A 69,517-nucleotide genomic window follows, 5' to 3' on the forward strand; every position below is an offset into this window, starting at 1 on the left:
ACGTGACCTGTATCCTAGTTCTTCCGTATTCCGAGTGAGTCCCTGCTGTTCCCGTGATCCTGCAGTACAAAGGTCCTGTCCTAGCCGCCCGATGCCCAAGTGGGTCGGTCAACTGTTATCCTGCATAACGGGTCGTAACACTAAGGTGATCAGTCTTAGACTCAACAAGTTATTCGCAGTGTAGGTAAGCTGAAAGTATCCTGAGGATGAATACAAAGTTGATTGCTGAAGAGCTATGGAAGTATGACCTTGAGCCAGGCTCAGGTCATTCTATATACAAGTCCCGAACAGTTCCATTGCTCTGGGACCGACGATCACCGGGCGGTCCCCGGAGGTGGACCGTTCGCCCCGTGTCGGTCCTCTGCCAGGACCGCTTATCTTCCGTCGGTCCTTCTTATCGTCACGTGACTTGCACCATAGTTCTTCCGTTCCTGAGTGAGTCCCTGTTGTTCCCGTGATCCTGCAGTACAAATGCCTTGCCTTAGCCGCCCGACGCCCGGGTGGGTCGGTCAACTGTTATCCATGCATAACGGGTCGTAACACTTACACTGAGTGAATATAAGAGATAGTTACATATTACGTATACTATTTGCTGTTAACCAACGCCCTTTGATGCTATTACCTGCTGTTATAGTAGAGCTATCACCCTGATACTATATTTAAAGCTCTTATAGATAGATAGCATAGTAGCTATTATCACAGGCTAGAGCCCGGCCGAGATCTCCGACCTTGCCGGAGCAGCTACCGACATCCGGCCCCGCCGGACCCATTATCCTGCCGTAGCATACCGCCTCACCGCTGCTAGGCGCCCATTCCTGTGAAGTCTACAGCTTAGAATAGCCAATCAACGGCACCTCTATGTTGAACAAGCCTAGGGGCTAGCCCCTTACAGCTATGAAGACACCCCACCTTCTACCATTCTTACAAAGTGGACATCAATCTTCCAAATCTCTATACTAGAATAAGGTGGTATTTTCAGCATAGTAGCTACTGTAACAAAGAGCTTCATGCTCAGCTGAACGCTTTCTGCGTAAAGGAGCTAGATTAAGCTAGCTACAAACGCTAGAACACGCGTAGAAAGGCGGAGTTTAGCCCCAGACTCCAGCCTCAGGTCCCAGCCCAGCCGACCTCCATCTCGCATTCTTCCGTCTGACCGCATAGACCCACCTGTTCGTAGCGCTTATATTGCGCGATCTTACACGGCGGTGCTTGTTTCCGATCTATCGCAGCTTACGGCCCTAGCGCTGAATCCGCCTCTTGATTATCATCATAGTCCATAATTATCAGAATTGCGTGACGTTATATGCAAGCTTATGTTGCAACGCGTTGTTCTCAGCATCAAATACCTAGCCTGCTTGCTGATGCAGCTAAGCTGGTTTTGAACAGTGCAGGCTGTGCCTTGCAGACTTTTGTCTGGCGTCCTGCGTGCTGACAATCTAGTGGAGCGCTCTGTGGGGACAGCTGCAGAGTGTTCGCATGCTGCGTAGTAGTAGTGTAGTAAGAATAAGATCACACACATCCCCACCTTTTACTCTAACTCATCTTTTTCCAGCTTACATATTCCAGTCGCATATCCTTTGCTTATCTTAAACCTAGGTTTAGCCTGCTATTACACCCCACTGTCCCACTTGAAGGAGACCAGGGCCGCTGTCACAATCATACCCTCCATAGATTACGCACATGGATAGGGACAGGGGTACCCTGCCGGGAACCCGGCTTGTTGATGAGGTCGCTGACAGCCCATCTCCTCATTTCATTAGCCAGCTAACGTGACGAGAGCTCAAAGTGACTGTGGCGGAGGATGATTGTCATAAGCATATGTAAGCAACGACCATCTGCATCTCACTTCTATTTTAACTCTGTGGAGATGTTCGTTTATCTGAGCCTCCATTCCATCTGCGCAGTAAGCAGCTTATGGCACCTATAATACTTTTGGTGCTTGCTGCGCCTCGAGAGCCAATCGGCTTGCGGGCCTGCTGCTGAAATGCCGCCGTGGCGAATTGAGCCCGCATCCATGGTCGAAGTCCCCAAAAACCGAGAGAGATGCAGGCCGAAATGCGACGTCCTATCTTTCGACCGTCGTCCAGGCCTTCACGTCCCATTCTGCTCGTGCGTTCAAGCTTACCTTGCCTACCTTGAACGCTGCAAAAAGCCGTTTTCGGGCTGCCACAAAGATGTAGCGGGTCTGGGCCAAGGTGCCCCTGCCATATGCCATGCACCTAAGCCTTAGAAAGTCTGCCATAGTATGCTTACTAACCACAATGGACCTGCGAAGTTAGACACCGGTTTCGCGATCCACTGTACGCACGTAAACAGTCAAACGAGTCCCCAAAAGCTCAGCCAAGGCGCACTGGATAAGCACACTCTCCTATTAGGGCCCAACATATTACATGCATAGGTTATGTTTCCCGGCAGCGAGACAACATTGCCCGTTAATGCAGCGAAAGCGTCCGAAAGATGGCGAATGAGCATCTACACGTATGATTATGTCTGTCATTCGGCACTACCTAGCTATCCTGCTTGTGCTGTTCGGCGCCGCTTTCCCCTCTTGGGCTCGTCTTGCTTGGACTCCTCGGCCGCCTTGCGCCGCCTGCCCCGTTTCGGCGCCGTCTCCGCCGCGGATGGTGTGTTCTGTTGGCTGGTCTCCACAGCGCCCGGTGGAGTTGCGTTTGAACCTGCCCCCGCCACCAACACCGGTTCTGTGGCTCGCGGGTTGCTGAAACTTGTCTGCAGCTTATGCAAGACCGGAAAGGTTGTCTCGTCCATCGCCACGTTGCTTTGCTGTGTGTGGCCCGTAATCCTGTTTGTTGGCCACTGCCCGCTCAGGATGGAACTGGCGAGGTTGGGTCCCGTCTCGTAGTAGATGTTGAAGGCGCCGTGGATGACGTAGATCGTGATGTAGTAGATCACATTGTCGAAGAGGCAAAAGTCGACGCTCGCGCCCGGGCATATGGGACGCTGGTTATTCCAGGCGAGCTCGAAGTGGATACGACACCTCGACTGTCCGTGCTGCGGGATCCTGGTCTGGGGCTGGCCACCGCAGGAGATGAGGATCCATTCCTGAATGCGCCCGTCTCTCGTCGTCGTGGTCTGGTAGTGCAACGTCGACGTGTAGAAGTTGACCTGCAAGCCTTCGAGAGGGGTCGAGTCGGCGCCTAGGGCCTGGCAGATGACGGGAACGACGTCCATTTCGGCCGCTTGCTCATGCGTGTGAAGGTGGAACTGGGAGGGACGAAGCGTAAACCAAGAGCCAGCCTAAGACTCTAAGAGAAACTGAGAAACTATGATTCTAATGAAGTAAATCATCGCCAACTTGCGGTCAACAAAGAGAGAAGTCATCCACAATCAGATAATACAATGTAATCAGACATCGTTCACAAACACAGGCTTTGGAGTAATCCAGCGTAAGCAGATGGCGTTCTGAGCGGGAGGCAGTTCCAAGACTAGAGGAAAATGGAGAAACAACTCTCAGGAAAGCTTACGCATCTGCGCAACCAGGCGAGTTCAAAACCTGGCCTTGCGCCTCTCCAGTGGGATCATCCGTACATCCATACAGCAAGTAGCCATCGACTGTAAACGCGACTTTGCCGCTTTGGAAAACAACGCCAGCCATGTCTTCAGGTCGCGAAGCAAACGGACCAGCCCACGGATCTCAGCACAGCGTCTCCGCTCTGGCCAACACCACCAAGGACATGCCGCCCCCGACTCTTCCACCGACTGGCCCGAAGCACAAAACGGGCGTGTCGTCACAGCCAGCCAATGAATCACCTCCGCTGAAACGGCGACGGGCTACATCCGCGTCCGTATTCCCCCATCATCCCTAGCAATCCCAGCAAACCTAGGACTCTAAGCTGACAAGGCCGTAGCGGAGAAGACGTCAAGATAAGCACTACAGAAGATGAATTAGTCACACTAGCTAGCAACACTCTGCCGACCGCTCGAGTGCCGGTGGAGATCGTCGTCTTTGTCCGATGCCATGTTGTCACAAACGAAGATGACGTGGAGATGACCAGCAGCAAGAACTTAACGCGGAACTAAGGGATCTGCTGGTGTTGATAGTATATTTATGTGAAGGTTGGCAGGAAGCCAGACCGTCGAGGCCTCAGTAGCAATTACACACACCGCTAAATTGATAAGTGCTTGTTATTTAACATCTAAGACATATTTGTATCCTGTTATGGACACAGTAGTGTAGTAATGCAGGAAAACTACTAAGCCAGACCTGATAATATCATTATGACCTATAACGTTAATTGTATAAGCTATAAGCCGCGCTTTACATAAGTCGCTAATCTTTCCCTTCACTTGTGGAAAACAAACGCAGCGATTGTCTCCCTTTTCTTGTACCTTCCTTACTATGCCCTCTCAAGTACAGCACTTCCTGAACGCCGTTTCGACGCTTTCATTCCTATGCTTCGTCATTCTCGTCGCCGTGTCTCTCGCCGACCCTCTAAATCAGATAGATGGGCTGTTGTTGATCGAGGTCAGTGCGCCTAACATGTCGTCAATTCAAGAAGTAACTGTACTAAAGTGGCGAGTGCAGTTTGGTGAACCAAACACGACCGCGGGCAATAGGACCACGACAGTGGGCGTCTTACGGCACCGCGAGGTCTTAGATGCGGCTGAAAGCATCCACAATCATCTCGAGGTGAAGCCCACGGCAGCTGGCCGGCGCGCTCGGGACACATCGAGAGAGGCCGCTGTTTTAGTAGCCGCATCAGCCGCTACATCAGCAGCTAATCACACCAATGCGACGGCCGCCGACATCGTGAGCGCCCTTCCCCGAAACTACTCACTGGGCACGCAGCGATTCTGCGCAGGCTACACGGCTGGCCGTTTGTGTGGTGGTCTGCCTCCGCGGCTGACCGAACTGCTTCCCCAGACTCTTGCCGATCGACACCCAGACGTTTTGAACGCGACGGTTCTCGTCGACGGAGCTCTATCCGTTGCGCAGTCTGCGGCCGTTACACAGGGCCCGGTGGCTCTGAGCTTAGTTGTCCTGGCCGTGCCTTTGCTCGTTTTGCTTGTTTCTTCGTACGAGTGGCCCCTTAAGGTGCAAAGGACGCTCGAATCTAGAAGGGGTCATGTCTTCATTGCCGTCTGGCTCTTCACCGTGGGTGGCCTAGTATTAGCGGCTGGTCCTTTTATCACAGTCTTGGTTATACGATCCAGGCTTAACAGCCTCCCGAGCTGGATCAAAGTGCACCCTGGCCGTGCGGGGGATTTTCTGGTTGCAGGTATGAGTTGTGCAGTAGTCTCTGCGGCTACGAACCGGATACTCTGGGCGTGGGCGTGGAATAGCAGAGAGTAAAGATTAGTAAACTAGCTAGTAATCAAAGTAGCGTGACGACTAAGCTTATTTCATACTGGTATAGTAAATCTTGATTTCTGTTCTACTACAAAAAGGAGGTTTTGGAATCTTTGAAAATTATATGTAACTAATAGTCAAAAAAGTTTAGTAGACCTAGCCACGCTAGAACAAGGAGACAAAGTATTAATAGATTTTCAACACCAAACAGCACCGACAGAACAATAGTGCTAGTCCTAAACGATTCGACTTCTGTAGACCTCTCGTAGAGCAGACTAGTGTCCCATCTGATAGGTGATGTGTCCACACATTGGAACGCAATTGTAACTACGCATAACGCGTATCCCCACAGAGAAAAAGTAGAACAATGCATATCTCACTCGAAGCTGTCTCCCCAGCCTATCAGTTCACCACAACAAATATGCAGTGATTCTTGCCCCTATTGTAAGTTTATTGTTAGCTTTACTACCTCAAATGCACCCAGAGCTTAAAAGATATCAGGCAGAAGAGAAAGAAGTGAAGCTGTTAGCGGATCTTACTAATGATAAGAAAGGTGCTACTAGCGAAGATGAAAAGGTTTGTAGCTGTTTGAGAATAATGAATTTAAAGATGCTCCTATTAAAGATCTGGTTGAACGATCTCAGAATGAAGTGTGCTGTAGCTACCTAAACGGTATCTATTTAAACCTTCCATGTTCCACTTAACGCAGCAATACCCCCAGATACTGTATTCTGGGCTATATATGATATCTGTACCAAAGGTCAAATTCTCTAGAATAATCACCTCTAAGTACTGTCCATCTAAATATGCAGCTCAAAGCTCGATTTACCTGCTATTATTTAATGCCCCTCGTTGCAGGTATTCTTTTCAGCGCGCTTAACGCCAGAACGAACACAAACGCTCAGCAGCGCAGTAAGCAGTGTCAGTCAACTCGGTACTTCCCATAATACCGGCTTTGGACTTGCTCACATTGAGGTAGCTGCTGACACCAGACAACGCCGCCACTGCCTCACACACACACAGTCTATGTGGGTACATTGCTTAGTCCACAGCGTTCGCCCATGCGGTCAAGAACATAATCCACGGCCCAAATGCAGGAGACGCTTGGCTCGACATCGTCCTAGGGCCTGGTCAGCAGCTGTTCGCATTACGCTGGCCAAGTATAAAACACAGCATGTCTTCACATTGCCTGCGCGACCACCATAGAAGGCAGTCTACACGTACTTGGACCCTCGGGAGAGCCGCTGCCGACACGAAACCAGACGATATGAGACCGTCGTCGTACTTTTTTGCTTCCCTCTTTGCGCTCTCTGTGGCTGCAGACAATCCTTTCCTCCAAGCCCGCCAGGACTGTGCCGCCGTTCCAACAACGAGCGTGGGTCTTGACCCATCTCCTGATAACGAGCCACCCGCCGAGCCGGCCGAGCCCACGACGACCACTTCGGAGCCGTACCCAACCACCATCCTTGAATCACGCACGGAGATGAGACCTGATGGCCAGGTTATAACAACGACCCTGACCCTCACCTTACCTGGACCGGGGCCGCCACTCGGATCGGCCGTCGCTCCCCCGCCAGAGACGGCTGACCCAAGCACCCACGTTGTGGATGTCTTCGCGAACAGCGGCTCTTCTTTCCGTCCAAGCCAAGTCAACGCGGTCATAGGTGACGTTGTTCGATTCAACTTCGAACAGCGGAATCAGACAATCACACAGTCTTCACTTGACATGCCCTGTACTGCCTCGGGCCAGGCAAGCTCTACAACGAACGAATTCAGACCGCTCAATGTTACTGGTGCTCTGAGTGTGGACTTTAGGGTAGAGCAGACATCGCCGCTCTGGTTTTACAGGTTTGTGGATCCGACACGGCTGCTTCCAGCTCTTTCTCCCACAGCTTTTCTGTGTAACTGACTCGAATTTAGTCGTTCCACGAACGCCGGGCGGCATTGCAGTGCTGAAACGGTCTTTGCTATCAACCCTGGGGACGCTTTTGGAACATTCACCCAGAATGCCGACCTGCAGGGCCATCTCCGCGCTCGGAGACAAGCAGCGACCCGTCGAGGCGACAAGCCGTACTTGGGTCGATCTAGCGATAATGCACCTGGCATTGGGCACTGATTTGTGACACGAATACAATCGGGATACTGAGTTTCGTGGACGCATGGTTTTGGGTTTCGTAGTTGATAATGAGAATGGTCTCGCTCTATAGTCAAGATGCTTCACTGCTGTCATCATTCCTCGCATTTCCGTTTGTGATGATTCTAGTATTCTACTGCCGTAACTGTCTGTTCTGGTGTTGCCTTATCGACACCCACCACGGCTATTCTGGCATGGACTTGAGGAGGACAATTGCCATGAAGACCTCAAAGATGGCGATAACGCCTTCGCAAACACGCCAAGTTTCGTCGACGTAGGAATGTCATCTGTCGCAACAAAGACATCAAGCCAGCCACGGGCTGTCTCCATAGCCACCGACGTAGCAGACAGAGCTCTATACCGTTCAACAATAGGATACATCTCCCATCCCGAAACGTTTCATAGCGGTCAAATACGCCCTGAAGAATTGAGATCATCAATTCTAAGCATCTAGCTGTCGCAGGATCCGCTATGTTTACTTCATCCAACACATCAATACAGTTTAGCAAGCTCGTCATCAACGTCTGGATACGAGACCCACCACGGCCGTACAGGCAGCTGTAAACTCGCTGCATGTGAGCTCGGCCGTGGTAGGATTGAAGAAGGGTAGGGTGACAGACGGTTTCGAGGAACGGCAGTACAGTCGTCCTTAGTGTATGAGGGTTGATTGCATCGTCTCCAGTGATCCTGCGAATGTGTGCTAATCCGATGTTCTCGTCGGCCAGATCACGCGCGAGTTCTCGTATATGCCTGTCGTGAGACGTATCCAGGATTCTGAGAGACGACAACCAAAATGTCTCTGAGGGGGAATGTAAAGGATGAGGATACGGCTGTCTTCGGGTAGGACGATCCCTAGATAGGCTTTCCATAGCGACGAGGGCGGGAGGGAAGAACAGGGCACTATCAGAGAGGGAAAGAGGCAAGCAGAAGCTAGTACATACTTTGTCAAGCAGACCAGTCAGCTTCCGCCATAATATTACTGTGCAAGCGTGACTTCGTAGGTCCAGTGTGTGCTGTGATCGATGGTGGCCATGTGCTATTTGTATGGGACCCCTTCTATGCAGGAAACATACGGATAGTGTGATATAGCCACGCAAGTATCACAACGCAGCTTACTTAATTTCACATTCGTATCACAGTTTGATTACGTTTTACGATGACTCGTCGCAGCTGCAGAACTGCATAGAGGATCAAACAGCATCAGCAAGCTTGCTGCTACTACGAGTTCTATTGGTACTCTCTATCCTCTCATCGGTCGCGCGCAGGATTCTATAGCAGATCCCGCCCTACCCGCTCTTTAGAACGTTGTATCGTTCCTCACTTTTTGCTTACACGCCCTCCACTGAGAACCGAGACCAATCCGCCAAGGCCTGTCGACACTCCTGCGTCCACTGCTTGACCCCGCCGAAGTAGATCATTGGCTCCTGCGTCTTGCCGGGTATGGTGGCCCCCGTCCACCACGCACGGCTCTCCTTCATCAGGCTCTTCTGAAATTCGGACTTGACCTGCTCCTTCCACGTTCGACAGGCATCAACAGATACCTCAAACGATTTGAGACCTTCTGCGCGAAGCTTCCGAAGGACCGCCGCGATCCAGTCCACCTGCAACTCGATGAACGGCGGCGCATTCGCCTGGCTGGTAGGCGCTTGCGGCCCGTACAAGAAGAACGCATTAGGCAGTCCATCAGCAACCATGCCGAGATATGTTGAGATGCCCGCGCCCCACCTTTTTTGGAGCCGCACGCCGTGTTTGTCGTAGATGTTCATGTCAAAGAGGCTACCCGTGAACGAGTCGTAGCCCGTTGCGAAGACGACGATGTCTAGCGGAATTAACTGAGCTGGTAGATGACGGCCGACAAGAATGCCGTCCCGGTGGAATTCACGGATCGGTCGAGCCTTCAGGTCCACGACTTCGACGTTCGACCGATCGAGCATCTCGTAGTAGTCTTCTTCTAGGTTGACCCGCCGGCACCCAAAATGCTCGGATTGACGTAGAGGGGCGACGATGTCCATCTTTTCGCGGTTTGACATGCGTGATCTCACCTTTTGCACCCAGAAGTTGTAAAGGCTGCTGTTGGCCGCCTCGTCTTTCATGATGTCGACATAGTTGGACCACGTCAGCGCCAGCCCGCCCCTGGCCCAAAGTCGTTCATATCGGGCTTTGTGTTCCAGCTCGGTGGCTTCTCCAAACTTGCCGTAGCCCTGGTTATAGGGGAGGGCGGACGCAGAGCCGTACTTTGCCTTGAGGAAGATCCCCTCGTACAGATTCTTCATCTGCTCCGTCTCCTCGAAAGGTAGGCTTCGCTGACGCATCGGCACGGCAATACATGGGCTTCGTACGAACACGCTCAGTTCGCAATCCTGTTTCGCTAGCTCTTGCACAATCTGCAAACCGGTTGCACCTTGACCGATGATTCCGATCCTCTTGCCTCTCACGTCGAGGCCGTCAGGCCAGTGTCTAGGATGGATGACCTGCCCGGCGAACTCATCCAATTTCGGAAAGGCGGGCACGTACGGCTTGGTCAGGCTTCCGGTGCCGAACACGACGAAGCGGCACGTCAATCTGAGGCCGTTTGTGGTCGACAGCGACCATGTTCTAGCCCGCACATCGTAGCGTACTTCCCTCACCCTCGCATTGAAGACTGTATCCTTTCGCAGGTCGAGAGTGTCGTCCACGTGGGTAAAGTATTTTTTGAGCTCTTCGTGGCTGGGGTACCGCTCAGTGAAGTTGAACGACTCCCACACTTTGGCGATATTAAACTGGTACGACGGGGTTTCCGAGTCCACACGAGCCCCTGGATATCTGTTGAAGTGCCACACGCCTCCGAAATCACTCCCTGCTTCGAGGACCTTTGCAGTGAATCCCAGCAGTCGGAGCTTGTGGAGAGCGGAACAGCCGCTGAAGCCGGCGCCAATGATTCCTACATCTGTCACCAAAGCTCTATCGTCTGTATAAGGGCTCTCCATGTCGGAACTACTTTCGTGCTTTCAGTTCTTTATGTGATGCTGTTGATAATATAGGGCTGCAGTGTTCAAGGCCGAGGTTAGAGTGTATCAACCCAATGTAGTTTCTCGTTGGACTTAAGAACATGGACGCCATTCTGAGTGGGCCGCAGAAAGTTGACGTGGTGGCGATGGATGTTTGCTACCGAAAAGCATGATGGCAGCGACTTAGAATTTGGCTCACACTTGGCTTGTGCTATGATAGAGTCCGCTTCATGATAAGCATGATGGGTCTTGAGAGGTAAGCGAGGCAAGATGTCGGACTTGTAATCGGCATGGTCTGTTCCTGGCATGCGGGTCACAACTGCGGGTCGCAGCTGCGGCTCGTTAGAAACAATGCCACAGAGCAACAGAAGGCTTTTCACTTGGCTTCGATTCTGCAGTACATCCTGAATCAATGTAGCACTATTGTGTATTGCAGCTGGTAAGCCTGTGGGCTGAGAAGGACTGGACGCCGTAATCATTTCGTAAGCCAGGCATATATCGGCCGACATCAAGAACAGAAGGAGCCCTTCCTATCGATTGAAATTAATCCTACCCTAAGTATAGAGCTATGAAGATGGAAACTAGATGGATATATTTCGACGCGAAAAGAGTAGATTACTAAGCCTCCCTCCGTTCGGCTCCTCCCTTCAAGGGGCATCGGCAAGCGAAGACTGATCTGGTTGCAAGAAATGAGGTGTCCGCTGTTATTCTACATTCCAGAAAAGCTGCCAGCGGCAGAGTACTCCTACTTTATATATAGATCATACTGTACCGACCCAGTACCAAGATGTTATTTTTATCCCAACCAAGTACTCTACAGTACAGAAATAGGGCTAGGCTTGTTGAAGTTTCAGAAATAGAACAAAGCAAAGTTTCTATTTATAAATTTTAGAGTGACATGCCAGGCGCAACATGCCAGACCACTATGCTTATATTGGACTGCAAATTGCACGGTTTGTTTCAATTCCAGAGTCCTTCCCAAATTACGTCAAGCATGAGAAGCCAACAAAACAGCTGTTGGCTTCAGCTCCGCCGTAGAAACCATGTCCATTCTGTCAGTTCGACTCCGCTTCTTGCCGAAAGGCTTGAGGGCAACCGCGGCTACCCCAGTCTCTTTTGCTGCATCGGTTCTAAGGGCAAAGATGCCGCCTTGCGCTGGCTGGCCACGTCGAAGCCGGCTGGGCGGACGTTCGGTGATGTTCATCTACACGTTGATCGGCAGGCGGGGGATGTCACGACTGAACGTCCGCTTCTGTATGCCGATATCACCGTCGAAGAGGATAGCCTGGACGTGCCTGCATCCAATTCTATCGGTGATCAACTCAAACACGATGTGGATACCCATTGTTTAGCGCCAGTGTCAGCTTATGCAGGCGTGCTTGGCATCCTGACGGACGTTGTATGCGTGTTTCTGCCCGATTCAGCAGCTCTTGATATGGTTGCTAAAGCGGTTGCGTCGTGGTCGCCGAACCAGCACGAGGATTCCCTCCCCTTGCCCCGTCTGGTGCTCATCGTGAAAACTAGCCCAGGACAGAATCAGGACAAACTTCGTTCGCAGCTGCTAGACACAATTCGTAGGAAGACGGCTGCGAAGATGCTTGAAGCAAGGTTCTCGGCTGTCGGCGTCTACGCTCTGCCCGTCGGGGTGGACGTTTCTGCCCAATACCAGTATGGTCGTCTGCGCGATCATATGAAGAGTGAGTCAGATATTGTTCGCAGACATAGAATCGCAAATAGTCTCCTCTTCAACAGTCGCCACTTTGCCACACTGGCCGAGTCTGCGTATACCTCGTACGTGAATGGCCAACCGTTCGATATTGTGCGGGCGACAAGAGCGCGCAACCCGGTGCCGCGTAAGATGCAACATTCGATGGAACGCTTCATTCGCAGGTTTGTCAACGAAGAAACCGCACTCGCCACGTTTGTGCTACCTCACGTTGCTTCCGCCATGATGCTGGACGCCTTCCCTCCAGGAATGCATAGTTTGTCAATTCCATCCCCTGTCGTCTACGCCCGAACACGTGCTGACCTTCCAGAATTCGCGCCCGAACAGGTATATCGCTCGCTGTACAAGACCGTTTTCGTGGGAGCTCTGGCGGCGCTAGGTATGCCGAAGAAGTATGAGGCCATTTTGCGGAGCATAATTGCACGACGCCCACGGCGCACATGGACCGATGCCGGACGGGTCGAAGGCCAGCACAAGTTCATGCGGGCGTATGCGCGCCGGTGGAGAAACATCTACAGTGATCGAGACTGCTTGGTCTGTCTCTGCAGAACGCCCGAATACGCGTTAGCGTGCGGGCATGCTGTCTGTGCTGTTGACGCCCGACGCTTTGGTGAGAAAGCTGGACCTGACTCGTTCGTTATCAACGCCTGTCCTCTGTGCCTCAGCTCAGTCGGGACCTTGCAATACAGAGTCAAGCCAAAAACCAAGGGCATCAACGTCCTAAGCATTGATGGAGGCGGGGTTCGAGGCATCATTCCACTGCAGATCCTGCAGCTTCTCGAGAAGAGGCTGTCATCCTTTCTGCCCAACTTTCCGGTCCAAAACCACTTCGATCTAGTAGTGGGTACAAGCTCTGGTAAGCCGCTGGCCGTCAGCGCATGCTGTTGCCCTCTCTTGTTATCTGCATCCTTGCATCTTTGTATCGTGTCATGTTCGTCCTGCGCCTGCCACTGCATGTGATGCTGACACCTATCACTCCTAGGCGGCCTCATTGCTTTAGGTGCAGTCATGAAAGACTTTTCGGTGTCCTGCTGCATGAACATGCTTCGCAACTTGTCGGCCAGCGTTTTTCGTCCTCGTCTACCCTTACCAGGATGGCTGCAGGGACGCGCTCTACGGTTGCTGACGATATACCTATTTGGCTCCCTATACCCCTCCGAGAGCATTGACACTTTCTTGCGAAACGCCTTAGGGGATAAGAAGCTGCTGGATCATTGCGCAGCAACGGCGAGGGGAGCAAAGGTTGCAGTCACAGCCTCCGGCGTGCCGCGGGGTGGGTATCTGTTGTCGAACTATAACGGAGCCGGGTCCGATGAGCACCGGGGCACCTGCCAACACATCCGGGCCACAGGACCCCCCGATCGGGCTAGTGTGTATGACGCGTGAGTACTACTGGACCATTCTGTCATTCTGTCAGTATGTTATTGGCTTACGCTGACGTCTCCAAAGCGCAAGGGCCACGACGGCAGCTCCCGGGTAAGCTTCCACCCTCCGAGAAGTGTGACCACCATGGCTGACTCGTGCATTGCAGGGTCTTCTGGCCCCACTCTGTCCCTCGGGTAGGTAAGCTGCAGGACGGCGCGATTTGCGGGGAAAACTGCCCGAAGCGGACGGCCTTATGCGAGAGCCGTTCTCTGTGGCCCGGCGCCCGCCGGGGTGTGACCCTCTCTCTCGGGACCGGGCGCACGGACGCCCGGCCGACGTCGCCCGTTTCTCCAACAACCGCACAGGCTCCCAAACGGGCGGGTGGGCCCTCAGGCGTCTTCGACACGCTACGTGGCTATGTCTCGAGCCTTTTTCATGCGGTCGATTCTTTCATGGACGGCGAGGCTGCATATGACCGATGTACGCTCGAGGATGGACCTGCGTTGGTGGACGGAAAGAAAGACTTTCGCTGTAATTTGAGGCTAGAAGGTCCTGTGCCCGCCTTGGACGATCTGGACGCTGTTGAGGATCTAAGGTCGCAAACTTCGGCAGCATTTCAGGGCGGCGAGCAGATTGACGCGGTCACCAGGGCGCTGCTGTCGACGCTCTTCTATTTCGAGCTGACGGCCCGGCCGATGAAAAACCGGTCTAGTACGACGTGTGTGGGTCGTATCGTCTGCAACCTCGACCCAGGCACTGACCTACATCACCTCATTATGTCCCTCGCTGGTGGCGGAGCTGAGTTCTTCGTCCAAGGCGTGGTAGTGCCCCTACAGAGAAAGAGCGTTAATTATAGAAACACACGTTTCCAGCAGTCCATCCAGCTGAACGTACGTGATCTCGACGCCGAGTTTCCCATCGCCTTGCGGGTCAGCGGCCTCGGTTGTGAGTGGGAGCCGGTCTCTATCAGCTCATCACCCTTCACTTTACGTGGTCTCTTGGACAGCCAGGGGTGGAACAACCATTTTGGCAATGCAGATGATACCCCAACGAGTCCGACGCGAAGTCGCAAGCGCTTTCTGCACGCAGATGCAAAACGGATAGGCAAGAAGCGACGTCTGTAGCTTGATTCGAAAGTCTGTCTAAATAATACAGAACTTTGACGAGCCTGTCCCCCTGTGTCTTATATTCTGGGGTACACTGATATTCCTGCTGCCTATCAGATATCATGCGTTATGTATGATATCACTAGTGTTAAGTTGAATCGTGGCACGGCGCGTGGCAACATCCGTGAATCACCATGTTCATGATGGCTGTCCGCCCAGCTGCTAAAACGGCAGGCAGCATTTTCATTTGGGAGTGACTGTTTCAAGCCCCCTGTTAGTCTGGTGACATTGACAGACCCCGTTCATGCCTAGGGCCAAGAGGGATTTTCGTCAGGTTGCCCCCCTTGATCAATAGCACAACGGACTAGTCCAGATTCAGCCCTCTCTTGACATACTGGGCCCCTAATGTTTGAGTATAAAGAGTGAAGCATCCCACACCACAAGGAAATATAACCTTCGCTATCTTTGATTCTCCTTTACTTGAGCAGACACATTATGCCCAGCAGCACCTTACTATAATGGCATCTATAGATAATAACCCTGCTACTGGGTCTTCTATTCGTCTTTATTTTCAGTTATATTGTTCTGATTGGCAGCTAGATGAAACTAAGGAGCCCAAGCAAAAGGACAACAAGAAAGAGCCTATCTTGGGTCCGCCAGTAGATCTACCGCGGTATGCTAGATCTTCCCGAAAGGAGACAACGAGAAGCACCAATCATACAGTGAGACTACTAATGTCCCCGTCATAATTTGACTTTTATTTCCTGACATCATGGAAGATCCTGGACCAACCGAGTCCTGCCGCAGAAACAATTTGTTTTCGCGCTAAAAGCAACGAAGGCGAGACTGTCAAAAGATCGTGAAGCCGGGCTTGGGTGGCTGAAAACGACAGAGTCCTGTTTCGGGGCGAGGCTTGGAATACGCCATGTGCACATATAGCGGATACCATACTAAGAACACTCTTGATGGTCACTGGTTGAGTTACGGTAGTGGATGGTACTGTTTCTGTAGTGATGGGAGCTAGTGTAATAATTTGATTACTACCCACAGAGGGTCAATAGTGGTAGAAAGCCGCTCTTCCATAAGTAGGCTTTTGAGTGAACTTCTATTTAGGTTATTAGCAAGTCCGCGCCACAAGTCAGATTGACAAATAAGACTGCAAGTATATGTTCTATTACTTATAGGTTGTAGCTCAAACGCAGTATTCTATTTACGCAGTAGAGTTCGCAGTTTAAGCACGCAGTGGCATCTTGCTATCATCACATATGCATCTTATGCTCGTGATGACTTGCGGGGGCCCGACGCTAAAGACCGCCTGGAAGTTCTTAAAGGACGTTTGCTGAATGCACACGTCGCCCATAGTACCACGGAACTGGCAGTCCACGGAGGGAAATCCAGGCCAGGATACAGCCGTCAGGCTCACGTCCATTACAGCGGCTGCCCAGCTTAGTGTCAGCCTGTCTCATTCAATCAGTCGTAAAACTTACGAACAGACTGCCACTGATTGTCAAACGGAACAACGACGCTAGTCAGACGCCCAGCCGCAGCCGTGCCTGTCACGTTAACGGCGCCTGCAAGGTTGCAAATCTGCGTTAGCTGTCGGCTTCGCACGGCGTGGTCGAAGGAAAACAGCTGGAGAGTGTTTGGCAGAAGCATAGTGTTGAGCTACGAAGAGGCCTGAAATACAGTAGTGTAAAGGTGAAGAAGGCTCGGCTTAAGTACGCCGCATCCAAAAGCACACGCCGAATTCTATAAATATCCTACTCTACGCTGCAGCTGCGGATAGTATAGCTACCGATATCTAAAAATATCTACTTATCAAACAGCCAGTAAGAACTCTTTACAGTAATAGGCGAGCTGTGACATATGACTCTTCCTGGCGTCACATACCCCTACTGGTCCTTTTTAGGTCGTTGGAGCATAGTCCCCATACTGGACCGGCTTAGATAGCCACTCTCGTCGAGGTCTGCTGCGAAAACGGTGAAGATACAGATGTGGCTGCTGTATCATCATCTGGACACATTACCTTTATATAGGACTCGGAAGTCAATTCCGTTTACGGTTATAATTCTTCCGAAGCGCCATGTAGCCGAAATCTCGCAATCTCTGCAGCGCTTAGGTCCGATGCATCCACCTCCGCAGTGTCGGTTTGATCCCCAAGTCTAAGTTGTATCAGATACGAAGCGTTCTTTGCTGCCCCTTCCGCCGCTGCGATGATCTTATCGAAGGTGAACACACCACGTTTTCCACCCATTTTGAATGCTTCGATCGCCTCGTCTCCGATGTCTTTCATCTTCACCCAACTGCTCTGGCTGGTGTCGTAGCCTTCCCACTTGACCTTGTAGTAGACGCGACGCCCGATCTTTGCTTTGGCGAGGAGGGCCTCGACGGGATACTCCGCTCGGTCATCGAATGTCTCCATCGTGGGTACAGCCGGGGTGTTGTGTCTTTGAGGCGTTGTGAGCTCTCGAGGTTGCTTCGAAGCGCGGCTTCTCGTGATAGGCCCCCGCCCAGCCGCCCCGTCGCCCCCAGCATCATCCTTTCCATGGAGCAGGTCCACCACCGATGCAACTAGACTGGGGAGGTCACCATCATTCATCGCTTGGGGCCTATGCTCCACAGGCACTTGAACAGGCGTTGCGCGGTTAATGTGCTTATTTGCGGCGATGCAGAGTTGGCTGCTGCTTACTCCCCACTAGCGTGTCATTTGCCTTGGGGCCCTTATCTGGCGGCCTGGCAGTGTATTCTTGCGGGTCGTATGTACTATTTAACTGGCTTTAAGGGGAGAACATCTTTCTACAACATGTCTACACCCGCTTTCTTCCCAGTCTTCATTGGTTAGATTCCCTCATTTTTGGTTTCCTGTTCCTTGCAATCTTGGTCCAGTCTTTCTCGCTACACAAAGCCTCTCCGTACGGCCGGACAACGCCCAATAGCCCAACGTCCGGGGAACATGTCAGAGCTCCAACAGCTTGCGACGACCCTGCTGACCGATGTAACCCACTACACGCTCCGGGGCAACACCCCCGCTGGCGTGAGCGAAAACAGCCGCGCAGCGATCATGACAACGGCCCAGGCTATCATCAACCTTGTGCGGTGTGATACACACTTGGAACCCATGGACGACTGCGTCAAGATCGGGGAAATGGTTGCGAAGCAGATGTTTGCTCATTTTGGAGCTTTCCAGCAAATTCCACCGGAGGGGTCGGTAACATACGCTGAGCTTGCGACCAGCGTACGATGCGACGTGCATCTTCTAAGTAGGGTCTCCCTTTGTACAGAACTTGCTCGTGGCTTTGATTCTGCTAGTCAGCTGGAGGCGAGGCATCTCCAGCGGCCAGCGTGCATTGTACAACGGACGCAACAGGAGACAATAATTACATCGACTGACGTGAGCCAGCTCGCCTCGCGTGGATGCTACTGTCCACTGGCATTCTACGGCAGGCCGGTCGAGACAGGATTGCACACACCGACAGATCAAGGGTCTTCCTGAACTGTCATCCGACTGGAGACCTCACTCAAGTCATGTAGGTCAAGGCCAGTGGCTGACGGGCCGTTGTGCATCCCGACCACCTCAGCTTACCCCCACAGGTTCACGCACGGATTGGTGTCCTACGCCAAGCTGTCCGACTATTTCCGTCAGTATGGTCGTTCGGAGCCACGAGGACCAACGCCTGTGCCTTTCTCCTTCGCGTATGGCCAGCCGGAGAAGACGATTTGGGATGTCGCTTACCAGGATCCGGAGACGAAGCGGGTGTTTATGCGAGCGATGACGGCCATGGCAGCCGTCTCTCCTGTTTGCGGTTTGTACGACTTTTCCTGGGTTGTGGAGGCGTCCAAGGTGGATGATGGCCGTCGCATGCTGCTGGTCGATGTTGGCGGAGGAAACGGCCATGCGACGCGTTCCATCGCGAGCAGTGGCCTGCCCTTGCAGCGGTGCGTCCTGCAGGATATGGAGGTGGTCATTAACGAGGTCAAACAGGCTGACGAGATGGGTGGGGTAAAACTGATGGCCATCGACATGCGCAAAGAGCAGCCAGTTAAAGGTCCGTCCGGCCCGGCCTCTATCGAGACCAGCTGACTGAGACATATGCAGGTGCCTACTGTACGTCTACTACATTCGATATTGCTTGCACGATTACAACGATGAGGCCGCGATTGCCATCTTGGGGGTCATCGCGGACGCAATGGCTGGCGACAGTAGGCTGCTGATTGCAGAGCAGGTGCTCGACGATCCACCTTCTGCGGCCGCTGCGTCGCTCGATCTGCTGATGTTCACTGTGGGCGGGAAGGAGAGGACGGAGGAGATGTGGAGAGATGTAATTGCAGCCGCTGGGCTAGAGTTGGCTGACGTCTTCTCGGCAGAAGGTAATCCACACGCTGTACTAGAATGTGTCAAACCAGGCGGTGGAACCAACGGACACTTAGGAGTGCTCGGGTCCGTAAGCATGTAGTGTAGCATCTCTTGCATCTAGACGACCGATTCAGTTTTGGTTATAGTGCATATTTGTCTTTCTCTTCCTTCCTTCTTTCTCCACGTCCTTTTCTAAGTATGGATGGTCGACTGTACAGCGAGTATTACGGGCGATCATCTGGGGTGCCTAGCCACAGCGAATAAGAGAAGACCAGAACCAACCGCCATACTGTTCCCACGTCTGGAGGCTTTGTCTGAGACCAACACAACCAACCATTGATCGCCCCCCCCCCCCCTCTCCTAAGCTCCAAATGCTAGCGCCTGTCGCCCTTTACCCCGAGCAAAAACGTATTCGTAGCATGGCTAGGATAAGTGACAGGCGGGTGCACATGAGCCCCGAATGGCTCGCGCGTCTTCGTAGAGACGAGGAATACCGGCGATATGCACTGGAGACACGTGAAATACGCCGACGGTTACAGACGGACGAAACACGGGCCGAGATGGCGAGAATTGAGAGCGCGTTGCAGCTCGAGAGCCAAGTACTCGCCAGTCTCGCCGCAGAGCAGAATGCATTAGTGGAGAGACATGCTAGCCGAGATGGCCATCGAAGTCGGACGATGGAGGCCCTGCGTGCTATCGTATATGACATCAGGCAGTGATCGATACTGCACAGTACCAGGCCCGATTTGCTGTTTCTTAAGCTTAGGAGGCATGGGTGTTGACTTCGTGCTGCTTGATTACAAAGTAGGGCAATCTATGCTAGCCAGCTTTATGAGTACATCACGCACGGCCAAAATAAGCAGCTTACTCTCATCAACCACTTCTCTTATACTAATCAATCTCATCTTAACGATAAGCATGGCCTTTTTCTAACTATAATAAGTTTCAGTAAGTGAAGTATTGGATTTATGTATGTATGTTAATAGTAGAGCTTGCTGATTCTTTGTCTTGTGGAGCTGGAGCTGGTGATTACTGCTTCAGCCTGGTCACTAAGCAGGAGGATATCCACAATATAGTATGCAGCTCTTCGTGATATCGTAGCTGCAGTATAGTATAACTCAGCTATGTTCTCTGCATACTGATAGAATAGGTACTCCTTCAGCAGCATTATATCTTATCTTGAACATATTAGATTGTCACTTATTTTATGTCATATGAGTTCTCTACAACATGCTCTTCCAGCTGCCACCTGAGATAATACAGGACATAGTAACGACTGTGCGCCAACCTCTCTCTTAGCTCCTCTCATCTCTCGCAGTATCCTATTACATAGAAAGCAGCACGTGGTAACTCATGAAATGATTAGGTGGATAACGCAAGGGACTGGAAGTCGCTATGCCTAGTGTCGCGCTCCGCATATGGGTTTGTGGCTCCTCTGCTCTTTGCACGTATCGTGCTGCATCACGGTGAGCTGTTCCTCGGTGGAACCAATGCGCGCATCCAGTCGCTGTTCGACATTAAGTCAACGTCATTCCTGCAATATGCGAAACACCTCCGGATCGTGTCTCGGTTTCGACGCTACATCAGTGACTACCGATGCCCGCATTTCGCAAGTCTAGATAGGGACTTCTTGAACGAAGAGGAGAGCCGAGCGGGAACCAGCAGCTTTAGGGAGCCAATGAGCAATATAGGACAGCTCTTGTGTCGCCTGCAAGAAGCACGCCTCGAGAGCTTCAGGTAAGATGATTCTCTCGTCACTACCGCCGACCTTAGGCATTTGGCGAACATTGACGCTGACCGAGGGATGCCTTCACTCTTAGCTGGGAGGTGGGAACCTGCCTTCCTGAAGGTGTCTTCTGGCCTCTGGGGTACCTACCGCAAGCGCAAAACGGTCTCGAGTCCATCAGTCTGATCACAGACGGGTCGTGCGGCATCTCCCTTCGCGCCGGAAACCCGCTCGTCCTAGACGTGTTCCCAAAGTTGAGACGGCTTTCGTGGGTAGGCATCCGTTCGCCGAAAGACATGCAAGGCGTTAAGTGTCTGCTGTTGCGTAACCACAGCATCATTAGTGACTTGGAGCTCGATGCCGTGCGCTACGACGACAGCTGGGCCAGTATTGCCGGGGATGCCGTCGAGTACAACGTTGTCGCAGATATTATGCTGCCGTCTCCGAGCCAGCCGGAGTACCGGCAGATGACTGCCCTGAGGAGGCTTTCGCTTGGCGCGGTGCCGCTGCGTCCCGCCACTGACCGGGTGGCAGCCGTCCTATGCCTGGACCAGCTCCAGTCACTCCGGCTCCGGGCCTGCCCGGGCTGGACGCACCTCTTCCGGTATTGGTTGACGTCGGGACTCAACATCAACCTCGCCCTGCTTGAGATCCAGGTGTCATTAGATATGTTTGCGGGGGCGTTTCCGGAGCGAATGCTGGTCACCTTCTTAGAGCACTTCGAGGGCCTTGAGGAGCTGTACATCTCCATTCCGGGGCTGCTAGACCGCCCTACAGCCCTGTGGCATGCCGCACTGGGCCACCCAAAGCTTAGACGCTTCGTTTACCACGTGCGCATCTTCGATCTCGACCTCGAGTCGATGTATGCGGAACATGATGCCAACCAGCCGCCGCTCCTCGACACGATAGGAGACATCGTCTTAGGCCAAAAGCCTCCGGCCGCCCCGCCTACGAACCTCGAGTGTCTCGGCGTCACCTGCTTCCCCCTATACCTTGTCAGTTGTCCACGCGCTGTATAGGATGGAGAAGAATGCTGATCACAGATTGTCGTAGGAGATGCTCGTTCGGTCGCTGAGGCAGCATACGTCGTTAAAGGTTCTCCACGTCCGACAGTCCGGAAGGGATATCCTACGCTACGACTCCTGGGGCCTCCGTATGGTGGAGGAGGTGGAAGATCTGTGGGCGTATGAGGATCATGACGGAGGGTCAGCGAGTAACCCTTCGACCCTGGCGAGGTCTGTCGTCTTCGGCGTGCCCGGGGAGGACGGCCGTGGACCGCATGGTTACGTAGACATCAGGAGCATCACGGGCCCCTGTCGCCTGCTCCAGCCTGAGTTCCAGCGCTTCGCAGAATGGGCCTTCGGTCCGACGGGCATCCCGTCGCTTGAGATACTTGCCTTTGGAGACTTTTCCTGCCGCGGAAGGTACAGCCACCTCAGCTTTATGCTTTGTCGACAGGAGGGGTTCAGCAAAGACCAGGAGCCGTTTCAACTATACCACGGGAGAGGGAAGCATCAGGAGAGGCTCAAGATGCTGGTTGATGGAGCGGCAGACTTCTTTGAGGCCTGCTCCAACGAGCCTCTCTTGCATGTTGATGACCGTGCCGGATGGGATATCTAGTATGGTGTTTGGACGGTGTGGTGGACACTGCCGTCAGGTGGAATCACTGCCAAGATTCAACTGCGGATGTAGTATGTGTTATAGAGATTAGCGTGGGACTACCCAACTGAAATCACCGAGATGACACAAACAGACGCTCGTATGACTTTTCCGTGATATTGCAGGCACTTCAGGTGCAATTACAATGTTGTAAAAAGAGCCACAGCCGCAACCAGGCTCGGAAACTAACTGGACATATATTGACAGTAGACACCCAGTCAAAACCAAGACTCCGCCACAGTGGGCTGCCTACGGCGCAAGAGATCCCACCAGAGATACAGGTAGCCAAGCCTCTCGACGAGCCTCCCTTTCCATCCCCATCCTTTTGGAATGTAGCGATCGTAGCCGTACCTTTGCTGCGTAGCCGGCAAGAGACCCTGCCTCAGCTGGAGCGGGCTTTTCTCGGGTGGCTTGCCACTGTGCTGGCTGCCGCGTATGTTGCTGTTGTTGTTCAAGGCCACCGACGGCGTGGGTGTGTTTCTACGAGCCAGCTGAAACTTACACAGCCTTGCCTCGGAAGGCGTCTGGGCGGCCTCGCGAACCTTGCGCGGCTTTTTCCACACGGCCTGGGCCTTGTCTCTCTGCTTTTGTATCTTCTTGTTTCTTGTTGATTGGCAGCTAGATGGGCGACGCAGGTTGTATCGATGATGTAGACTTTCGGTTTTCTTAGCCATGTTCTGCGTGATAATTGAATGACTGTTGGTCTCAACTGCAAAAACAGCCAGACGGTTGCTTCAACACGTCGTTAGCGTATCTATAGGTCAGGGGGGCTTCAGGCTGATTACAGCTTATGTTTCGTGCCCATGGTGCGATTGACCGGACGCCGTGGACAGAGCGGCTTATTGTCCTCTGCTGGGTATTTGTCAAGTCGATTACCAGTTCGCGGCATAAGGTTGATCGAGGTCGTGGTATAATCACCACGCTTGCCTTTAGCCCGTGTATATTTCATGAAAACTCCAGGTTAAACTAAGCAGTACATACTGTACACATGTACGCTTATAACCTTTCCACCGGACGTGCTACAGGTACCGTTTACACATGGTTCACAGCACTCTGCTTGAGGTAGTATTAGCTCCTCCGGGCTTATATTGCAAGGCTTCGGAGAACTCGCTCGGCAATACACCCTACGCCCTGTACTTACTAGGATTGAGGAGAACGGAATCACATCCGCAACTATCACTCAGAGTCATAAAATGAGGCTTCGGGTGCCGAATGCTCGTGGCCGCCAGATTCACCGCACTTTGTCTTTGCTGACGGGCTATGTTTGAGATAACTCAAGCAGTGTACGACGATGGAACGACGGAGACACTCGGTGGCCCAGAATTGTGTTGCGACAGCTGCAGTTGGTCCCCGTAGGCTTGTAACTGCATAGTGTAGAACAGGGGATAGTAACAACGAACTTGTCATTACCGAAGCTTTTGGTTTATGCCGTAGTCGGTTTCCTTGACCTGCTCGTAACAAATTGAGTCTCAGCCGCCTGGACTGCTTTCATCAAGGAAATCTCGACCGTTGTAAGCCCTTAAACGGCCTAGCTTGTCCCGACAAGGCTGACGTGTCCAATCAGGGAAACTTTCATCGAGGAACTTGATGCTAAGCTTTTCATAAAAGAGTTCAGTTCAAGACGCAATAAGTGTCTGCGTTAGCCAAAAGGCAACACCGCAACGTGACAATCTGCCTCACTCCACGGGCGTGGCGCTCACATACCACGCGAATACTCAATGTATGTGGAGGGTGATAACGTACAGTACAAAACCCAGCGATAAAGTCCGAATAAATCCCTCTTTCCCGCCATCTTGCAGACTTCAAAGTCGCAGAGAAAATCTAGCCCTATATTTGATCCTGTTCACGCATGGTAGCGACCGCTCTTGCAACAACAGCAGCAGTCGAGACTCATTCACGCTGCCCCTCCGTGGTTATACGTCGTGCCAAAGTCCTGTATTTGTGACGTCCCTCCACCTAGTGTGGAAACCAGCGTCTGGTACAGCAAAGTTACGGTACCAGTGAAGGTTGACAAAATGCTTTGCTGCAGTTTGCTCTCGGCTTGGAGATGGACGACTTGCGCCTGCAGGCTTTGCACTTGGTCGCGCAGATCCCCGATGAGAGCGGAGTGGATTCTCGTTGTGGAGCCGTCATCGTGCATTGTAGCGGGGTCGACCGTAAGGTCCAAGGGGCTTATCCCCGTGGGGTCTTGGGCGTGTTGGGCGTGGTGGCTGTGAGAAGGGGGAGCGTCGCTTTGTAACCCGTCGGGGCCGGCGCGGGGTAGATGGTCCGTTGGAACGGAATTGTACACTTTGCTATCGCGAGGCATATTGCTGTGCAAACAGGGTTCCGGTATAGGAAGGTGGCGTATTTGGTTTTGAAATTGCTAGTTTCGCGTCAGCCTTACGATGTTTGATAGCTCGCAAGCGCCCGCTTCCTCGCAGAGCGGGCGCTTACAAGAGGGTCAAGCAAGAAGCTGCGTACGTATTGCGAGGTCAACCGGAAGAATGACGACAGAAGCGTAAGTGTGGACGTGAGTTTCGAGTTCGATCAATATGTTCATACTTCTCAGTATTAAATGCTACAGTATTTTGGGCGCTCACAAAGTGCGGTCTCATACGGCTGTGCTCAGTCTCTGATCTGGCACAGCTTACTTCCTATACCGAAGCGGCATCCCAACCATCTTACTCTTCATTGAAAATACTGCACTGTATTGTATGTACTCGGAGTGATTAGCAGTGTAGAAGATGACATATAGAGCTTCATTGCACTCGTTTGAGCTTCTGAAGGCAAGGATGTGAGCGAAGGCGAAGATCACGTAGATAATCATAGGAGTCCTAAACAACTAAACGGGCGTACTGTAATTAATTATGTACAGTACAGTATGTATTTACAAAGCTGCCTGGGTCATTCAGGAGTTTTACCGTTGGAAATTGCTAGAAACTCCAAATCACTACCGGACGTAAGCAGGTACCTGTACATATATGCGTGAGTCCTATACGAGGTTAGTAAATCAGCAACCTTCAATGACACTGCTCGTAGGTTACCAACGGTTGAGGCGGAATCAGGATAGTGAGAGCTCCCCGACCAAAACACTACAGTATATTATTCCGCTCTGTAATATCATTTCAGATCGACCGAATACCCAAAAGCATACTGTAGTAAAGAGAGATGCATGAAGCGTGAAACGTAAACAATGCTAGCCCAATCTGTACTGTACGTGCGAAGACGATACAATTTTACAGAGCTGCAAAAACCGCGGCTGAGCTTTGTTACCCACGAATTTATTCCAAGCAGAGGCGAACTGGCTGCAAGCAGGGTCATGCGGCAAATTCGACGCAGATTCGTCTAGTTACTTACGCGCAGCTGCGCGATGCGATTCAAAACTGGACGCAGACATGTAACAGAAGGGGCAATATTCAATTTGACGCACGTCTAATCTCGAGTGAAAAAGAACCCTACGGTATCCTGATGCATGGTTTTAATATACACATGCTTGACGTTTTCAATTACCATAGGGAAATTTGAAGCGGTTTCCCTTTTACTCTACACGCCTCACAATCGGACGGTTTCGGCTTGTTCGCACACATTCTGGCTTTCTTGTGAAGCATATCGTGAAAACCTTTTTCCTCAACCAATTTACTCTGTTCTTCATTCCAACCCACTTGGGCTAACATCGGTCCTTTAACGAAGGATACAGGCGCTAGATGATGCTTTCTGTCCCAAGGAGATCGATGGAGCAAGTCCATCCTACAAATCGTAGATTCAGTTGGTACAGACGATACCTGGCCGGGTAATTGTAGATTATCCAGGTGTTCCCATGAAGCAACATTTGTGCGTTGCACCTCTGGACAACCAAAGCTGAGATAATGAGACCATGCATTTCTTCCATGTCCCGATACGAGTTTCGTCGGCCAGCTGCAGTCTATGCCGCCACTGAGGTTCCCATAATATATTTGCCGAATGCAAAGGGTGAGCTTGTGGTCATGAAAGACGACCTCTTGATACCCAGATAATTTCCAATGTGTATGATGCGTGTGCTTTTTTAGACTTGCCGTAAATGATGCAAAGTTTTCCTGGTCATACCCTAGACAGACTATCGCTAGATACGTTTCCTGGTTAAAGATGGAGTCATTTGACTCAATCAGTTTGGAAAGGTCCGTTCCAATGAGTGTTGGTATGAAACCACTTTGAACCGCATTCTGGAGCCAGCTTTGGTCCCAAAATAGTTGTTTCCAAAGATGATAAGCGTTCTTAACTCGAAGAGGCAGTGTAATTCCCAAGTTGGCACTCGATATAAGAGGATCTTCAGACGAAGTAGCTATGCTTAATAGTTGGTCGTTAATAGATGTCATAACGGTAGCCTCTTCGAGGGAAACATGAACAAATGTAGAAGCAAAACGCGTTTTTGAGGACTCATAAAGATTCTCTTTATATAAAATGATAATCAACGTCCCGTCAATGTCAATATCTTTTCCACCTTCTAACGGTGGATCTAGATAAGATGTTTATTTTTAGTATTACTGTGACGTCTTATTAAGATATTTTAAGCACTTAGCTACATATGATACAGAGGTTCGCAAAACTGGTGTCCGCTTGACAAGTGTGTTCTTTCCATTGAGCACGGGCCTTCGACTTCTGGAACGGCTTAGCGGCATTGCAGGTCGCAGGGGTACCTTAACAGAGACTCTGCTACATCAGTTTACGGGAGCCCGACATGGCTGATGGAACAAATCACTGACAGCTGGCCTTCATGAAAGGAGGTCAGCATGACGCAAGCCAGAACCAGCTGATTGTGTGCGTTGACAGCCAACAGCGTCAGCAATAAGCGGCTTCCTCCAACCTATGCAACGCGTTATGAAGGTATCGTTGTATCAGAGCTGCCATTTCGTCCACGCAGTAAGCAGCTTAGGGTACCAGTCCTACTTCTACTTCGTGCCTCGTTTGGAGCAGCTTTATGCTTCAGGGTATCCGCGGTGACGCCGTTGTGCGTTGAGATCGCATCTCAGTTCATGGCCCCAAAGGCCAAAGGAGGCCCATATCGGCGCACAGCGAGGCGTGACGACGTGCTTTTAACCATTGAGCAGGCCCTCTGTCCTTCAATCCGCCCATGTATCGGTGCTTCTTCCTATTGATTCCAACTAAAGATGCCTAATGCCTCATTGGAGACCGCAAGGCCATCACGTCCCTGGAGATCAACAGTCAGGTTACGAGGCAAGATACCACACGGTATTGGTTCACTTCGAGTATGACGATCGTTCGACACGATCCCTCTTTGCGCAGGAGTCGGTTGGCGGTCAGGTAGGTTGCAACGTCTGCTCGAGATCGTGCTCGTCGAGTCTAACGATGTTGTGTACGGTCGAATCATCACTGATCAAATTGTAACACTAGACTAGAAGCGCGTCGACGGTTCATCTGCAATAATTAGCGAGGAGCTTTCCCCCAACGGGCAGTTTTCGTATTCCTTACCTTCGCCTTCGGAAGAAGTCGGGCGGCCATCTCAAGGACGCCGCAGCCCTGAGTCGATTCAGCTATTTGTTGTAAAGAGATTGCCCAGCATCGACGCTGCGAGCGAGCGGTTTGTTTAGGATGCGTTGTGGTGTGCGGTCGCAAGGGCGTCAATGTCTATGCGTTCAGTAACGAAATGGTGCGTGGCGATTTCAGGGGTTTATGGTGACTCTAGCCGAGCTTTAGCCGAAAAGACCCGACTCAACGTGTCCTTTCGATTCTTGCGTCAACAAACCCATTCTCATCGTCAACAGCGACGCAGTCCATCTATTTCCATCATCAACGATGGCGCCGACTCTTGCGCAATCGCAGCACAACTTGATCCGTGATATGCTGACAGACAGCTGCTTCACTAACGCTGAAATTGCAACAGCCGCGAGATGTAGTGCCCGTGCCGTGCGACGCATCCGTCAAAGGCTAGACTGCTTCGGAGCGACGAGAGCCCCTTCGAACGGCGGCGGCCGCCCTAGAGACATCACCCCGCCCATGCTTAGTGCGTTATTCGAACGACTGATGGGAAAACCGGACACGTACCTGGAAGGGATGGCAGTGTTTCTGTGCGATGAATTTGATACGTTGGTGACAGCGTCTACGATTGGTGGGACTCTGAGAAGGGCTGCGTGGACGAAGAAAACGGCTCGACGCATCGCTCGAGAACGGAACGCAGACTTGCGTGACTACTACCTGCATAAGCTGTAGGCTTATCGGTCGACATCTAGCGCGATAGTTAATATATATAGCGGCGACCTACGCGCCAAACGACCCCCTCTGTCACCTTGACTTCCTCGCCTCGTCGAACAAGCAACAGCTAAGACTGGTCACCTTAGCTTCTGAAGACCTGATCTACTACAGCCTACGACCTACGACCTAGTGCCACGGTACGATCTCTGCGTCAATCCCCAACTTCTGTTAGCAGACCCTACTTTCGGATAGCTGACCGTAACGGAAAGAAGGAAACAAGCAATCTATGAAAGCCCCTACGCTAACTGCCTGTCTAAATATCAATCTAAACAGACATGTAGAAACTCTTGTCAGGCTGCCCCAGCTCATTCGATACAGCAATTGTTTCACCTCGAGCAACCTGACTTATGCTGAACTAGAGGTATGAATAAGGTCGGCAAGGATATTCTTTACCAGGGGATCGCACATTCATTATATAGATGCGGGTTTTTTCCTAAAGCCCTTCTTCTTTCGCGATACTCGTCAATATACACACAATGACCCCTGCCTGTCTAACTGATGCTCGATAATTATGATGCCGACGCATCCTGCCTGAGAATTAGTAAGAGCTTGAGAATAGAAAGTTGATTCTAGGAAGATTCATACAAGGACACTTAAGCGCTATCTTGAACTGCGAGACCAACAAGTGATGAAAAAAAGCAGCCCGAATCTTCATCTGGCTAGTAAGGTGTGTCGAAAGGTACAATGGAAGATTCTAGACACAACAGCATGGGCCTCAAAATAGCTGATAAGAGCTATGCACCATTGTTTCTGTCTTTGCCAACATCTGCGCCCTTGTCGAGAAGTATCTTGACGATATTTTCGTGGCCTCCTTCTGATGCAGCATAAAGAGCGTTGCCATAGCGGCCACCTTGAGCGTTGACATCTGCGCCCTTGTCGAGAAGTATCTGGACGATATTGTTGTGGCCTCTTGAAGATGCAATATAAAGAGCGTTGCCATAGTGGTCACCTTGAGCGTTGACATCTGCGCCCTTGTCGAGAAGTATCTTGACGATATTTTCGTGGCCTCCTTCTGATGCAGCTTGAAGGGCGTTGCCATAGCGGCGACCTTGAGCGTTGACATCTGCGCCCTTGTCGAGAAGCATCTGGACGATGTTGTTGTAGCCTCCCTGTGATGCAGCCTGAAGAGCGTTGCCATAGACGCCACCTTGCGCGTTGACATCTGCGCCCTTATCGAGAAGCATCCGGACAATGTTGTTGTGGCCTCCCTGTGATGCAGCCTGAAGAGCGTTGCCATAGGCGCCACCTTGAGCGTTGACATCTGCGCCCTTATCGAGAAGCATCCGGACGATGTTGTTGTGGCCTCCCTGTGATGCAGCATAAAGAACGTTGCCATAGTCGCCACCTTGCGCGTTGACATCTGCGCCCTTGTCGAGAAGCATCTGGACGATGTTGTTGTGGCCTCCCTGTGATGCAGCATAAAGAGCGTTGCCATGGCGGCCACCTTGAGCGTTGACATCTGCGCCCTTGTCGAGAAGTATCTGGACGATGTTGTTGTGGCCTCTTGAAGATGCAGCCTGAAGAGCGTTGCCATAGCGGCCACCTTGAGCGTTGACATCTGCGCCGTTGTCGAGAAGTATCTTGACGATATTTTCGTGGCCTCCTTGTGATGCAGCTTGAAGAGCGTTGCCATAGCGGCCACCTTGAGCGTTGACATCTGCGCCCTTGTCGAGAAGCATCTGGACGAGGTTGTTGTGGCCTCCTTCTGATGCAGCCTGAAGAGCGTTGCCATAGGCGCCACCTTGCGCGTTGACATCGGCGCCCTTGTCGAGAAGCATCCGGACAATGTTGTCGTGGCCTCCTTGTGATGCAGCCTGAAGAGCGTTGCCATAGGCGCCACCTTGCGCGTTGACATCTGCGCCCTTGTCGAGAAGCATCCGGACGATGTTGTCGTGGCCCTCTAAAGAACCCCAAATGAGCGGTGTGCGACCCGCGTTGTCTCTAGAGTTCAAAGCATCGTTGTCTGAGGGAAGTAGTCTCAATAACACTTCGTCATGGCCATTCAGTGCAGCCAGATGCACACTGTTAAGGCCATCTCTCGATTGGTATTGATAGTTTGTTTGCCAAAACATTGAGAACCATGTCTCGAATCGCTGATTTTGCATGTCATACAGCCGCAAGATCTGCTTTTGCAAGCCCTCCTCTGTTGGGTGATTTGCGCCTCGCAAGTGTGAAGACCAGTATATCGCAGAATATCCCAAAAACGGGTTTTGCGTTGTATCGATGCCTGGCTTCCGTCCTTCAACACGGAACCTGCCATCTGGAATATCCCTAAATGACAAATATTGAACACAAATTTGCGTCATTATCGTCTCTGAATCTGGTATGTAGAGGGAGTGCTTCCAACAGCCATCTGTTAAAGAGGCGGGAATATCCTGTGCGACTAGGAATTCCTTCGCTGTCTGGTGTATTAGATAGATGCGGTCGTCGTTGATAAACACAAAAAGCCCGCAAAGCTGCCGTATATGTAGCTTGAGATTGATGGAGTTGAGATCGAGGTCCTCGTGTGCCTGAATAGTTGGTGAATCTGGGGCCAACTGGAACGCCACAGCCATTTCCAAGAGCGTGAGCGGTCGGCGGGCGGCCATAACGATGTGAAGAAGAGTCTGCGCCTCTCTTCGTTGATTGGAGTTAAGGCGGCCTAATATCTTCTCATACGCATCTTCCACCTTGGTTGGAAGAGTGTTGATCGTCTTGATGAACGCATGTATTGGCCACACCGGGCTGTTAGAAACCTCATCCATTACGAGGTGAAGCCAGAGATATGTTCGATGCGGAACTGAGAAGAGCTTTTCTTGCAACACGTTTTGCACTTCCTGACTCATTCCAAGTTTATCCCCGGCTGTGGCTACCTTGTGTCTGATAACAAGGTTGATCTCCTCGCTGATATCAGCATTACTCTCTTCGCCAGCAAGACGAATCGTTTGAGGTTCGGGTATGTCGCGAAACTCAGATTCGATGTCCTGATAAGGTCGACTGGTCACTAGGAACTTGAGTTGAAACTTTCTCGTAGATGTCGGTTGTCGGTTATAAAAGCTTGTTAGAAGCCTGATCGTCCTTCGTCGGTCTTGGAGGCAGCACTCATCTAGAGCGTCTAGAACACAAGTGACATTGACTGCTTCATCATCCGTAGCAGCAGCTACGAGGATACGCCACAGCTCATCCACTTCAGTCTGCAGTTTCTCTCCATTCTTTTCAAAGGCCATCGTAGCGTGACGGATGAGGCGTGGCTGAGAGTTGAAAAGCTGATGAAGAAGGGCACATAAGGCTGTCGCGAGGCTGTTTTGGTCGTCGTTGTCCTTGAAGAAGAAATAGCAAGTTGTATGGTGGTTTGTAGAATGGAGCTCCCTATCGATAAGAGACTTGGCCAAAACAGACTTTCCACAGCCTGGGTCGGCGGAAATCCAAAGGAGATCATCGTGACGGCTCTGCTGCCATGCTTGGTACAGCGGATGCCCCAACACCCATTTGCATGTGTCCGGGACTCGATCAGGGTTGATGTTCTTGAACTGCTCATATGTACTCGTTTTGAATGTTCGATGGCAATCAGCCTGTTTTTGGCTTTCGTATCTGACCTCCTGCTTCTGCGTGTGTGCCGAGATAGCCGTATTTGTATTAGAAACAAGCTTATGAAGGTGGGGATCTGCACGAGGTATTAGTTCCTAAATGTTCCTAAAAGAAAACTTCAATTAGGGAGATAAGCTCAACTAAAGAATTCCATACATAGAAGGAAGAAGTAACCAAAACATTCAGGCTAGGAATTATCTACTTACCAGACACTAACTGCGGTATAGGCTTCTCCTGCAGGACCCTATCCGGCGGTATGACCGACAGAAGCTCCTTCGCAAAAGCGGCCGCTGTTGCAGCTGCGTACTCTTGCCACCGCTTGTTCTTGTGAGAGTCCGCGTAGTCGCAAACACCACGGATGACCAGGCATGGCAAGTCTTGTAGTCCTGCAGCCTCCATCTCAAAACAGAGTACCCCAAGCTCTTTGCTTAACTTATCGCGTGTCTTTCCATGCTTGATTACCTGGTTGCCTGAGGCAATGTTGCCGTAATGAATGACTGGATACGTGTCGTCCCTGTCCTCCCGCTGGATCATTTGTTTGTGATCACACTTATCACAAGTAGAGTCTGGATCGACGTGGTCGTACTCTGCTTGGAAGAGATAATCGTGGGGAGCGCCCTGATGACTGAACTTCTTCTTCATGACTTTTCGGCATTTGCTGATAAGCTCAGACACGAACTGAGGGACTCTGCTCTCTTCGATCATGTGATCGGCCTGGAGACGACCCAGGGCGGCTAAGAGGACCTGAGGTGGTGTGTTCAACGATCCTGTGCGTTGGAACTCTCCCTCCTGCGCCGTCTTCCCCCGATCGTACTGGATGACACCTCCGCTTGTTTCAGCGGGTTGACTAACCACGATGTCTCCCAGCCGAATGTCATGTTTTCGCGACGGTACACCACCGCCGATTCCAACCATCAAGCCGAACCGTATTGACTTGAAGGTCCGCAGCAAGTCCTTCGCGACTGTGGCAGCTGGTGTCGTTCCATAGATGCCTGCAGGTAGGCAGGCGATGACGACATTGTGGCCTTGGACCTGACCCAGGACGTAGCTGTTATGGTCGGCTGGATCCTGCCGGGTCAAATTCGAATGAACCTGGTCAAGCATCCCTTTCGCAGCAGCCATCTCCAACGGAAGGGCACAGACCCAGCCTACACTATAGTCCTCTACTGCAATATAAATATCTTTCTCTGGCCGATCAACATCACGATTTGTGTTTTTTTGGGGTTGGAAGTCGCCGGCACCAGAATCTTTCAATAACATTAGAGAGGACTACTAAGGACTGGCGGCCAAAACTCCAAGGGGAAGGGGTTACCAGGCTCTGAGCTGTGGTCCCGCTTGAGCGGGCCCCTGTTGCTGTCTGCACCGCTCTTATCATTTCCATCGCCTGCCCTTTTGGTATTCGGATCGTCCATCTTTCGTTATTTAGCTACCAACAATCACAGCTTTAAGTTAAATTTTGGCGAGTGATTAACGTAGCAAGTGAGGAGGATTGGAACTCCGACTATTCTGGGCTTATACAGACCACAGATGCATTGATTCTAGAGCCTTATGAGGGGAAGACCTGATACTTGAACGTAAGGTGCTAGATAAGCCCCACGTTAATTGCACAATGCTGATAAATGGTGGCAATGCAGGGCTCGACCCCTCATTGTTTCACTTCGGCCTATCATATTCTGAAGATCATCTTCCCAAGATGTGTTGACGCCTGAGATGCATTTGCCAAGGCCAAAGGCGCAGGCAGCAGCGCTTATCTATCAAATCTGCCTTACTACGTATGCAGGCCAAGGACTCATGAAGCCACCAGAATTTGTCCGGACGTCAACATCGAGGCCTAGTTATCGCCAAGACAGGTCACACAACGTCAATAGTTCCCACAGCCCCAATCTCAAACACCCTCTTCAAGCCTCATTTCCAGCAAGGCACTTGGCCATCATACAGTAGCCATCGATAAATTTGTGCGCTTGAGTCCATCAGCATCTCGCCATCTTCTGTGGGGCCAAGTCTGCCTGCTCTGTCGTCTAGTAAGATCATCGCTGCCACGTGGCTCCAATGGCGCCACTTGACCTGGTCCGCACCAGTTACTGCATTGTCACGCACTCTGCTAACTACATCATCAGCAGCCAGGCCTATTAGTTGGTTCATTCTTAGCAATGGCGTTTTTCGTCGTTCAGGCGGCACAATATCAAATCGATTCATCGTGTCAAGTTTGTCTTTAAAGTCAGGGATATTCCTTTGTCTGTTACTAATCCCGACGAATAGCAGCGCGCGAGTGGTGCAACCCCTTTAATGCTGGATTTAAGGATACTCCAACCGTCCCTTCATGCTTGCCAAGCCAAATCCTGGTTCCCGGTTTCTCGGTGACATGCCGCAACCTTGTGGAAGACGGGGACTATTTGAGAACCATCGTGAGTATCCGCACGCACAGATCAGTAGTCGGCAGTGAAGAAGAACCATACATATCAAGCGATATCGAAAAATATCCTGGAGGTTTTGAACCTAAATATTTCAACCGTTCCATGGTGGGACGATACGGCCCGACCCGAACTAGAGACGATTATGGGCTACTTATTAATTAAGCTTCAGAGGGTGCGCGATCTCACGATGACACACGAAATGCGGGGCAGCTTGGAAGTGTGGAGTGGATGCCGTATCCAGTATAGATGAGCTGAGTCATGGGCTTTCCAGACTAGCTACTTTTGGCAAAGGCCTAGCCGAGGCCATGTGTCGCCTGCCTGACGCGTCATTTCCCACCCGTCCATCTCCCGCACCTCAGCGGCGGCGTCAAAGGTCATCGCCACCATTCGTTCGGGCTACTGCGCGACGATGGTTCGCAATGACTCTCCATTCGATTTTGATTGGGATACCTGGCCTGATCTTGGGTCGTTTGACGGAAGCAGCTCAGCGCCTGCAGTATCGTCTCTAGCAGCAACGCAGCAACTTACTTCTGACAGTAGATTGCCTCTAAAGGCAGTTCTTCACACATCGCCGTGCGCCAATATGGACCTCTTGGTAGCCCAAACCGAGAGTTAGTATCGACACGCAACAGCACCATCGCGGACATCCTGGAGCAGATTGGTGCTCTGGACGAGGCGCGAAGTAGAAGTATTACTGGTGCTATAAGCTGCTTACTGCGTGGACGAAATGGCAGCTCCGATACAACGATACCTTTATAATGCGTTGCATAAGTTGGAGGAAGCCGCTTATTGCTGACGCTGCTGGCTGTAAACGCACACAATCAGCTGCTTTTGGCTTGCGTCATGCTGACTTCCTTTCATGAAGGCCAGCTGTGAGTGATTTGTTCCGTCAGCCATGTCGGGCTCCCGTAAGCTGATGTAGCAGAGTCTCTGTTAAGGTACCCCTGACACCTGCAATGTAGCTAAGCCGTTCCAGGAGTGGAAGGTCCGTGCTCAACGGAAAGAACATAGTTGCCAAACGGACACCAGTTTTGCGAACCTCTGTATCACATGTATGCACAATACTGTACACACTTTTCCAAGAGCTATCAATCTCCACCCACCAGCAGAGGTTGTCAGAGTAGGCCGCTCAAGGCGCGGATTGGCCAGTATGCCCTTGGCAGCGAACGCAGCCCGCTAGCCCCGCGATTGGCCAGCCAGCTCCGAGTCTTCAACGACATGTCGTGGGACGATCGGTCCGCAAATGCTCGTTGTTGCCGTGTTGCATCCTCAACGTCGCGCGGCCTGGTAAACCGAGATGGAATCCTTGAAATTGATTGACGTTTCAATGACCACCCTATTCAGGAGTGACCGAATGGCCCGGAATGGCTGAGCTGAGATTTTCGGAGGCTCTGACCAGACGTTGCAATTGGATTTGTCAGGAGATTACATCGACCTTTTTTTTTGCGTCCAGGTCGCAGTCTGTCAACTGGTAAATGAAGTTAGTGCATCATGGTGGCGGTCGGCTTACTTAAGCTCACGCGCAGTCTCCCGTGCGAGGGCTCATTCACTCCGTTCGCATCTCCCTGTGCCTCCTGATGACTCATTGCCGAGTTGAGGATGAATGGCGGCGATGCAGTCTAGGTAAAACGACGCCAGCGAAGTGGCCGCAGAGCCAATAGAGGCGGAGCTCGAACATAGTCGAACGGGACCCATCGGGAAACAGAAACACATAAGATCACCGATGGCCTCGGCCTGCTTCATTCTGGACACATCCCTCAAGGTAATGGCGCGAATCTAGCCACGCTGCGCTTGTTGGACTAGTATCAGTCATCATACTGAGCTGTAGCGCTGCATATCGGTTCTATTTCAGACACGACGTCGCTCAGCTTGTCTTTGACAAACATAAACATGAATGTAAGTTCACGTTCCTATCTGACGACCAAGGACTGACACATTTGAGTCGTCCCCGTGCACGCAAGATGTCCGTCATCTAGTGCGGCCGAAGCCTACCCCGGCATGCGTGAGATCAAAGACGATTGCGAACATCGCTAAAGGGGCTTTTAGATAATTTTCAATATCGAGAATATATAGAGATAGGTCAAGCTGCACTCGCACTGATGGCAATGGCCAGAAACGGTGGTGAGTGATTCCGCGTGGATACATCTTCTGTACTCAATGCACCTATTCACCAGCTGGCAGGCTCTGAGGCAATCTCCCTCGGTCACCGCCCGACAAGGAGACATGAAACTGGTCATGGCCAGATGTGGGCGTCCTTCTCACCACTCTATCAGGCTCTGCAGATGGAGAATGGCCACAGGGGCGGCCAAGGCTCCCCTGACGTTAAGAATGGGCCAGCTGGTCCGAAACTAGACTATATTTACGTCAAAGACAACTGCTGCTGTTGCCGCCACTGTCCTATAGTAATGCAGCAGTCGAACGGAACTTTCCTGCGTCTTGATCAATTGGAAGGGCATGCAGGGACCAATGGGAAGATCGGACTTGAAGTTGCGCAAGGGGACATAGCTTTCCTGGGGATTACTGGGCATTGCACATGTGTCAAAACGTTCGCGATGACCTCGCATCGTGAGGAGTCCCTTGACGTAGTCAGCGATGATGAGCTATGAGACAGGGCCAATTGTCTGTTCTGTCGGCCGGTGGTAGAATAAATGAGAGAGATCAGGCTGGACTTGACGAAGGATGCGTAGGTTTTTGAAGCCAGAACAATCGTCGTCATTTTCCAACTGTCGAGGTGGTTCGGCTTACAGTTGAAATGGCAATTCAATCAAACATTTCGTAGGAAGAGAATACATGGCTGTTGTGAAGACAAAAGGCGACCCTGACGATACCCTTCATCAATCGCGCATGGATTAATGTTGAACCGGGCGACGCATGACAGATTCGTCTCGTAGCTTGTTAGTAGTGGGATGGCATACTGTTGTTGCGATGCCCTCACTCGAGGCTGCAGCTTCAGCACCTGTTATGAAGGGTTATATGAGCCGCCCGTGATCACAACTATCCGGTACCTGTGCAGATTTTCCAACGGCCTCCTCTCCAGTACGCTTTGTTTTCTGATGTCCTGCATGTAAGGCATACAATCTTCGCGGTGTTGACAATAAAACACCTCGCAACGCAACAAAGCGGTTGACATAATCTCAGATAGACTCGCTGGCAAAGACGTTATTGGCCGTGGTTTTCGAGACAATATCTGCTGATCGGCATTGTTCGTGATTCAGAAGTCTGGTCTACTCTCTGCGACTTTAACACAACCCAGATAACCAGAGCACTGGGTCAAATTACAACAAGTTCACGCCCAACTCTGATTAACCTGCGTATGACTTAAATCGCGAGTACCGCAAAGACTCCATAAAATACTGATTGAAGAGCGCTAACTTGTACTCATGTGTGTGAACAGTGCTTGTCCCCATGTGAAGAACTGCGATCAACATGTTGAATGCGATTTCTCTGCCCTTGCCCCCCAATCCATGCATCAGATTCCAGGATTCCTGCTTCTGCATGGGCCATACTGACTGAGGTTAGAATTGAGTGAACTCTGAGGGTTTAGACAGTACAAACATTGTCATCTTTTATCTCGGCTTTGGACGGGGCGGAGGCTTCGGAACACCCGTGGTGTCGTATGCTCCGCGCTCGTCCTGTTCAACCGTGCTTGAATCCTTAATGATAGACATTGCGTTGTTTTCGTCTCGTTTTCGTCTCGTTCTCGCTGTGGGCGTTGAGTGTTCAAGGTTTTGGCTGGGAACGTATGGCGACCAACTCGCGGTATATATATGTGTAGAACTTACCCCTTTACCCCTTTTTGTTGCCGAAGGCGAAGCCTTCAACGAGCCCTTGCAAGTCCAAAAGAACCTTTGTGGTAAAGATTCATCACACTGATACCAGACACCCCATGCACATTACTGGCCAATCTACTATTGAATGACCTGCACCCCTACTTCGGACTAGGCTTTCTTTCGACAGGCCAGCCTCACCGGCAGCTGTAACTCGCGTAAATGATGAATTGCGCGTGGTTACAATTCAATGCCGGGATCAGGTTGAAATTGAACGATGCGAAGGATGGGTGCAAGCCCACAGTGTTATTTTCTGAGATTAGAGAGCAGTGGAACAAGCATGCTTGCGGTATGTCCGATCATGAGCTGCAAGCAAGATTGGCGGTTGAGACCGATCAAAGTCGAGTAACTTCACGGCTTTCATTTTGTTTCCCATCGCCAAAGTCGTATCTTTGGTTGTTTCCATGTTGGTCTTTGATCCAGGATGAAAGAAAAGTGAAAGCCAGCATATCCTGACTGTTGGATGAATCAGTATGATTCTGATATCCGTCTCAAACGGGCCCTGAAACTGTCGGATCGTCCTCTGTTTTCGTATTCCAGTCCAAAGTCACAACTCCTTCTTCAACCTTGATGGATTTGTAAGCCGCGACGACTTCATTGAAGAATGCCTCGCATCCTTCCTTCGTGAAGAATTGCCCAGATTCGCTCTTCGTTCAATGATTGTCGATAGCTCGCTCATTCTTTCTTCGATGAGTGACGAGTCGGGGTTGGCCTGCAGATGTTTTGATGCGACAGAAACCACGTTCCCCACCACTCCGAGGACGGTGTACCTGAACCCGAGCAGTTCGTCTGGAGCTCGGGTGGGCAAAGGTATTTGTTGGGCCATACAACGCGAATCACCACGATTTATCAGTCGAATACTTCCAGCCCAAGCCCAGCCTTTATCCAAAGAAGACCTCATCGTTCCTTTCGATTGCATTCGCACCAGATGGCTTTAGTGCCATAACCCGGAGATAGAGACAAAGAACAGCACGGCAGCCCTGGTCGTGCATGGCTGGTTAAAAGCTGATGCCGTCTTTCATGAAAGCAGAACTGGCTTTCAAAAGACACTAATGAGACAACAGCGAATTAGTACATAACCCATGCTTCAACGAGCTGTAGCCGGCCACCAGGAGTGGACGTCGGGGATCAAGGCTTCGTGTTCTGAGAACTGAGAAGACTGTTCGATAGGCACTTTGACGTCATCAAACAAAAGCGTTGAACTTCATTGCTTCGTCACAGGATGGCTTAGATGAGAACTTGCTGGGACTGTATGTATGGGTAGGCATTGAACTGAAATCTCGTTAGATAGAACTCTCAGACCTGCAGGGAAGTGACTGTATGCTGTGATATCGAACACTCTGGACTTGATTGAAGGGTGTAATTAGGTTTGACGGTCATACTTTTCAAAGACATTGCATTCCGTCATTTTTTCAGATGAGAAGAGCCTAAGATGCGCCAAGAGCAATTTGGTAGGCTCGGATGGCGAACGACAATCAACACATCTTTAGAAGTGCAGTACAAAATAGTCTGGATTTCAAGCGTATCATTACGCTATCTCCGTCTGTCTGAACATGATCTAGTCCCCAATCAATCTCAACGAGTGTACCGGCCCATACTGTCTTACTTCGAACTATGTGAATCCGAGTTGAGCAGGAAAATTGTGAGACCCGTCTCAGACGGGCCCTGAAGCGTTGGTTTGTCCTCTGTTTGCGTATTTTCGTCCATGGCCACGACTCCTGCAACCTGAATGTTATTCAATTCCTTGAAAACCTGATTTTGGTATTCCATGCATTCTTCCTCCGTCAAGGACTGCCCAGATTTGTTCTTCTTTTCCACGAGTTTCGATAGCTCATTCATCTGTACTTGGACAGTTGCGGTGTAGAGCAACCAAAATTGCTTTCTTGCCAATGGAATATTCTCTTTGTTGTCATCGTCGAAACGCGCTTGGAACCTTGCGAGTAGTGTTGCAAGACTGCGCTGGAGATTGGATGCGGGATCTGCCATTGTGTTGGAGGGGTGTCGACATGCGGATGGTTGTGGGGAACAATCCTAAAGCAAGAAATTGAGCTGTTGTTGGCCTTGGAACGGTGAAAGTAGGTATGGAAGAGAAGAGAAGGATACCTGCACTTGTAGCCTGGGGATTGACGTATCATTAAATAGAAAATGGTGCGTGTTCGAGATAGGGGTTCGCATGTCGTCGTCACACATGTCGGGCAACAGACCGCGACCACTTGGCAGGGGTGTTCTGAGAAGTCATGGGAGGTATACATTTAGGCCACCTCTAATAAGCCGTGGTCTCGCTAGACGGAGACCTCGCTCTATCGGACAAGCCGGCGCCGTGGCATCAGTGGGAGGGTCATGAGGATGCAATTGTGTCGTTCCGTAGTCAATGACGATTGGCCAAGTGTAAGAAGCCCGCGTGTGGATGTCCCCCCCACCAGCGGCGGAGGCAACACTCTGCTCAGCTTTGTATCCAATCAGATACAACCGCAGGGATCTGGGGATGTGGCACCTACCTTCGTGATGTCTTTGCGGTAAAGCCATGTGCCCCACCGTTCCACCGAGTGATGTACCTGGCTCCGAATCGTTCGTACCCTACCCCGGATGAGCCAGGCAATCAACTCAGGCAGGTGAGTTGGTTGCCAGGCACCTCCGAGACATAGTGGAGCGGGCGTTACCCACCAGGAGCTTATTGGAATGTGGTGCTTTATCGAAACAGGGTGCAGCCAGAGCGGAGCTGGCCACGCGGTACGTCCAGGTCATGGCAGCGAGCGCCCCCCACTCACATGGTTCAAGGGTCACAGTCCACGTCCTTACGGGCACGCCAAAACCCCAGCTTTTGCGGCTGACGCGAGAGTTTCTGCACCGGGTGGCATCCGTATCCTCGGCGGAAGTACCTTGTCACAAAGGGGACACAGGTGAACAGCTTTCAAGCATCTGTGTAAGATTCATGGGCCAAGGGCCCAGCTCAGGAAACACGCGGTATTGACGAGGGGCTGCTACGGTCTCGTCCGCGTCCGCAGGGCTGTGGCTCGTCTAGATAGTATGTCGTATCGAAGCCAATGGGGGTCTTATCTCAGGTGTCTCCAGGACATGGATTCGACGGTTCGAAACGACATCGGAACCCGTGGCTCATCCGAACTAGCCTACCACCGGCGGCTTGGACGGCTTGGACGGCTTGTGTATGAAGAACGCTGTTCCCGGGAGGCTCTTGAAGGTATCGCGGTATTTGTATGTTGATCTACACTGCGAATCGGCACATTACATGACCGCCGCCTCAACGCGTAACAGCCGACCACCTGCGCAAGCGAATTTGTCGTCGGCTGTTATCCCCGCAAGGTAGTGGCGCGGCTGTCAGCTCCTCGAGGCTTGCGGACCCGGCCGGGGAGAGGCCATTAGGGATTGCGCGGGCAGAGCCTGCGGACCGACCACGCACGGCGCATCAAGGGCCGTGACACTGACCGTGCCCCTTGTTAGTTGCGGCCGCACTTGGCATTGGGAGGGAAAGCACCTGCACACTCACTTGTCGGGTCGTGCCAGTAATGGATAATATGAATTCAAGCGAGCCATCTTGCGAGTCTGTCCAAGAGACCTGCTGTTCCTCCCACCAACACCCGAGGCGACGCACTCAGACGATGGAAGAGTCTGCCGGACGAAGCTCTAGAAAGCCGCTCCAACACAAGCTCGCAGCATCCGACGCCGTTACGCACCGCTGCATTCTCGACAGGCTTTCAGCAAGAAGACATCGTTCGTTCAGCTAGGGGATGCAGCTTGAATCTCGCCCGCTGCTAAATCGAATCATTCGGAGAAGGAAAGAGGAACTTCGAGTTTCTTCTACGCTACTACTGTCTGTTGACGACCGTACAGAGGAGCCGCGCTGCACGTCTCGTGTTTAGGATTCAAAACGGGCACGGCCGATTTGGACGCATTTGCCTGTCGTTTCTTTACCTAGCTATACCCGAAAAGATAACTATGACACCAGTGGATAACGAAGTTGATCTGCCAACACTGGCTGGGGCTCGCTGTCATCTGCCTTCAAGCCCTTCTCCCCCGAGTCGATGGAGCCCGAGCTGCTGGCGACCCAATCTTCCACAAGTTCGAGCGCTTTCTCTGGATCTGGATGTTCCAGTAGAAATCCTCTGACTGCCGCCGGAGAAAACATCCCTGCGGGCACCATTCGCGCAAAGTCTTCAGCGAGCTTTCCAATTTCCGCTTCCGATTCGTTGTCCACGAGTAACAAGAACAACTGTCGCAAGCATGCAGCGTCTGCGTTGCCGAATTTGAACATTCGATCGATTCGACCGGGACGAGTTAAGGCCTTGTTGAACTGCGACTCATCGAGGTCGTTCGTCGTCACAATGAGGAGGCGGCCCTCTTGCGCGCCAACGCCGTCGACAAGATTCAGAAGCGCAGAGTATGACCACGATTGATTTTGGACGGACGTACCAGCCACCGGAACGTCTTCCAGCAAGAGAACACATTCTTCGCGAAGGCCTCCGAGTAGGGCTTGTAGGTGAGAGCTGGTGATCTCTTTGGAATCCAGGCTTATCTGGTAGATGGGTAGCCTAAATCGAGTTGCGATTGCTTCGCTCAAGGACGATTTGCCAGTGCCGGGTGGTCCGTAAAATAAGTATCCCCGACGATGACGTTGTGACTTCCTCTGATAACGTGTCTTTTCGTGATCGCTGAAGAAGATCTCGGCGTCTTTGAGAATTTGCGGGTTGACAAAGACTGTGTCTATGGCCCGAGATGTTGAACAAGCCTCGATCCACTCTGCTTTTTTGTCTACGACTCTTGCTTGGTAAACCATCACCTTTCCATCTTCGTTGTGGTACGATCCATAGATTTGCTGAATGAAGTCCTTCAGGAATTGCCCATTTTTACCGCGCATGCTGAACTCGATGCGCTCTACCGTCTGTCCTGGCCCTCCTTGATATGGGAGTCGTTCAAATTGTATCCAGTGACCATCGTGGAAGAAGTGGTGTCTGCCGTAATTGGGGGCAAAAACGACTTGATGCAAGCTAGTATCGGCGTCAGATATCCTCCGTGATGTTGGAAACCAAACTGATTTGTCACTGGTTGCTACCAGGTTGCGACCGCTGTTGAGCCAGACCTGCTCGCTGGCCCACTTCATCACGCTTGGGAAGAATGGATCGGTAATCGGGATTTCGATGACGCGTCCTTTGTAGTTCCATACAATTTTCAAAAGATTCAAGATCTGCGACAGGACAAGTTGCGGAACCAAACCCAACAAAATTCCGAAAACAGCCCCGGATGATTGAAAGCTCTGCCGGTCCATATTGATGGCGAAGGTGGTTATGAAGAAGGTGTGGTCATTGTCTTCGGTCGAAGATGGACCGCCAGCTTCAAGTATTCTTCTTTTCCAGCCACATTGTATGTACGACGAGCGAGTATCATGCCAGCTGGATGTTTGGCTGGGCACAAGTAGGCCGCGCAGAGCCTCATCGGGTGCCTCAGGGACGCCAGCCATGCGCTTCCGAAGCCCGTCAGTGCAGATCCATCCGCATGCAGCAAGCGCGTTCAGGCGGACGCGGGAGGTGCACGCCCAGGCAGAGAAGTGCAAGTTTCTGCGTCCAACGGTGGCCCCCGAAGGTGACCCTTTGGTCTCAGAACTGAAAGTCGTTATCATCGAACATAAGTGGGATAACACCTGGGCGTGAGCGCCAAGCGAAGATACGCTGCCGCGGGCGAAAGCCCACGTCCATAGCCTCGTCTCGCTTGGAGTTTGCATCGTATAGGAACCAGTCGCACGACGAAACCGAGCCATGTCGTTACGTTGAGATGCACCAGAAGCTCACCGACCCAGCAAGGCGCCAATTTTCTGCGATGTATACCGCAGGGTGCAAAGAAACCCACTGGTCTCCGACCAATCTCAGCTTCGAGGCAATATCAGAGTAGCCCATTCTGACCCTCGCCATGCGGCCAGTACCTCAAGGAGGTTGGCGAGCTCGCTGTCGCATGTCTGCCTTGCTGCCAACTCCAGAAGCCCTGTCCGGCCGGCGTCGTGACGTTGGTGCGGCCCAGCTCATGCACGCCTCGCACTTGAGTGTGTTGTTCTGACCCAAGGCTGGACCCCACAGCACGTCCAACGATCTTGGCACCTGGCGACGCCAAGGCATGTTGGCCATCGGCTGCAGGCGCGCATTCCTTCACAGGGCCATACCCGGCAGCAAACCCTGGCCCGGCCCGGCTTCCTCATCCGGGAACGAGGCCGCGGCCGGCCAGGAGGCCCACGACTCCACCTGGGGGCCTCGACGCGCTACCAGGCGGCGGTGCGGCGGCTCGCCCGCGACTCCGAGATGTACATGCGCGAGGTGCGGTCTGCAGGGGTGGCGCTAGTGTGGATGTACTGTGTGGAAGGCCCTTGTGTTCGTTTGGCCCACAAGGCCCCTGCAAACAAGGGTCAGAATGGCGCTCCCAGAAAACCTCTCGCTGAGTCGCACGGCCAGGGTGTATGCACACTCCTCTACCCCGAACGCCAGCGAGGTGACATGGATAGTTGACTCAGCGGGGACGGGCGTGGCTGCTTTCTTTGCGAGGGTACGAATCTTGCGACACGCCAGCTGGGTTGAGAACTTCTTGTGCCGGTGGGGCCGGGAAGTGACCAATCAAATTACATGTGTAGACCGCCACACTCTGCTGAGTTGCACTCATTCTACCCTCAGACCTACGTTGGATGAAGGCACTTCCCTAACGTGAACAATTAGACGTAATCCCAGCATGCAACTGAACATGCGGGTTGGTGGGTTATCAAGCTGGTCACCGCAGCGCAAGACCCCGCTCACGGACGTCTGGTGGAAGTGGCGGCCGAAGGGCAACGGCCTGCCGAGCAGTCTAGGCAAGGCGAGGGGATCAATACGAGGAACATACACGGAATGAGGTAGGCCGGGCATTCATTCTTCTTGACTTGGGCTCGCTGTATGGTAGAAATCGAATGAGCACCCGTTCCAGTGGCTACGCTACAAGTCATCAACTGTCGTAACCCATCTCCGCCCCGTGTGTGTCATCTCGACTCAATCGTTGATCATAATCGGGTTCTCGAGGCTCCCGTTCCTTGTGAGCCGAAAATGTTTCAAATGACAAGTATCTTTTCTCCACGATTCGCACGGCGGAAGCAAGTACTGCTCGATGCCAGTCCGCAGTCCTGTATGCCCCAGCAGCGGGTCGTTGATGTCCAATACTGGCAGTTTCCCGCGGCGCGGAAGCCCAACTGATTCCATAGAAGGGCGTATTGGTGCCAGTTGAATTGGTTGATTCGGCGAATCATCGGAGTGTAAGTTCTGGAGTGCCGAAACAGCTGGTAGCTGCTGATGTTGATGCAAGATTGGTTGGCTCGGTGCGTGAGACGTCACTGGAGACACCAAGTCGACGCACTGCCATTCTCTGTGCGATCCGGCCAGAAGCAAGTTTGAGTCGCCTTGGTGGTGTTCGATCGCGGCTACTTGGCTCAGTGCTCCCCGTTGAACTTCCATGCCGGTGGGTAACGCTTCGATCGCAACGTCTGGAATCAGGTGCGGAGGCATGCCCTCTCCAGCGTGATTGTCATCCGCAACAAGAGAGGGAACCTCCGAGACGAGCACCGTCGCCGTCTGGCACATATCGTGAGGTGCATCTCTACCCGACTCTTCCGACCTGTAATTCTTGTCTCTCGGATACTGTTGATTGATTTCCAAAAAGAGTCGCGGTAGGAGCGTCATCAGGCTGGAAGTTCGTCAGCTCATCTGCTCCAGAGACAACTGAAAGAAAATCTTCACTCACTCCTCTTGAGTAAGCTTGCTGCCTGCTTGAGCATCAGCTGGCCAGCATTCGTCGCCGTGCTCGGCCAGAAATCCTTGTGCTAAGGCTAATAAATCGCCTTGGTTTTCCTTCCATCTGGTCAATTTGGAAGCGTCCAGCAGCTGGGTGTCCATGTGTGATCTGATCATTCTTCTTAATATTTCCTTGTCCGGTTCGTCACCGTACCCGAGCCTCGCATATATATCAGTAATACTCGCGGTCGCCGCGATCACTCCAGGAACCGTGAACGCAGACAATGTCTGCGAATTGGAGGCGGTCGCCGCCCGGCTGGAATCAAGGATCTTTCTAGAAGACTTGATTGCGGATTTGTCGCTGCGTCCAGAGTTTTCAGACATCCTCCAGAAAAGCTGCATCAGTAGCGATATCAAGCTAGAAAGGCTTATTAGCGAATCTGTTTTCGCGCCAATTCCAAGAATTTCTGACTCACTGCTCGTGGTTGAATTTGATACCTTTTCGAGCCAATGAGCCATAGCTGGCCAAAAGTCCTCGCCACTGTCTGCTAAAAAGCCTTCTGCTATTCTGATCAGATCATTTCGGTCTTTTTCCCATTTGGTCAGCCTGCATCCCTTCAACTTTAATCTGACAAGCTGTTTGAATCCGGATTCTTTGCCACTGCGATCGAACCCAAGCTTTTCGTATAACGTAGTTATGAGAGGAACCGACTGCTTTTGTGGCAATATAGTTGCCAGGAGCTGGTCATTGGTTTATCCATATATATGATTGGAACTAATTCGGGAAGTATTCCCAATGCTAGCCGGTATGGACCTGTGATAACGAAAGTTCAGATTAATTATAATTCACGCAGAGATGAATAATAGTATGCAACGTTGAACGTCAGCCTAATCGAGCCGTTGCACTTTGAGTGACGCCCTTCTCTTGTCCTCTCCACGTCATTGAAGCCTATCATCAGTGCGCAGTTACTCATGCACCTGTGAATAGGACGCTTATGAACGAACGGATGACTGGAAAAGATGGAGCATGGCTTCGACACGTCTAAAAGCTGGGCCCATGGCTCGGATACACTCATCGGATTCCCTTGGCAATCCTTGCAAAACTCGTTCTCAGTACGACTGCAACCTGTTTCTGACAGGTGTGATTCTTCTCGTTTTCGAGCCCACACATCTTCCCGTGAGGCCGAAGTAGTAGTCAGGCGGAAGGGGAGATGCAGCAGTTTGGGGTTCAGAACCCATGCAGCGACAGCAGCCTATCGACGGCATTCGCCGGTACAGCCGCTGATAAACCATACTAGCGACGCAAGGCGTCCTCCGCTCGCAAGGCCAAGCTTTCCTCCCGATTTGGAGTATCGATTGTGGAGTATCATGGAACACAATCAGCTGTTGAGGCGGTGATTATGACTCGTGCGAATTGAGATTTCCTCAATGTGCGGCGAAGGCAGCAGAGACCAAAGTCTGCAGAGATAATGAAGGCCGCGGCTTCAGCGTCCGATATGCCCTGATAATTGGGAATACAAGAGTCTTAGAGCGATGAACGGGACTTAAAACGGAAGAAGTTCCAACTCGAGAAGCTCAAACAAAAGCCATGGCCGTTCCAGGCGCCGGTACCTTGCTAATGAACAGCCTGACGCAACTACTTGGCGCTTGTCGCAATCCTCGTCAACCAGGCCACATCAGCCAATCCCGGTCATCCAAATGTGCTAAGCCCATGCCCGATATCCATGGGTGCGAGTATAAGGCTGGTAAAATAGCCTGAGACCATCCCGCCTAGAGATGCTTCATAGATTTCAATGGTACGAACCGATCACATTACCACCTCGGGCGGTGAAGCGCAGTGAAGATGCTGTCTTTGAAATGTCTCTGGTGACTCAGCCTTGCCGGAAACTTTTAAGCCAAGTGTCTCGAAAGTCATCAGGTAGATTTACAGCCTAACGAGTTGGTAACTGGCTTCGAGAAGTGGTAGACAATCAGCTTCCGATAGTATCATGCACTTATGGCTCTAGAATGATCTTTGCACGCATGGTTTCAGAATTCGCTGAAATTTACAAGGTTCTTAGCCCCAAACCTTCCAATACTGATCAAGACAGACTCTTCGCTTCAAATATTGCTAGCTTTAAACAACCTTTGACCATGCGTTTCCAAAAACCTCCTTCCCCAATTATTCGGCAGGCGTTTTTCAACGAACGTTTGAGCTTTTCGCAACACCTTGATAGAGTCGATTGGTTGATTTCGCTGCCGCTCCGCCAATGCCCACTTCAAGACTTGATCTTCCAACTGTGTAATATGTGATCCCCTGTTGGAGCCTCGTTTTCCTCGAAGATTATATCCCCGCGGATGCGTTGGCTCGGTGCTGGGAAGCTCCGCCTGTTGCTCAACGCAATTTGTCTGGTTTCGCGTCGTCGCGGGTACTTCGACGCCGAAGCCATGGGCGTCGTATCCAGTGGTATGTTGAGGTAACAAACCGACTTGAGCCTGATCAGACTGTTAGTTTGAATGCATGAAGCAACGAAACTTGGAGACTTACAGAGTCAGATATTGAATTTGCGTTGTGTTGGGGTGAGGACTCTTGAATCTCAGTCAGAGTCTCTGGTGCATGTACATTGAACGGATGGATGAGTGAACGATGAACGACAAGGCGCCGAATTCACGTGTTGATGGTCGCAAGCCACCTGATTGATGTTGATAGTGACAGGGGCGTTGAAGATAGCAGGACTTGGTCCTGTCATATTGTGAAACGCGTTAAAGCGATCCTGCGCCGTGGTTAAGCTCTCCGGCCATTGCTGATGTTGAAAAATGCGCTGGTCGGGGGGACCATAATCGAGGAGAGCGGATCTAGGCGCCGGCTTATGGTGGCTTTCGAAGGTTGGGGGAGTCGGAAGAAGAGGAAAACGATCAAAGTGGTCCGCGGGGGAACGAGACGTGGGTGCAATCCACTCTTTGAACATAGCAGGGCGTTGCACACTGTCGAATGGCCGTGGAAGCGGAATGGGTGGCGCATTTTCGGAAAACAATGTTTGTAACGATGGCAGACTACTTCCTGAGGTGTTTGGCACATCATAGCTGAAGCTCTGACGGGTGGCCGGGACTAGCGAGCTGTCGGACGGGGTTTGGTGTGTCACTGTGGTCGTTGGTGTCTGATCGGATTGATCAGACGTAATGGCTTTGTCTCCCTCGATCTGCCGAGAAAATGAGCCACCCAAGGCTTTACCTGCGAGGTCTCTAAGACTGAAAGACGCCAGGCTGACACCGGAAGTCATGATGACAAGGCATGAGACATTGAAGGAATTGCAAACGCAAGCTGGGTGCTGGATTCACCAAGGCATGGTACATGGGATGGCGTACTGCCAGCCCTTTATATCTGCACACAGGTTAGCGTTGCTTTCGGACGCGTCAGGTGAGCTGGAGCAGTCGTCAGGGCCCCTTTGCACAAAAGGTCTTCCAGCGCGTTCTTCCAGCGCGCCACAATTTTGATAGACGGTTTATCCAATCATCGCGGTCTCTCACCACGTCGAGAACAACACATTCAGCACGTCTATCTGAATGACCCAGCGGACCAACTACCCTTGATCCAGCAAGCAGGATGTGTGCCAGCTGAACCCAGGATGCGACCCTGAAATTTGCATACGAAGCGGGTCACACGGTCGTCTTTCGATGAATGACAACCAATGAGTTACGCTTTTCTCTCATCGAGACGTGCGAACGCGGAAGCGGCTACGCGCCTGCGTCGTGGGGATAGTGTGGTGCTTGACGATGGACTACGAACATCCGAGATCCACATCTTTGGTTGCATCAGGCTTCATCCACCTGGAGAACAGGCAAAGTCAGCCGTACGCTACATGAACAAGGTTTTGGGTCCAGCCATGGAAATTAATAGTAACGCCCAGACATGCATGCAAGCCCCTGAAGGTCCTCACGTAGAGCCCCAAACTTGAATGATGTGGAGATCTTCTCACCGGGCTGGCCAAAAAACTATGAGCGTGACCGCCGAGGTAGCTTCATGTATCATCACAATCATGTCTGGACGCGTAGGAGTATGCCTCAACGTTGCAGATCCCGGCCGACAGGGTAGCACTCCCCGCCAGGTCTATTCAAGTACCCTTGTGCTGGCTTTGTGTGAATCGGCAGAGACCATCACTAGGTCTTGCTCCTGCTGAGTTATTCAACTGCGCACACAATATCTCCCAGACTCAGAGGTATCGCAGCATGTCGCCATCCAGTCTGCCGGCCCAAAGATCATCGCAGGCGCGTCCTGTTGTTCCATGTCCTTGTTTATGCCAAGTCGCATTCCCAGCTAACCAAGCCCCTTGAGCGCAAACGCAAGGTACTTTGTGTGCTTCCAGTGATTCGACGCTGAAATCTCTCCTGTGTCTGCGCAGCCCCTTGACGGAATACTTCAATGCTTGAAGCCCAGGTACAGCGTGGTTTTCATCTCTATCGCCTTCTCCGACTGGACAAAATCCCAATCCATCGCATTCAGTCACGCTGACAGAAGATGATGCGTCCAGAAACAGCCGATGTCAAAGGGGAAAGTAAGCCTCCATCAAACAACGGTGAGCAGCAGAGAAGGGCGCGAAAAGGTTCGTAACCACCGGTCGCATTTTCATGGCGCGTCTTCAATTGTTTATTGACTCAACGAGCGTTCTTTTTCGCAGACTCCGCTCATGGTCGTGCAAGAAAGGGCCGCCATCTTCCAAAAGGTACACGGCCTTCTGCAGATCCACCAGTCAAGCGTATGGAGATTAATACGTAACAGTGCCGGGTGCTTGTCAGCGATGCAGACGCAAGAAGCTCAAGTGTTCTGGTGACAAGCCGTGTCCGAACTGCAACAAGGCCGGCAACGAGTGTCTGATTTCAAATGCCGCAACGTACGAGGCGTCAGCTCCTATCGTGAAAAGCAATCAGTCCAGCATTTACTCATGGCCGGCCACTACACTTCACGGCAGCTTGAGCGAGCCTAGTTGCCTGTTGGGACGACCTAAGACGGGTCAACTTCCGCAGCGAAGTCAGTTAATGGACGCTGTTGAGCTGCAGTCGCCATCGAACTTGGTGGAAACTCCCGTTGACGGTCTCAGAGTTTTCTTAGATTGCAGTGTCTCAACAGAAGCAGAGACTACCCAAGCTCGCGACGAATGTTTCCTTTGCAGCATCGCCCACAACCGTGGTGACGAATACAACAAACATTTTGTTGAATGCCGTGGAAGCTTGAGTATGATGCCGGGAGGCCTTTTTGAATGAGATAAAGCTAAGTCTTGACCAGACATACCGGAAATTTTGGCCAGCTATGCTACGCCGTACAGCAGCTGTACCAACGGTTGCTATTTGTGGTCTGCAGGCGCACTCCCAATTCTATTCGCAGCATATTGTTAACTCATGCCAGTGATTCGTTCCGATCTTCAGCCTCTGTCTTTCAAACAGCCGCCTCTCTCTAGAGCCGGGTTCCGCCACGCTTTGGCGATCTGGCGGTTTGGGCTTGGCTTCCGTCTGTAGCTTTCATAAGTAGGGTGAATGTCTGGTTCAGCGGGTTCACAAAGGGGGCTGGGGGCTAGTAAACTTGCTTGTTACACTTCCTGAAATTGATTTGATCGCTGCTCGCTGATCATCCTTGACTTGTGCGCGATTGGCCTATTCCCAGCAAATTACACCGCCCGAACGAACGTGTGCTGAACGCGGTTAAAGTCTCCATCGATGGACAACAGCGACGGCAATCATCGGTGCAGCCGCTGATCCTCTGCCAGTGATGTCCGCGGTAGTCGAAACAGGCTTCGCCGTTGCCGGTGGGTCCGGCCATCAGACGACTGGCTGCCACGCGACCGCGCTAACCTTATCGGCCGTGCAGGCATCGACCGTCCGACGGTCGCCATCTCGCTTGCCACGCGCTGCAGCCCTTCGACCGGGGCACGGCGCACGGCTTGTCAGATCCTTGGTCCCGCGGCGTCTGACCGCGCAGGGGGCTCGATGGTGTGTACCTGCCACCAAGAACGCTGTACAGCGAGGGTCGATGCAGGAGAACGCCTGCGCCCGACACCCCGAAGCAGGCGCATTCGCCGATGCACACGCCCCGACCCTCGCGCCATCTGGGTCCAACGCGCAGCGCCAGCGTAAGTGGGACGCGTCCCAAAACGGGCTCTCGCTGCACCCCACCACGAAGACGCCAGGACCAGGCTCCGGCCGCGGACTGCTCCGGCTCCCGGAATACCGGGGCGGGGCCGGTGAGCTCCGCCGTGCCAGGGTAGCCCCAGGACGTCATTCACCGCGAAATATGGGTCACCACGCCGAGAGCACAGGCCAATCCGCCGTGGACCCGCGACGTGCTGCGGGCATTGCATCCTCGTCATGCGCGCCATCCGTATAAGTAAGGTGCGATCCGTTCGGAATGAGCATGCTGCGGCACGGCAGTCACACGTTTCTGCGCTTTTACCATGTCTGCTTCCTCCTACAACAGCCAGGCGGGGACTTGGCAGGAGCGTCTCGAAGGTAAGAGAGACGCCTTTCCTTCATGGCGAAGTCTGAACAGTCTCTAGATGCCTGCCGAGAGGCCAACATCCTTCCGCCCGTCTTCCAGATCGTCTCCGACCGGCGAGGTACGTCTCCACAAGGTCGTCGTGAGTGGTTCTGACTCTGGCAGGAGGGCGCACGGCGTGGTCCAGCCGGGTGACCGTCCACGGGCGCACGCTATCCGCGCGGTTCTGGTATGACGGGAAGAATATCAACAACGCGAAAGAGGACGCCGCCGAGATGGCGCTGAACTATCTCACGGGGTCGAATCCAAGTTGGTCGGGAAGCTATAAGAGTACATGATGTGGGGCCAGAGATGCGTGGAATTGATGCCTACGCACCTCAAGCTGAATGTAAAGCGGCAGCAAGTGCTAAAGGAAGCTTTAAACTGTTCTAATACATTCACTACGTACAATATTTTGTGTTCCACAGACCAAATCCATTCAGCGCCACCAGTCTCTGCTCCCCTCGGCGATTCCCTCGCCCATGCCCACAACTCTCTTCAGTCGATGACGATGGGCTCATCTTTGCTTCCGCCCGCCTGCCGAGATCGATTGCTACCATGAGAAACGTTCTCAGGGTTTGACAACTGTCTCTTCGCAGGACGCAGTTTACCTGGGGTGACGGTAGACGAGGGCTGCGAGACGCCTTCCCGAGAGTTGGTAGCACTGGCGGGGACGATGGCCCCCAACGGCGGCAACCGCTTATGGTCGGGTATGGCGGGATGAAGTGCCGTCGAATGCTGAAATTGTCTTGAGTGAGCGGCTTCGTCGCGTACCAAAGGCTGCCTTCGTGGCTCGTTAGGTAGCGGATGTCGGCGATATGTCGTCGGCTGCGTCGCTTCTTGGAAAGCTGGCCAGTATACTAACAATTCGGATACCGGCGGCAATCTCGGAGGTAGCGGGAACCTCCTCGCGTCTTCCCGTTCTTCAACTTCGTGCTTCTGCTGCAAGGCTCTCTCTTCATATTGATAATGACTGTTGATGAGTGCGCGGTAGTCGACACGAGGAACCCATCCGGGCATACTGGTTTGAATGTCGTCAAGGTCTTTGCACAGCAAAGCATCTGTCTGACGTGCAAGGGCTTTTAATTCCTCCTGCTCCAGCCTTTGTCGGCGTAACAGATTCTGCCTGGTCTCCAATGCGCTCATCTGAGCCTCCACAACGTCAAGGCCTGCCGAGGGTCTGTTGACCGGCGTGAAGGGTAAGGTGAAGCTCTCGCCAAACCCTCCGTGGAAGCCATGTTTAGTGATTGGAGGGCACACTGGCATCATGGACGACGCCGGCGTCTGGCTTGGGTTACTCTTGGCGGCGTGTCTCTTTCGCTTCCCTTTTTTCGGCGCAGGTGCTTCTTGATTGAGACTCCAGAAGAGGTTCGTTAGAAGGTGCTCGATTCTAAGGTCTGTCAGTATGATTCAAGTGAATTGACAAAGAAATGAGTTACTTGCTTTACTCGATCGCTGGAGTATGTGAGAAATGAAGAACCCGTTCCAGTTGAAAACTCTGGCCAGAGTTCGCTGCCGTTTTGTTGCAAAACTTCGCCCGCCATCTCGGAGAACTTTTGATCGCTACTGCACGCGGTCAGTTCCCGGCCGTTCCGTCCATTAGTGCTTTTGAATGACTCTGAGAATGAATTTATAAGGCGCCCGCACGTCTGTGCTCGTTTCAATTTCAGGTCGCCATATCCAAGCAATCGTAAGGATTTCCTGATTTCAGGTATTGTGTGCTTCGGCCTTTCCATTGTTATATGTTCGCAGGAACTCTGAGGATATGAAAAATTGATCTTTCGAAGAGAAGCACTGCTTTTATATGTATACGACTTTCCCTGACTCACACCCTGGACTCGCCTTGCTCCCTCTTCTCTCTTGTCGGAACATCCCTTACTTCTTTCTTTCCACGCCGCATTCGCCACACGACCCTGCCATGAAGAGAAACTTTTCCGAGATTGGTGTTACCAGGGTGTGTAGTCATTTTTATCTCTTCCCCTCTTTGGTTGGATCAGGATGATGTCTGCCTATTGTGTCGGCGGTCGACCAACGTATCTTTTCGGCCACGCCGCATTCAAGTCCAACCCATGCGCAAAACCACCAAAATGCCCCTATCCGTAATTTGCCCGTGTAGACGTATTTTTCTGTGTGGAGGCTTCTATCCGCCATCGGTCTTTGCAATGGCACTGCCTCAGCTACGTCAAGACATGCAAGTTCTTCCAGACCGCGCTGCCACTTCGCTGGGATCTCGTAGCATCTTGATGCAATGTATCTGAACTACCTGACCAGAACGACCTCTCAAATGTTTCCAATGTCATATTCCGGACCCCTGGTGGCATGGTCCACATGCGAGGTTCGCCAGTCTATTCGGACGAGATGCCTGTCCGATATCTTTGAAAAGCTTCATAGTTGCCCCACCATTACTTGAGAACATATCCAAAATAACGAGCGATGCTTTCGTTCTGCTCACAAGCATCGAAGTTTGTGTGCTACTACAGACATAAAGCCACTCTCTTCTATGTGATGTCTCCATCTAATCAATCGATCTCCAGCCCATCTTTTTCTCTGACTCCCCCATGCCACGCCATGTGCGAAGTCAGTCACACCCACAACGCGTCTTGGGCCCTGTCGCCTATCTGACTCGTACTCTGTGTTCTAACGGTCTCGAGTGTATAGAGTTCTACAGTGTTGGTGTGCTGCCTCTGCCGGATGAGAATCGGATCCTGGCTTGAGTGCTTCTTGGAAAGCCCCTTGACAGCTGGTCTTGAACCAGGACGCGATTGGGCCCGGCTTGTTTCGTTGCTTGGACTCACCGTAGGCAAGCAAGCACCGATTATGTTCAAGTTGACCTCCAAGAACCTTTGGGTAGTCAGCTCGTCTTCCTTGTATGATGGCACCAGGCGACTCACGACCATGTGATACCGGTGGCAACATTGCGTGTGAGATCATGATGAGGATTCGCGATTTGCACCAACACATAGGTTCGAATGACTGTAGATCTAAGGAACCCTTTAGCATCTTGGAGGACGTCAGAATCTAGAGGGACATACGTGAGGCCGAGAAACACAAATGCCAGGGGCAGCATCCTCCGGCGAAGGTTTCGGGCAATCGGGATGCCCGAGTGACTTGGGAATACCAAAACGTACGTTGAAAATGCAAAAATCCAAATGCCCTTGAAGATGTCGAATGCAATAGCCGCAAGGAAGACCGGTTCCATCGGATGGCAAAACGCCTCGGAAGCAGTCTCCGAGATAATACAACCGGCTAGAGGTGCTACGACTCCAAGAGCGCTGGCGATGATGGCGACAGCTACCACAACAATCGTGAAATGTGTTAGAATAGGCCGCACTACTTGATTCCCGATCCGGCGCAGCAGCAGCAGAACGTATGTCGAGGAGAGTGACTTGGACAATACGAACAACGCCGTGGCCATTTTGAGCTACGAAACCTTAGACATGAGAGAGCTGATGTTGTCACAAGACGTACCTGAATCTCTGCCCTCACTGGTGTGATGGCCAACACCTGCATCACGATGGCGAAGATCTTCTGTCGTCAGCAGAAATTCTAGCGAGTGTTTCGATCCAGAGACGCGCTCACCAGCGACAGCCCTATTACTGCTTTGAGAGATGTCAGTCCGGCCTACTTCAACCTCCCAATGTTACTCACCATTGTCCCAGCTTAGTGCCTTCCTCTTGTGCTGCTCGTACAGGCTGCGGCCGAACACACAAACACTCAGAGTACAACCGGTGATGAATATGTATAGCAGCTTCCACCGATGGTTATCGATGATTGCGACGATGTTGAGGTCGTTCGGGCTGCTTGTGGCGTTACTCATCTTCGCGTGATGGCTGTTGTGTCATGTCCTTCTGGTCATGTCTCTGCCGGGTCAATGGAGAGTTATATAACAGCTCGGTGGAGCCCCATGCGATGTAGGCGCGGCGATCCAATGCCGCTGGGACCGCTGCTATTGAACGAACAGGGGCGTCCTGAAGCAACGTTCTGGAAAGGGACTGATGCGACATGGAACTAGCGGAAGCCTCACAAGTCATGAACCTTGCCTTGATTCGGGATCGGGGTGCAATATACTTGGACATCCGTCGATAGGTCTCCGGCGAATTCATGTCTGGCCGTTCAGGGGTTCTGAGACCTACGGCAGCAACGACGGACGTCTTGAGAATGACATCCGAGTCTTGTCAGGATAGCACGTCTTTCATTGAAGACACATGCCGGCGTCTACATGAGCATCTCCAGCATTGGACCGCACCTCTTGTGCCAATGCCTCTGTCTGCCAACTCAAAGTACTCGTGCTCACGTCCGCAGCTACAACCGAAAGCCGTGATTTTTTGGTTTTGCGTTTGAGATGCTCCATTATCCGTCACGCTACTGCTTTTGATCACTCGATGAGGCAGTTTCAACCTCATGCGTACATGGCCATGTCCATCCTCGCCAATACCACGGGAAGCTGACTAGAGAGACCGCGCGGTTAGCTGACGGTCACCGTCTTCTGCGCGGTTCCGGCAACATGTGGTGGCATTCCCGAGTTGGTTGCGCGCAGGTGCATTCATGCAACACCTCATTGGAGCGTCAGGTATTGCAAGCCACCATCGAGCGCCCTATGGCAGGTCTTGTCGATCGGCGTCTGCAGCAATCCAAGGCCTTCAACCAGCTTGCGAAGTCTGGCCGCTGCAAGTCTCATGCAGCCAGCGTAAGCGATGCATGAGGTCGAGCCCGCGGAGCACCAGAGGATGCGAACAAGACAGAACGGCTCTCGCCCAGCGCGTCCATTAATACCGCGCGAGTGCGCCCTCGAGAGATCGGTTTCGATCGATGTGAGATCATTCCCTTACGGCAAAATGGTGTCCTACATGCAACAGGGGGGCCTCCTCGTTCCTTGGACGGTCGTAGGCTTCGTCCTTGTTTGTGCTGCCCTGTGGGCGCTCGATCTGTTTCCCATTCTTTTCTCATCTTGGGTCAGCTATGACCTTCCGACAGAGATTGTCAGGTTGAAACCAGGGCTGCTCGGCCATGTAGAGCAACTTCAGGAGTTCTCAATGGACATCCTCGGCCTGTCTCTGGAAAGCCTCGCGACGATACTGTTAGACGGCTCCTCCAAACCGAGCGATCGCGGCTACATAAACAAAGCTTCTTGCTTGGGAACGATTGCGGGCGTGTGGTGCATCAGAGGCCCCGAGATCGTGATTGGAATCGCTTTAACACTCTCCGATCCGTGGTATGCAATCCTTGCCGTACCACTCACGTTGATCATCTGGAACACGTGGACATGGGCCTTTCGCGACCTCTGCCGTGAGTATGTGAAAGCGACGAGGGACAGACAGCAAGCTTTGTGAGTATCTCGATGACTACGAAAGATCCAGAAGCTGACGATAACAGCAAAGGAAACGATGAAGAAGAAAAATTCTTGTCACATGTCTGGTACCTCCGAGTTAGCGCCCAATTCATCCTGCGACGGCACGCATGCAAGTTTATCCAGTCGCTCTTGTATGATGTGCTCCTGCACCTCAGCAATCAGTCTGAGAACACCGTGGCGACTCGTCTGGGTCATCAGTTGAACTCGATTCACGGAACAATCTTGAAGTACTTGCAAGCCCAGGTGAATGCGAGCAAGATTCGGGAAGCGGCGCCCCCGTCGGATTTTGATATCCTTGCCGATTACTGGAAGCGCGTTACCGCGGGGATCACTCCTGAAGAGATGTTGGCGTATTCTTCGGGTAGCAAGGAGTCGCCGGATACGCGGCCGGTGAAGAGAGCAGCCGGGCCGGCAGATCTGGAGGCAGCGGCAGACGACGCGGAAACACCGGCGGGACCCAGCGGGCCGTCTCCAGCGTCGACCTATCGCCAACAATTTTGGAGCTGGATGCATGTGCTGGACACGGCGGTTTGGATGACAATCGGTGCGTTCACCAATATGCCCGCGGGGAAGAGTTGTGTCCACCGCGCGGCACACCTGTCAGGATACAAGACATTTGCGGAGGATTCGGCAACGGGGGCTGGGAGCCTCCCGTGGTCTTGGCGTGGCCCAATGGTTCGAGACCTGGCGCGAAGATGAGGTCGATACAGCTGTGTCTCTGGACAATGGAGGCCAAGGTACACCATCCATTGCCTGTGCTCTCCCACGACGGCCGGGCTGCTGATTTCGTCTGCACCCAGAACGGTCCGAACGGACTGTGACATGGGTATCTGTCCCCGGGAGTCCAAATCGTTGAATAAATTCATCAGACGGGAGAAGACGGCCTGATCCGTTTTGGACAGGCAGCCGTGGTTTTTGATGCGCCCAGCCAGTCCCGAGAGATAAACATCATGTCCTTTTTTTTTTGTTGCCATTGAGATGTTTCTGATATCCTCGGTCAGCCAGACGATACGCTGCTGCGAGGGAAGCAAATATACCTTCATCTTGTGTCTGGCATCGGTAACAACATCACAGTGGTCCATGACGCAGCGATAAGCTGATTCCCATGGTGACTCGGCGACATTACCATCGCAGCAGCCGGGTAACAGTGAGTCCCGGGCTTGCTGGCAAAGCCCACGAACACACGGTTCTGCCGCGGGGTGGTCGTGATCCAGGTAGTACTGCTATATATCGTCATCGGCATCAGCCAGGGAATCGTTCTGCGATGAGCGCTGTGTCGCCCTACCATGGTCAGCAGCGGGCGAGTGAAGCCCAAGGACGCGCCGCTCGAGGCAGCGGCATCGAGGCCTATCGTGGACGTATCTTTCAACGTCCTGCCCTGTGGCCAAGGTGCCACATTCCACCGCTCGGAACACCACGAACAAACAAATTTCCGGGGCCACTGAGGACTCTCCATCATGTCGGCCTCCTGCGACAACCAGCCAACACCGCGACCATAGTGTATTTCGCCATCACTCAGACCGAAGTAATCATCGACAGTACACACTGCTGGGCATCCCCAAATTTCGCGCCTGTTGTTCAGCTCAGCCGGGCGGTGGAAGTCCAACGGAGGCCATCATGCACGCATCGCCGGTGTTCGAAAGTCACAGTCGGTCGATGAGTCTGGCAGCGGTTCCTTTTCGTCGCCGCCGTCATCCTCGAAACCGCGTCGTCGAAACCGCGTCGTTGCTTTTTCCTGACACATCACCAGCAGCAGGACCTTCTACCGTCGAAGACCGCACCTAGCCGGACGCTGCGCGCGTCGTGGACGAAGCTGCGGAGCCTGGGCAATCCCCAGAGGTGGGGCGTCCGTCGCAGCCCGCAGCAGATCGAGCCCTGGTCGTCGTCTCCACCGCCGCGCGCGGGCCAGTCGCGTACCCAGAGGTACCCTCTGCAGCCCATCGTCCTCGCATCTCTGTTGGGACGCAGCAGCTGGGCCGTCCAATTTCTGCTGCGACCCACACCCTCTCGTTGCAGCGGGGAGGCCATGCAGCATCCAAACGACACGCCCAGCTGTCCCACACCTCCAGCGCCAGCGGCCGCGGCCAATTCGGCCACCCACATGGCCTGTTGGTGCCTGCGTGCATCGGCGAGTGCCTGCCCTGGTTGGCGTCTCTCTCGTCGGACACGCCCCTGCCGTCGTGGTTGAATCTGGCTCCACGGCTCCGCATGGACGCCAGCAGCGTTTGTCACCCACCCACGTAGGGACGTCGTGGCTCGAAAACAAAGCCATTTTCGTCTCATGACAATGAGAACGCAACGAATGGATCGCAGACGATCCAAGGCACACGGCCAATCATTGTGCCATGTGGCGGCGACTGGCCCGTGGAGGCCTGGACTCAGGGTCGTGGACGCCCGCCATAGCCATCCTGCGAATTGGGCGGAAGCTTTTGGCCGGCCATCACTGAACGAGCAGGCACTGGAGGCTCCTTGGACTACGAATCTGGACACTTTCTCATGGCTGCGAGACCAGTGTATTATGCCAAAATAGACGCCTAACTCCGCTGACCCATGCCGCTCTCTGGTGAATCTACAACATGCAGCCACATCCCTCCAACTCAAGCTGACAAAGCACCTACGCATTCCGCATCTCCACATCGGCGCCGTCCCCTCTTCCCCATTCACTGGATGGTGTTGCGGTATCACTACCTGTGTCCGAATCTGTCGGCAAGTTGGCAATCTCAACATCGTACCGCTGTGCTACACTGAACTGCCTCAGGTTCTTGTCGTACGTCAGCCACATCCCTGTAGCTGCTATGCGATTTCCCAACCAGAGACACCGGTTCTGCCTCTCTTCCATCATGGACGCCACCTCAAAATACCTCTCTTCGTCGCCGATCTTCGCGGCAGTGAACCAGTCGTCTGGGTAGTACCCCTTTTTTTTGGAGTCTTCCTCGACCTTAGTTTGGTCGTACTCTTCTACCCAAAGGAGACCACGCTGGGCGAAGTCGTCAGGTAATGGCCGTGGGCTGTCCTTCTCGTTTCGAGGGAACTCATCACCTTCAACCTTATCAAAGTCTGAGCAGACGCCGACCAGCGTGTTGAGCATGAGTGAGATGAGCTTCCAGGGGATCTTGGACTCGATGTGAGCCATGGCGGCAGGGAGTTTTGAAAGATGGTGAAGGAACGAGAGGGTGACGTGAAGGTAAGGAGTGACACTGGGGTCGCCGAAGCGCCGAAAGACAACGTCGTGTGTGCGGCAGGTGAAGTCAAGGGCATCGAGGAACCTCTGGGATGGGGCGGCGGCTTCAACCCCTTGCATGGTCGTGTCTGTGTCATCGGTGCGAGCTCCCGACTTGATCTCTCGCATGAGGACGTTCGATTCGCTGCCGTACTCGAGGAGAGAGCAGCCAAGGGCGATGCCGATGTAGTATCCACTCTCCATCCATCGTCGCGTGGTCCGCCCGATGTGGTTATCCAGACTGCCGATGAACTCGTCCACGGAGGGTGCGAGTTGTTCTTGGTTGCGCCCAGAGAACAGGATCCCATGAGCTCGTACAAAGGCGGCATCGATCTCCTAAAGGCGTGTGGGCGATCCGTTGAGGTGAGGCTCAAACAGAGTCATGATGCTCTCGCGGGCCGAAAGAAAGGGGATCGGGACACACAGACTCTTCGAGTAGTAGAAGAGCTGCTGGAGCGCATTAGGCCGCGCAAGGATGGCGAGATGGTGGTACAGTCGTCCCGTCGTGGGTGCCTTGTCGCTTGCTGTCGAATACCAGTGCCTGCTGACGGATGTCCAAACTTCACGGTCCTTCAAGTCGTCGTCTTCGATGGCCATCCTGCAAGGGTCAGCTTTTGCTCAAGTATCTTGCAGCATAACGTACCGATATCTCCCAAGATCGCCCAAGCACTCGATCCAGGTATCCTCAAACGTCGGCACCGTCTCGTACAGCAACGCCATCATTGAGTAAGCCAGATAGATGAAGTTGAGCATGTGCTCGAGAGACGCGGGCAGACGGTGCCGCAGAAGCTCGAGGAATGAGTGGATGCCGTGCCGCCACATACGCGCCGGCATCGCGTACTTGCTCGCCAACTGCCTCAGCGCAGGGCTGGCTGACGGGTGCTGCGATGCCAGGAAGAAGTCGTGATGCTCATGCAGCAGCGTTCGGTGGAGCGCGATCAATGCCTGCCACTGCTCGTTGTTCATCTTCGGGCTCGACTCCGTCGTGGAGCTCTGAGCATTGTCGACCTCAATGCATTTGCTCTCCACCATAACGAGACCAGCGTATATGCCTTTGACCTCGGCGACGAGCTGTTCCTGGGATATCGGACGCGTTTCCGGCTGCTTTACGCAGAGCTCTGTCTGGTCGATTTCAGGGTTGCGGGGCTCAAACGATCTAGACGTCGAGGGTCTGGGTGACTCTGTATTGCTTTTTCGTTTCAATGGTTCCTCTTCAGGGGACCAAAATTTCCCTGTCTTCGGCGCGGCTTCATTGTCAGATGTGCTAGCGTTGCCAGTCTGCGTGGGTGCCCGGGCTCGACTTCGTTTCGGGGGGAGTAACGAGTCCTCATCCTCTCTCTTAGCATCGCCCCGGCTGGCTTTGCTCGCAGATTCGCGAGTTCGCTTGCAGAGTTCCTCTGTACAATTGCAGCTTTCCTCTGTACATTCGCAGCTTTCTTTCGTACATTTGCAGCTTTTCTTTGCGCGCTTGGAGACACCAAGGCTAGTCGATTGGCCTGGCCCGGGGCTGGTAACAGTAGTCTCGGGGTTGGTCGGTGAGAATGATTCCTCTGCTGCATTCAAACCACCTGACTTGCTCTTGCTCTCTTCCGTTCTTGATACCGTAATGTCGGACATGGCGGGCCTACTGGCACTTGGCCCAGGAGTTATGCTTGGAGTACTAACTTGAGTGACATTCGTACAAATACCCGGCTGCAAGTTTGTTGTTTCAGTTGAAAGAAAGTCAGCGTTGTTTCTAGTGGAAGAGAGTTGGAAATTGGCAAAACATCAAAAGTCGTGCCGCACATGAGAATGCAAAAGTTGTCGAGTCAACGAGTGGCTTGCAGAATCGAACAGGCTCGCTGAGGAAGCCCAGCTCTTTATGTTCTATGGCAGCCAAGTAACAGATCCAGGCGAGATGGCGAAGCATTCTAGCGGCTGCCTTACGAGATGCAGAGTACCTCTGGAGATGGTTCGCATACCACGTCGAACACAGAACGGCTCTCGAGTCTTTGGCATCAACACCTTTGCAGCGATGTCCACTCTTCTCATCATCAGTATGGAATTGAGTACGGCGATGCTGAAGCTGAAAACCAAACACGAATGCCCCAATGCGAGATTCGCCGGTTTTTGAGACGTTGTGAGCGAGTGGACGATCGGGCGTCCCAGTGAAAGCCCAGCATCTTCCGTCTGGGATGCATATTGACCGAGCGAAAGGCAACCGGCGGAGCGGGTCTGGCAAGGCACACCAGCCCGGCCGCAGCTGCAAACAACACACGAATGCACCAGAGCAATACTTTGTTGATGACTGATCTTGGGCTGAGTGCAGGGATGCGGCACCGAAGAGCGATGCAACAAACAACAGAGTAATCCACGGCATAACAGCTTACATGCAATCTGTGGGACCCAGACGCCACAGAGGTAAGCTGTCATCATGGCCCAGTATGCCAGCCCAATAGACACTCAGGATGGTTCCATATGTTTTCGCCCACCGCCTTATTACTCATGTCTGAACAAGTGTGGCATCGGATGCTGTGTCCTGCAGCACCGCGGTTCGTAAGCAGGTGCGTAGGGTTGTCAAGGAAAAACAAGGTCGGCCCCGCGGCAGCTAGGCGACACAACCACTAAGGTCACCACACGCTAGAGCTGAAGCTGGGCGAGCCACGCGTGAGCATATTCACTCTGAGACAGGCTGGAATCTCTCATGGGGCATTTTTTTGTTGCATTTCAAATCTAATCTCCAGGGCTTGCGGTGAAAGCCAAACTTATTACGTGAGACGGATGCTATGATAGCAGTCAACCCCCAAGTGACCCTGTGCTTCGTTGTGGAATTGGGTTGTCTGAGGCAGACCATCATAGACGAGGCTTGGAAAGTCGGTGTTAGCGGGCCAGACGGTAGCCACCTCACATGGCTCATACCAAGTCGATGTGATCGTGGGCCTCGTCGGTGGACGACGTGCTGACCGAGATTTGCAGATTTTGTCGTCTTTGCCGGAGACGCTGGCAACCCTCCGATCCTTCCCACGGCCCTTGATACCCTGATTGCTGTTCTTGTAGAGATTTGCGAAGTACCAGTACATCTTGCGCTCGTCGTCAGAGAGGCCATTGATATCTGACAAAGATACAACCCAGTCTGTCAGCTCCATCAGCGTGTTCTCGTGGTATTTGTTCTGGTGGTTCTGTCAAATGTTAGAGGCATCCAGAACCTGTGATGAGCGCACTATACTTTCAGATTTCCCCTCAGCGTGAACAGCTTATTACACTCATCCAACTTGCAGATAAATGGCTTCACACTGGTGTGGGTGGCCTCATGACTCTTAAGATTGCATCGTTGGGCGAACCTCTTTGTGCACTGCTCGCATAGGAACGGCTTCTCGCCGGTGTGTCGTCGCATGTGCGTCTGACGGTCAGCGATAAGGACATAGTCCGTTTCGGGTCACTCACCTTAAGATTGCCGGGCTGCGAGAAGGTTCGCCCGCACCGCGGCCAATTGCATGCCTGCACCGTTAGCTGGGGCTGACTGGAAATGAACGGTGAGTACTCACGTATGGCTTCTCACCTGTGTGAGCGCGTTTGTGGGTGTGGAGATGTGCACTCTGGTAAAAGGACTTGCCACAGCCGTCAACATCGCATACATGTTTTCTTGCATTCATGGTTTTTGTTGACTTCGCGGCCTCCTCGGCCGAGGGCCGGGCGGCCACAATCACGGTCGAGTCGCCTTGAGACTGGCGCAGATACTGTGGTGACTCAGGCGTGACAGAAGGCGTCAAATCCGCATTCTGGTCGGAGTTGCTCCGCTTCTGAATGGCCTTCATGAGCGTGTCCACGGCCGTGGTGAAGTTAACCTCCTTTGCGCCAGGTGCAAGCTTATTGTGCTTGACGTCCTTTGTCTTTGTGGGGTTGGGCGTCGAGGCACAGTGCATGTCCATAACCTTAGAAAGCGCTTCGCTCTCTAACTCGTCCGAGATCGGGTGGTGGCATTGGTCGGACGGCTGCTGATACGCAAACTTCGTGAGATCGCCCATGTCGGCTGGTTTTGGAGCCGGGCAGAGGCTTTGGACAAATCTGCCGTTGTCTGGCATCCTGCAAACGTTGGGTAGAGGCTGGTGGATAAGGTCCATGGGCACAATGCCATACAGAGAGGGCGCCGCTGGAGTGTCCAGCTGCCGGAACGCATCGGGAGAAAGCAGCCTGGGGCCCCCAAACCACGGCGCCTCAACGGCTGGCAAGTAGCTGCCTTTTCCGATATGAAAGACCATCGTTGCAATAATCAATCATGAAAGTAGGGTCTCGTTGGCCTCCGGCTGACAGCCATCCGCCTCTTAATGGGGTTTCCCAGAGCCATCTCTCAAGACTTGCTTGATAGAACGCCCATAAAGGGGAAGATACATTGGGACGAGGCCAGCCTGGCTATGTGCGGGGTGACCTTACACTTAAAGCAGATGTACTGCAGGACTCTCCTTCTGCTATGTCCTCGCATCAATATCCCCACTTGCGCGTCGTCCTGCGGCAGCTCTACTAGTGCTTGCCACCCCATCATGCCAGGTATCTAAGTACCTTTCTATGAGCTCATGTACAGAGTCCGCAGATTTGATCATACGCCAATTACAGCATAACTCGTATCTAACGCTTTATGTATACAGGGGGGAATACTACTCTATCGGGCTCGTCACCGTTATTGTTATGATCGCGGGACGGTGCACACTCTATCGGAAGTGATACGCGAGCCCCTGGCATTTCAGTGCTGTGCTGATGTTCGTTTAGTTGCGGTCGTCGTGCTTCGCGTAAAAGCCCGTGACCCATTCGAGGTGCTGGCGATGGTTGTTGTGTATTGACGCGTTCGTGCTTGGTAAGTTGCTCTCGAACTTTTCGTAGTCAGAGCCTGCTCGCGGTCATAAGCAGGTCCTTTGAATGCAAAAGCCGATTCGGCGGATGACGTTGTGCCCAGTACCACCCCGGCGGCCGCGAGCGAGCGTGATTTGATCGAATTGGTAGATACTGCTTTCAAGAGTCTCATTCTCGCTTGTGTTGAGGTGTCTTTTCGGCACGCTGCAACGCTGGGCCCGTACTCACTTCTAATTTGGCACGACTTTCTCGGACTATCTTTGATCCGAAGAGCGTCACACGCAGCCCTCCTCATAGACATATCCTTGTTAGGCAACATGGGGCAAGTAAACGAAATTGGACAACAACAAATAACGACCGGCGCCCGCGCTTAGAGATCACCCAAGGTCTTCATGTTCTTGCCCCCCTCACCCAAACAAAATCGTGATCTTCCGCCATGTCGCAATCATCTTCGGACGAAAACTAAGAGATAGAGCGTCTGAAAAATAGACTGTCTCAATTGACGGAAAGAAAAAAACGCAAGGACAAGGCTCGTGCCGTAGTGCGTTCGCTACAGAGAAGATGCGAAACAACAGAACCTATTCCGAAGCGCCAATGTGGTGATATACTTCCACATCGCTATTCCACCGAAGGCAGTCCGAAACTCAGGTCGGTACCGATTGCTACATTTGTTCGGCTAGCCAAATTTCTCTCTAAGAACGAAATCGAGCAATTATGCGAGCACGAGAAGTCATTTGAGGACGCCCTTCAGCAGCTTCCCAATGAACAAGAGATACTGGCAAGTTGGTACACACTCTACTTGCTATGGAAGAAGACCTCTCCTGCCTACGCGTTTTCCTTCCTCGTGGGTAAGTTTTGCACGCACATGTTGATGTCCGGGCGCTAAGCAGCATTGCAGAAGTTACAGATACTCTCAAAAAACTGCACAGTTTACAGGATTCACCCCATGACTTGGCCGGCGAACGTGTCTCTGGAGGTCGACAGGGTAAGAGGCGGCGCGTCAATTCAGCCAGCGATGTGTCAAACCTGCCAGCCGGAGAAACATTGGGGGAATGCCGCAGCACAAGCTCGGAATCGCCGCGTTCGCCCATTGACACAGCGGTGTCTTCATGTCGGGCGACCGCTGGCGACAGCGGTGGATCATGTCCAGCGCGATGTCCCAATTCCGACGTAATTGCGCCGTACGCTGCATATAGCATCGGGTATGTGCACAAGTTGGGTCTGGCTCGCTGTTTCTCGTCGAGTTTTATACAGCAGCTTAGTACTACACCCAATTGGGGCATGAACGAGATCACAACTTGTGTGAGATTCCATGCATTCGCCGACTACACAGAGGTCGTGGCCGATTGGAATGGCGATGGGTTGCCTGACGTTGGCGAGGTTTTCATACAGCCACCCATTGCAACAGTAAGATTAAAACAAGTTCCTCAATTGTTTATACGGCTGAGCTGGGACGAAGGTCAGAAGATCATCCAGGATCTCGGTAACCCTGATACGCTCTAACATGGCGTGCTCGAAGGCGGAATCAAGATTGAGTGGTTTGGATCGTAGTGCTCTTTACCGTCATCTCACAAACAAGGACCATAGTCCCAGCTTCCACGCGTACCTCCCCGTCATTCTCCAGACCCTCCACAACTTTGCCCTTCAGCTCTATTTTGCCTCGGCCCGTTTCGGTTCGTCCCTTCCAGTATAACATCTTGTCGACGTCGAAGGTCATCCTATGCAAAACAATATACCTCCATATACCGCCCTGGACATCTTCGATCTGTGATTCAAGGTCAGCAACACGAACATGTCCTTTGGAACCCAAGTCTGCGCGTACCAGACTCATCTTTGGCCAACAGCTCTCATACCACGCAGCGAGCTCCTCAATGACAGCCAGCTGAGCAGAGTGATTGAGGTACGTGATAGTGAGGTATTGTTTTTGGTCGGAAGTTGACGTCTGTCTGGCCCATCGCCGCTCTTGCTAACGCGCGGCGCATGGCTGACAACGGTCGGGTGTCGATCGAATTTGCCCAACGGTTCTGGTAGTCACGAGGTGGGGACTCTGTGGTCGGAACAATGCGGCCCGAGGGAAGGGTTTCTCATGCAGAACGCACATGTCCTTTGGAGCATAGTGGCCAGGTGCAGGTACATCCTGGCCTACCTCTGCTTCGACTCGAAGGAATATAGACAGGCGAACTTTAGTTGGAGGAAACTCCCCTATCCAATCACATTACCTAGATTCTGTCGAGCATGGTGAGCATCTCCACTCACCAGGGGAGTACAGGTGCTTGGGCACACCTAAGGTTGTATGAGCAACTGCCCCCAGCCAATTAAGTTGGAAGATGACCAGAACTCCACTTTTACCGCACCAGCCCCATAGTGGGTTTGGGAACAAACAGCGCTCAGGAAACGGGAAGGGTGGCTGATCTAATCTGCTAGTGGCCTTCATTAAATTTCAGTGGCCGTGAGCATTTCCTCGCTTCTCCGGATAGCATTGGCGCACGGCTGCTTGGAGAAGAATTTTCATCGTAAGATGGCGCCTGAGGCTGCATTGGGTCGGCTATACGCAGTAAACAACCTCCTGCCTGAAGAGACTGGCAATTGGTGGCTGGCGATTTCTCACATCCAATCATAGAGCCTGGTGCTGCTCTCGCCTTTGCCACTAGCTCCCATCAGCCACTTGGCTTCCCGATGATCCCATTGGCGGGGAGATTGACCTCACGCGGGGACGGTCGTTTGACAAAACGCTTGGTGTGTCCGGCACACGAGCAATTGCTCTCAACCAATCAAATTAGCAGTTGAGAAGGCATTTGTTTATGGTACGAGTTGTCAGCCTGCGCTAGCCACATTCGTCAGCATGTGCTGAGATTCTTGTTGATTGGCTGTGGGCATCTCCTCACGCACTGCCCCTCGGTCATATTTCACTACGTACCAATTCTCGCTGCCTAACATGTCCTGGGGAGGGAAGCCCACGTCGCAAATTCACCCCAGCTTGAAAATAATCATCAAGCTGTGGGGCATCGGAACATCCTGGTGCATCATGCGAGCCACCGGTTCGTACGGGGACGTACGCAGTCCTGTCCACGGAGACTAAGGGTTCAACTGCTTTTTGGAAATGTGAGCGTCGTCTACTATCAAAGTTAGCCACATATTACCCCGCGAAAAGTCCCATAATTATGATGGCCAACCGTAGACTCAAGTTGACTTAGAGATACGTATTTATGCGAATTGGCACATCGCTACAGCAAGCTTTATGATCTTCAGAACGTTGAAAGAGAGACTGGAAGCAGCCTGAGAAATCTCCTACAAGGTAGTTAAAGTCATATCTGCAGGATACTGCAAACTGTAAGGGTCTAGGACAAGGTCGATGCCATTGGTCTAACCTACTACTACGAGTACAATAAATCTTCTTGAAGAACAGGAAACAGAACCATATCCTCCCTATTTCCTGGGCATTCTTATAACCTTGCCATTGACCTTGTCG

General features: G+C 52.3%; 9 protein-coding genes across 9 annotated transcripts; 2 read left to right on the plus strand and 7 right to left on the minus strand.

Moving 5' to 3' along the window:
* Positions 1-2,511: 2,511 nt before the first annotated feature.
* On the minus strand, positions 2,512-3,189 carry COL26b_013095 (uncharacterized protein; the record flags this gene model as incomplete). Its single annotated transcript, XM_053185721.1, has 1 exon — positions 2,512-3,189. One exon carries the CDS (start codon positions 3,187-3,189, stop codon positions 2,512-2,514), a length of 678 nt encoding a protein of 225 aa, XP_053030326.1.
* A 5,581-nt stretch (positions 3,190-8,770) lies between these two features.
* Positions 8,771-10,408, minus strand: COL26b_013096 (uncharacterized protein; the record flags this gene model as incomplete). The annotated part of the gene is made up of 1 exon (XM_053185722.1): positions 8,771-10,408. The coding sequence occupies one exon, from the start codon at positions 10,406-10,408 to the stop codon at positions 8,771-8,773; it is 1,638 nt and encodes a 545-aa protein (XP_053030327.1).
* A 6,280-nt stretch (positions 10,409-16,688) lies between these two features.
* COL26b_013097 (uncharacterized protein) lies at positions 16,689-17,048 on the minus strand (the record flags this gene model as incomplete). The annotated part of the gene is made up of 1 exon (XM_053185723.1): positions 16,689-17,048. One exon carries the CDS (start codon positions 17,046-17,048, stop codon positions 16,689-16,691), a length of 360 nt encoding a protein of 119 aa, XP_053030328.1.
* A 531-nt stretch (positions 17,049-17,579) lies between these two features.
* COL26b_013098 (uncharacterized protein) lies at positions 17,580-18,707 on the plus strand (the record flags this gene model as incomplete). The annotated part of the gene is made up of 2 exons (XM_053185724.1): positions 17,580-17,788; positions 18,218-18,707. The coding sequence occupies 2 exons, from the start codon at positions 17,580-17,582 to the stop codon at positions 18,705-18,707; spliced, it is 699 nt and encodes a 232-aa protein (XP_053030329.1).
* A 2,295-nt stretch (positions 18,708-21,002) lies between these two features.
* Positions 21,003-22,326, plus strand: COL26b_013099 (uncharacterized protein; the record flags this gene model as incomplete). The annotated part of the gene is made up of 2 exons (XM_053185725.1): positions 21,003-21,701; positions 21,760-22,326. 2 exons carry the CDS (start codon positions 21,003-21,005, stop codon positions 22,324-22,326), a joined length of 1,266 nt encoding a protein of 421 aa, XP_053030330.1.
* Positions 22,327-29,327: 7,001 nt separating this feature from the next.
* On the minus strand, positions 29,328-30,595 carry COL26b_013100 (uncharacterized protein; the record flags this gene model as incomplete). Its single annotated transcript, XM_053185726.1, has 2 exons — positions 29,328-30,556; positions 30,580-30,595. The coding sequence occupies 2 exons, from the start codon at positions 30,593-30,595 to the stop codon at positions 29,328-29,330; spliced, it is 1,245 nt and encodes a 414-aa protein (XP_053030331.1).
* Positions 30,596-32,358: 1,763 nt separating this feature from the next.
* On the minus strand, positions 32,359-33,282 carry COL26b_013101 (uncharacterized protein; the record flags this gene model as incomplete). The annotated part of the gene is made up of 1 exon (XM_053185727.1): positions 32,359-33,282. The coding sequence occupies one exon, from the start codon at positions 33,280-33,282 to the stop codon at positions 32,359-32,361; it is 924 nt and encodes a 307-aa protein (XP_053030332.1).
* A 27,336-nt stretch (positions 33,283-60,618) lies between these two features.
* Positions 60,619-62,841, minus strand: COL26b_013102 (uncharacterized protein; the record flags this gene model as incomplete). The annotated part of the gene is made up of 3 exons (XM_053185728.1): positions 60,619-61,560; positions 61,645-61,822; positions 61,868-62,841. 3 exons carry the CDS (start codon positions 62,839-62,841, stop codon positions 60,619-60,621), a joined length of 2,094 nt encoding a protein of 697 aa, XP_053030333.1.
* A 1,868-nt stretch (positions 62,842-64,709) lies between these two features.
* On the minus strand, positions 64,710-65,462 carry COL26b_013103 (uncharacterized protein; the record flags this gene model as incomplete). Its single annotated transcript, XM_053185729.1, has 1 exon — positions 64,710-65,462. The coding sequence occupies one exon, from the start codon at positions 65,460-65,462 to the stop codon at positions 64,710-64,712; it is 753 nt and encodes a 250-aa protein (XP_053030334.1).
* Positions 65,463-69,517: the final 4,055 nt, after the last annotated feature.

Source organism: Colletotrichum chrysophilum, assembly GCF_026319265.1.
Source record: "Colletotrichum chrysophilum strain AFK26 chromosome Unknown scaffold_205, whole genome shotgun sequence".
Lineage (NCBI taxonomy): Eukaryota > Fungi > Ascomycota > Sordariomycetes > Glomerellales > Glomerellaceae > Colletotrichum > Colletotrichum chrysophilum.